Source organism: Amblyomma maculatum, chromosome 8 (genome assembly GCF_055883805.1).
Source record: "Amblyomma maculatum isolate TAMU_Amacu chromosome 8, ASM5588380v1, whole genome shotgun sequence".
NCBI lineage: Eukaryota > Metazoa > Arthropoda > Arachnida > Ixodida > Ixodidae > Amblyomma > Amblyomma maculatum.
Genome location: NC_139351.1, coordinates 27,925,227 through 27,997,315, shown reverse-complemented (window position 1 = coordinate 27,997,315; position 72,089 = coordinate 27,925,227). Strand labels below are relative to the sequence as shown.

The following is a 72,089-nucleotide window of genomic DNA, read 5'->3' as shown; positions in this document are numbered from 1 at the left end:
ATATACAGAAGCAATAATGAAGATTCACAAACACAGTTGAACACAAGAATGCGCAAACTAAGGGGATTCTATGTTATTTTCAGTCAATATGGCTTTAAATGTTTTCATTGAGATATTCACACTGAAGCCGATTAGGAGGTGGAGGAGGAAGAGAAAAGGAGGGCGGAAGGCAGGGATGTTAACCAGAAATAATTCCGGTTGCTGATGTCGATTAACTATCCCATTTGATTCTCAGTATGCTGTCAACCATTATTCGTGCTTGTTTTTGGTGGTTGGAGTTTTTCTTTACGGAATCGGTTGGCTGGCTGCTAGGTGGTATCACCGATGTACCGCATTTGTAGGGAGCTTCAGTTTCGCGTTTTATCTATAAGAAGATTTTAATTTCTGAATGTTTGCTTTTCTTTCCCCGCCTCAGCACAAACGCAAAGACCTATGTGGCGTCTTAATTTGTGTCATAACGTGTGCTTAAGCTTCACGGTCACCCTGCGGAATAGCGACGCTGACAATTTTCGAGAAAGCGACAGAATTAAAAACGACGAAGAAAACAAGAACAGACACAAAATTATGTGGGCACTGGGCACATATAGGGGTGGCAGGGAACCAAGAGGCCGACAGGATAGCTCGAGCATACACTACTTTCCGAGCATCCGACGAGTCCGCGGTACTTTTGCCAGCACCCAAGGCATACTCGACCATACTAGAAAACTATAGAGGTAGAAGAATGCAATATCCCCACCACACAGTTCTCTCACCAGAGAGGAAGCTGTCATATGGAGACAATTACAGACGGGTTCATACCCAAACCTACACATACTAAACAAAATGCACCCTACCATATACGCGGACAGATGTCCATGGTGCGATAAAAAACCCACACTAAATCACCATCACATGGCCCTTTCAAAACATAGACGTTGTCCCCAAATTTCAAAACCCGAGTACGGAGCAATAGGAGACTGCTGTCCAGCGACCGCTGCGAAGACCAGCAAGGTCTGGTACAGCGAGCCCAACGGGCGGCAGTAGCCAGCGGAGCCCTGGACTGAAGGCAACCGACCATTGTGTAGAAGTGGACGAGGTCGACGGAGAAGACTCTTGTGGATGCAACAAGCAGACATCTCTGAAGACGTCCCAAAAACCGCCATAATTATTTAGGGCTAAATAACGTTTTTGCTTCCTTCCTTCCTTCCTTCGAGAAAGCCGCCTAAGGTGTAAACACTCAAGGAAGTGTTGAATGAAGAGCAGCTCGGTCGTGTCAAGTTACGAAATACAACAACGGAGGAAACGGAAGAAATTGCGCAAAACAGGCCCTGTCTTCCCGTTATTTTTTATTTTCGACCAAGATGCCTATTCCACTTCTTGCCACTATTTAAAAACGGCAGTGCGCAGCAGTCTTTACTCTTAAGTCATGGCTCGGCGATGTGAACTTCGCTTCAGTTGCGCTCGGACATTCTGAATTGATATCCGAGCCATGCTTTAAAACATAACAGCCGATTTGCATGGTTGGTCAAATGCGCAGTGGGTGCGTAGTACGTTTGTTTCTGCTCTCTTCGGCTTCCGTTTCACGACGAAGTTTCTTATGTTGAGCCGTTTCCCGAGCACGCTCGGCGTATTTCCTTAAAGGCCCACTGTCCACCCTCCGGTCGAAAATATTTTCTTCCCCGGTGACTGTGAGACTTCGCCCCTGGAACGCAAGGCCGCAAAATGTTTTTGAAAAGAATAACTAATAACGCAGTTACAGCCACCGCAATCACCCGATTCTATCCTGCCTCTCTCCTTCCGTTTCCTCGCAAAGGTTTTTCACTCTCCTGCCCGAGGTCGTCTAGCCTCCGCAATACAAATTCCCCTTCCTCCTCCGCGTTTGGCGGGAGGTGGGGCGTGGCTCTCCGCGAGCGCGAAAAAAAAACGGTCGAGGGAGCGCGCGCCGCTGGATTCAGTCTGGCCGTGGCGAGGGAAAAGCGCGCTGCGAGCGGTAGACACCCATCCTTCTCCCGTCAGTCAGCGAGACGGACCAATGGACGTCGTTCGCGGTACGTACGTCATTATCGGGGCCCGTCGGGCCAGCGCAGGAAACGGTGAAGCTGGCTTCTCAAAGGAGAGCATGAGGGAGCTTTGAATTGTATTTTCGATGCTTTGCGGCGCGCGTGTCACTGTAGCATTTTGCACAGACTATCTCCGGTACCTGATCGAAACACTGGGCTCCTTTTCTTAAAAGGGCCTCCCCTGGACAGTGGCCCTTTAAAGTACTTTGTGCTTCTAAGTTCTCCTGCCGTGTATCCGCAACAACAGAACCTGTAGACTCACGTTCGCGCTATCTTCGGAACCGTTGTTGTTTGCAAGGGTGGAAGAACAGGCTAGTTGGTAGTTTATCTTAGGAAAACAAAATCCTGAGACACGGACAAAGAAAGAGATTGCAATACAGCGCTGTTGTTGCAGTCTCTTTCATTGTCCGTGTGTCAGGAGTGCGCTGTTTTGTTTTCCAACGCTGTTGTTCAGCACGTCGAGCCCGGTGAACCTGCGCCGCAGTAACAGTCTTCACGCATAGCGACGCCAATCAAAAGCGCAGCCGCTTCCTGACACCATCTGCAGTGTTTCTTATCACCGAGCGCCTCAGAGTCGAGGGAGCACCGCCCATACACTTCAACTGTTCGTGAAGGCTGAGCAGCGACTGACGTTGGAGGAGAGAGTCCGAAAGTCCGAGTTTGAGGGTGTGCGAGCGACACAGGGGTACACACTCCGGAGTAACACGCGCTTGTACAGCAGGTGCCGCAACGGCCGCAACTTCGATACGCGCCGCTCTCATTGGCTGCAGCTGAGGCCGCCTCGTCTTCTCTTTGACTACACGGCGGAACACCACCTAGGCTCGCGGCGTCGTCATCCTTCGAGCCTGAAGCTCACTGAGAGGGAGACAGCAGGCTCGACGCACAGGTCAGAACAGAATGAGCGTTTATTGAGAGAAGCTGTGCTCTTTTGTTCAGCACTACGCTAGTCGACCAGCCATTTGGTGTGGCACAGTGTGAGCCAAGCTGCGCATGCGCGAGGAGCCGCGTAACATCAGAGGCAGCAGCTGGTGTTACGGAGCTGCCGTCGCGGCCTCGCTCGATCGCGCGCTCCACGGGTGCCGGAGAAGTGACGTCATCACCAGCCGGCGCATCTCTCTTCGTTGGTTGTGCGGAGAAGAGGTGAGTGTGGTAAAGCCCCTTAATAAACTTTTATTTATCCATTTATTTATTTAAGGGCTTTATGTTTGATGTACATATAGCTAAGAGCGCGCGGCCAGAATCGAATATACAGATCGAAACTTCCATGATGGGGCTGGGACGGGTAGGTCACTGCCGCTTGCGGTGGGGCCGTCATTGCACCCTGTTGTAGGCCGTCATTGCACCCGCCACCTCTTCAGTGGTGGACGACGGCTGTTGTTGCGGCGCGCGTCTTTCTCCCCCTCTTCCTTTTCTTTCTTCTCTATTTTCTCTTCTGTCTGCACGAGACAGCGGAGGTGTCTCAGCTACAGAGCCAGTAGCAGGCCCGTGCATTTTCTTTTCCTTCTTCCTATACAGCCACAACAACAACAACAGCAATCGAATGTACTCTCCTGATGGGGCTGGGACAGGTAGGTCACCGCCGCTTGCGGCGGGGGCTAGCCTGCCACAGAATTTTTATCTGTTGTAGGCCGTCATTGCACCCGCCACCGTCTCGGTGGTGGACGACGGCTGTTGTTGCGGCGCGTGTCTTTCTCTCCCTCTTCCTTTTCTTTCTCCTATATTTTCTCTTCTGCCTGCGCGAGGTAGAGGAGGTGGCTCAGCTACAGAGCCAGTAGCAGGTCCGTGCATTTTATTTTCCTTCTCAAAAATCTTAGCGACGAAGCCCAAGATCAGCTCTTAACTATCATAAACGATTCATGGGAATCCGGAGTGGTGCCAGATGCACTAAAGCTATCATTGATATACCCCATACCGAAATCAGGGAAGGACCACACAAAACCAGAGAACCTACGGCCAATAGCTCTCACATCCACTATCTGCAAATTGATTGAGCGAATGATAGCCGCAAGAATACAGCATTATATCGAATACGTACAGCCTGGGTTGCATCCAGCTCAGGCTGGATTCCGTCCGAATATGGGCACGCATGATTGCCTTTGGCTGCTCCGCAGGGTAATCAACCGCAGGTCTCGCAAACAGACACCAGATTACATCCTCGCGGTTGATATGCGCAAAGCATTCGACAATTTAAACCAACAGATAATCCTACAAGAATTAGCAAAAAGATATCCCAGCCAAAAAGCATACAATTGGATATGCAGCTTCCTTCAAAGTAGACCTATTAGGCTTCATGGCAAAGCTTCGGGATGGAGCCCCAGAACCTATTACTTGGATAGGGGCGTGCCCCAGGGCTCTATCCTCGGCCCTTTGCTTTTTAACTTGGTCATGACCCGCGTACGGAGGCGCTCGAGCGAGACACTTCGGCCCGCTTCACCATCTACGCAGATGATGTCACCATATGGACAGAAGCAGTGGATTACCCAAATGAAGAAGTCATGCAGACGGAGCTCCAAGCAGCAATCTTCAGCCTCGCTGACAGCTTGGAAGCATTGGGGCTACAGCTCTCACCTGAAAAGACACAACTCATAAGCATAGACGGCAAGAATTCTACAAACGCCAAAAAGCAGATTACACTACATCTTGGACAACACAACATCACGTCTGCAAATGGGCAGACAAAAATCTTGGGGGCACAGATTTCTAGTTGCAACAGTCCTCGTAAATGGATTCGTACATTGCAACGTAACTGGACCCCGATGTTACATATGATTCGCCGGATTTCAAACAAATATGGTGGAGTCCGGCAAAAATCGTGCCAAACACTGTCTAGAGCGGTTGCTGTCGGCAGGATTCTGTACGGGGCACCTGTCTATGAGTTTTCTAATCGCGACGTTAAAGACATCGAAAAGCTACACAGGGCCACTCTTCGCACCATTACTGGGCTTCCTAAGCACACGAGGAATGAAGAGCTGCTTAAGCTGGTCAGCATACCACCCATACAAGACATTATAAGAGAAGCAAAAATAAGAATGCGATCCCGACTGGAAAACACGACCCAAGGGCAGCAGATCATGGCATGGGACAACCGAATCAACATTGCTCCAAGGCCCCTGGGGACAGACACTTCACCCCCGTGGGAGGCGCCGGTAATCGCACTAAGGCCACAACGACCTATTAGTAGGCGGAATGGGGTAGCTAGGCAACTTTTAGCACAGAGAACTGCCCTCACAAGACCACTCAATACAGTAGACATCTACACTGACGCTGCAATTAGAAATGAAAGGGTGAGTGTGGCATGGGTGTGTGTGCCAGCGCCTGAGCACAACGGACAGCACACGTGCCACCTACCTGGAGGAACAATTTTACACTCCGAGTTGCTTGCCATATGGGGAGCCATAAATACCATTACGACCGCTGCAGCCAGAAAAGATAACTTCAATGGTTATCGAATTTTAACCAAATCATATGCAGCGATTGCAGAGCTGACGGCACCAACTACAGACGACGCAGTGGCCAAGGACATCAGAAAGAGGCTGAAGGGAATGCGGGAAGTTGGAATAGAAATTCAAATTATATGGACACCGGGACATACTGGCACGGACGGGGGAAACGCAGCCGCGCAAGCGGCCGCCGCGCAAGCGGGTGGGCTTGCTGAAACGTACAATGCCCCACACCCCAACTCCATGCCTAAACCGATAGACTTAAATCCTTACCAAACAATGCTCACTAAAGGCTCCCCTGGCAGATCGATGATGCACTATGTACGCACCAAAATAAAACACGACAGTAAGCTTAGATTACATGAAGCGACACCAACGCCGGTGTTTGAGGACACGAAAGGGCTCACTCGACCACAAGAGATATTTCTCAACAAAATAATAACAAACGCTGCTCACACACCGCACATACTTGACAAGTGGTTTCTCCGAAGACACGAAACACTCAAGCACAACATATGCACGCACTGTCAGGAACAGTGTACAGCAGACCTAGAACATCTTATATGGCAACGTCCATCGTTTTCACGAGGAAGAAACAAAATTACGCATATTCCACACGACGACATGCCCACATTAGCAGGTCAGGTTATATCAAGCACCGAAATACAACACTCCATTGCTACATACGGCAGTGAGAGCGGCCTGCTTCGAGTAGTGTGAGAGAGGTCGACTTACAGCGCGAAGATCGGCCGCATGGCAAGCAACAAGCAACAGCTTGAAGAACCGTTAAGACGAAGTTACTCCCATCCCTCCTAACTCCCCAAGAACCCAAACAGCAGCCGAGAGCCATCCCTTCCTTTCAATAAAGGCTTCATTCATTCATTCATTTTCCTTCTTCCTACAGCCACAACAACAACAAACAGAACCGACCAACTATGGAGAATGAGAGCCTGGCCGCTGCTCAGCGCGTAGCCTAAGCTATCCGAAGTGTATCCATGCAGCTGCTGCTTTCGCAACTGAACAGGGTTTAACCGGAGATAAACCACTGCCAATTTTTATAGCGGCTAATCGATACAGGTACGTGTCGGTGTCAGCAGCAGCACTCGGTGCGGAATGTGTCTGGCAGGCACTATTCATGCGTATCTTCTACATCTTCCCCTGTTTGTCAGTACTTTGAAACGTCAGCGATATACTTGGTAGAAGTTCTCGTCGTTCTGGAACCTATTTGGCTAGCTTCTGTTTCTGAAGGATCGCCCTACTTTTGACGTTCACTGGCCGCCTGTAGTTGGCGCCTCCACCTGTAGAAGTCGTGGACTGGGCATCTGCTCGTCGACGGGCTCGCGCTCACTGTCGGACTCGTCACTTTCAGCTATGCTGCGTTCAAAGGGTTCCAGCGTCGCATTTAGGTGCCTTCTGTTGAGGCGCAGCAGTTTATCTTCGGTAAGCACCCGGTATGAATGCGGTGCAACCGCCCTCCTCGCGTTTTGCGAGTCCACTGCTTGTCACGAATCCTAACCACGTCTCATTTCTTGAGGCATGGTAGACATTTAGCACCAGCATCCAGGGACTGGCGCTTGAAAACAGTTGTCTCCGGCTGTCGGCTGAATCGGGAATTAGTGTGCGCAGTCTTCTGCCTAGCAGGAGCTCACCCAGTGAATGGTAGGAAAGCAGTCTCAGCCATTAGTACTGCTGTCTCTTCTGCGTTTTTTTTTCCAAGATTCTTTTTACATTTTGGACGCCTTTTTCCGCAAGTCCATTAGATTGCGGAAATCCAGGGCTTGAAGTAACGTATTTCAACTCGTATCGGGATGCAAAAGCAGTAAATTCATGAGAGGAGAATTTGGGACTATTGTCGCTGCAAACTTCCACTGGAATACCAGTACCATAACGAGCAAAGGTTGCGCTCAGCTTGTCAATAATAGTAAGAGTTGTGGTGTCGCTAAATTTGCGAGACTGCGAGTTGCGAGATATTGCGAGAGTTTCCGCAGCTATTTCAAGGTACTGGCTGTGGTGCACATCCATAACGGATGGTCCGGCGCGAAGATACAATTCCAGTGATACAGCCGGCGCTACGCGTTCCCTTAGCGTTGCAAGAACCATTGTGAGAGGATGTGCAACGCATGGAAAAGGCGCACATCATTCAAAAAGTCAGAGAGCCAACAGACCAGGTGAGTCCGCTGGTCACTGTCAGGAAGAAATATGGCAAACTGCGGGTCTACGTGGATCCTAGAAATATTAACCAGCACCTGAAGCGTGAACACTATCAGAGGCCGAAGCGTGATGATATGGAGGCGGAGCTCGCTGACGCTAAATACTCCCGCTTCGATGCAAATTCAGGGTTTCATCAGACTGCACTGGATGAGGCCACGTCATAAATTTGCACATTTTCTACACCTTTCGGGAGGCATCGCTTCTTGAGACTGCCATTTGGGACTGCTTCAGCACCGGAGATGCTCCAAAAAACATTGACAGATATTTGACCGAGCTCCAGGCGTTCGCGTGTATGTCGACGTCATTCTAGTATTGGTTGCAACACGGGAGGAACACGATTAGCGCCTTCGTGGAGCACTAGAGCTTGCAAAGCAAACTTGCCTGACGTTAAATGCAAACAAATGCAAGTTCCCATGCACATGGGCTGAATTCTTCGGTGAAATCACCAGCCAAGACGGAATAAAGGTTGGTTGGTTGGTTGGTTGGTTCATAGGAAGGGAAAGGCGCAGTATCTGTCACACTTGCTCTGTGGACACCTGAACCGCGTCGTAAGGGAAGGGATGAAGGTGGGAGTAAAAGTGGATAGAGAGAAAGGGGGCCGTAGTGGAGGGCTACGGAGTAATTTCGACCACCTGGGGATCTTTAACGTGCGCTGACATCGCACAGCACACGGACGCCACTTCGTTTCGCCTCCATCGAAACGCAGCCGCCGAGGCCGGGATGCGATCCCGGGAACTCCGGCACAGTAGTCGGGCGTCTTACCACTGCACCACCCCGGCGGGGCACGGAATAAAGCCCCATCCCATTTCTGACGCCATGTTACAGCCGAGACAGGTCACAACAGAATGAGCGTTTATTGTTGTTGTTGTGACTGTAGGAAGAAGGAAAAGGTAATGCACGGGCCTGCTACTGGCTCTGTAGCTGAGCCACCTTCGCTGATCAAGGGAAAGGCGCGGTAAATGTCTCATTTGTTTTCTGTGGACACCTCATCCGCGCCGTAAGAGAAAGGGAGAAGGTGGGAGTGAAAGTGGAAAGAGAGAAAGATGAGCCGTAATGGAGGGCTACGGAGTAATTTCGACCACCTGGGGATCATCAACGTGCGCTGCCATCGCACAGCACACGGACGCCTCTTCGTTTCGCCTCCATCGAAACACAGCCGCCGAGGTCGGGTTCGAACCCGGGTACTCCGGCACAGTAGTCGGGCGTCTTACTACTGCACCATCCCGGCGGGGCCCACCTCCGCTGCCTCGTGCAGACAGAAGAGAAAATAGAGAAGAAAGAAAAGGAAGAGGGAGAGAAAGACGTGCGCCGCAACAACAGCCGTCGTAATAATAATAATAATAATAATAATAATAATAATTGGTTTACAGGAAGGGAAAGGCACAGTATCTGTCACACTTGCTCTGTGGACACCTGAACCGCGCCGTAATGGAAGGGATGAACGTGGGAGTGAAAGTGAAAAGGGAGAAAGGGGAGCCGTAGTGGAGGGCTACGGAGTAATTTCGACCACCTGGGGATTTTTAACGTGCGCTGACATCGCACAGCACACGGACGCCACTTCGTTTCGCCTCCATCGAAACGAAGCCGTTGTGGTCGGGTTCGAACCCGGGAACTCCGGACAGTAGTCGGGCGTTTTACCACAGCACCACCCCGGCGGGGCCAACAGCCGTCGTCTACCACCGAAACGGTGGCGGGTGCATATGACGGCCTACAACAGATAAACATTCTGGGGCAGGATAGCCCCCGCCGCAAGTGGCGGTGACCTGTCCCAGCCCCATCACGGGAGTGAGGGAAGCTGTGCTCTTTTATAGCGGCTAATCGATACAGGCAATGTTGGTGTCTGCGGCAGTGTCGGTGCGGAATGTGGCTGGCAGGCACTGCGCATGCTTTATACTAGTCATTAACTAGTATAAAGTATTAGCTAGTATTGACTTATCATGACAAATTAATCGAATATTGATAGAGATGACCGACTATGACGTCATCGGCAATGACGTAACCATGTCACACCTGGTTATGTCTAATAACCGAAACTGCCGGAATGGAATGGAAAAAACTATTTTCTACAGACTCGATGTGTTTGTGACCGTTGCTGGTCACTTGAGCGCCGTGGTCGATCCTCGGTCCAGGATGCCTCAATTCACTGCTTACATTGCGGCTCGGAGTACGAGAACTCTGAGCTCGAGGATACGTCGGCCGAGCGGACTCAACATTCTGCACCACGACCCTGTTATCCCCACGTACTCAGATATACTAGTCATAAAGGCCAGCGCAAACGCCACCCAGCCATGGTGGCGTGAAGCTGGGTGGCGTGAAGCTGGGTGGCGTTTTCGCTGGCATCTGTGACTACGTAGGGATAACAGGGTCGTGGTGCAGGGTGTGAGTCCGCTCGGTCGACGTATCCTCGAGCTCAGATTTCTCGCACTCTTTTTCTTTCTTCTCTATTTTCTATTCTGTCTGCGCGAGGCAACGGAGGTGGCTCAGCTACAGAGCCAGTAGCAGGCCCGTGCATTTTCTTTTAGAGCGCAGCTCTTTGGCGTCCGTTCCTGGGTTTCGCGTCGGCGTCGTCGTCGGCCTCGTAACCAGCTCCGCCCTCCTTTCATCCCCCCAGCGCTAGCAGCGACCGACTGATACCGCTGGATGCCGCTGACGCCGATAGAGAGTCAAGATAACGTGACTGCATAGAACACCGTCGCCGCCATGCAGAAAGAGGAGGGGAGGGTCCCCCCCCCCCTGTTCCTGTGTGGCGGATAGGGTGCTCTTCAGTTGCCGACGCGCCGGTTATTTCACGTAGGCCCCGGCACGTCGACGAATACGTGACCACCTTCACACGGCTAGACCTGGTTCTTGGCGCTGCGGAAGCGAGGGTATCATATTGTTTGCGTCGGCATCGGCGGCGTTGTCCCTGAAACCAACTCCGCAGCTGGGGTTGACTCACTATCGGCGTCAGCAGCATCAGTCAGTCGCTGCTATCTCTTCCCTCCTCCCTTTATCGCGTTGTCCGCTTGCTGCGCGCGCTTCTGCCCCCATCGTTTGCCGCTGGGTGTACACGCCGCCCCCCTCCCCCCTCTTCCTGCGAGTCTCCGGTTGTCTAAGCGCCGGCTCGAACTTAATTCCTTTCTTCGCTCCTCCTCCAATGCAACCCCTGTGCGGTGGCAATCAGAGAGCCAGATCGGTGGCGGCGGATCTGTATATGTGCACCGCCCGAGCCGAAATTGCCGCTGCCGTTCGCCACTGCGAAATTATCTGCCAGTTCTTTCTGAGCCATGAGCGAGACGACCGGTGGAAGTCCGGCGGCGGCGGCGGCGGCGGCAGCAGCAGCAGCAGCACCAGCCGACGGCAGCAGCTGCTGCCGCCGCCGCCGCCGCTGCTGCCGCCGCCGCCGCCGCTACTGCTGCTGCTGCCGCTGCCGCTGCCGCTACCGCTGCTGCATGCTGCTGCTGCTGCTGCCGCCGCCGCCGCCGCCGCCGTTGCTGCTGCCGCTGCCGCTGCTGCTGCTGCTGCTGCCTCCGCCGCTGCTGCTGCTGCTGCTGCTGCTGCTGCTGCTGCTGCTGCTGCTGCTGCTGCTGCTGCTGCTGCTGCTGCTGCCGCCGCTGCCGCTGCCGCCGCCGCTGCTGCTGCTGCTGCCGCTGCCGCTACCGCTGCTGCTGCTGCTGATGCTGCTGCTGCTGCCGCTGCTGCCGCCGCCGCCGCCGCCGCCGCCGCTGCTGCTGCCGCTGCCGCTGCTGCTGCTGCTGCTGCTGCCGCCGCCGCCGCCGCCGCCGCTGCTGCTGCTGCTGCTGCCGCCGCTGCCGCTGCTGCTGCTGCTGCTGCTGCTGCTGCTGCTGCTGCTGCTGCTGCTGCTGCTGCTGCTGCTGCTGCTGCTGCTGCTGCTGCTGCTGCTGCTGCCGCCGCCGCCGCCGCCGCCGCCGCCAGAGCAGAGGCCCAGCGCCGTCGCCGCCAGAATCCAGAGGTCGAACATATATCAGTCTATTTCTCCGACCACAAAGCTTCCTTCATGACTGTCAAGAACTGTTAGTTGAGTCTTTGTTAAAGGAATACGTGTGAAAAATAAAAAAAAAATTCTGTGATAGCGCATACATGTGTTGCTCGATTTCTTTGCCTCAATCTTTCGAAAAGGTGAAACAGCTTATTTGCTGCGCTCAAATTTCGCATTAGGAAGTAACGTAATCGTCGGTAATTTTTTCTTCCTACATCCACAACAAACGAAGAGGCGTCCATGTGCTGTAGGATGTAAGTGCACGTTAAAGATCCCCAGGTGGTCCTCCACTACGGCTCCTCTCTCTCTTTCCCATTTCACTCACACCTTCCTCATCCCTTCCCTTACGGCGCGGTTCAGGTGTCCACAGAAACAAGTGTGACAGATGCTGCGCCTTTCTTTTCCTGTGAACAAATTATAATTATTGTAAGGTAACGCGAAGTTCAGACTTGGGGGATCAGGTTTTATTGGGGACCTGAATCCTTGGTCGCACACTGCAGCCAACCACACTCCGCGATGACGATGGGTATTTACGAGAGAGCAGGAAGAAGACGAAGCAGCGCGTTCAGTCACGTGGAAGATGAAGCGTCACACAGTGCTCACATTATTATTATTATTATTATTATTATTATTTAGGATAAACTAATTAGCGGAGGAAGTCTTAGGCAGGGGTAGGCAGTGGCTTCCACGCTAGGTGGCCAGGAGCCCTTGAGATCTGGCGACGCTCGATGGCCCGCCTCCCATTGCTCGCAGATGGATATGTCCGAAGACTTCTCCGCACAGTGCGGACAACTGCCCGTAAAGGAAGGATTAAAATGTTTGAGTGCTGCCGAATACAGCTGGATGTTGTTATAGAGACGGAGTAGAAGCCGCTCCTCCCCTTTACTCAGAAGCGTGTCTGAATTCATCAACTACGCCCGACAATTCAACAGGTGCACGATTGCGATGAAAAGCGAAGGCACAAGCGCGAAGCCATTCCCATGGAACGAGCAACTGAAAAAATGAAAGATAGCTTAACTCTTCTCTGCCTGGATATGTGTATAAGCAGCGACTACCGCGGGATCAGAAGTAGTTTTCTCCAATCTTCTGCGCCGTTCGCCAGCAGCCAAACTATCCTTTGCTTCCCTGTCGAGCGCGTGTAAGTTTCAGTTCAGTTCAGTCGTGTCCGACTCTTCGTGACCCTATGGACCATGTCACGCCACGCTTTCCGGTCTCTCACTATCTTCCTAACATCACATAACTTCCTCTGCAGCGCCTCAAGGATGCCATCTAACCACCGCGTTTGCTGCCTACCCCTTCTCCGGTGACCCTCGACCTTTCCCAACATCAAATCTTTCTCCAGCAACTCCTCTCTTCTCATCAGATGACCAAAGTGGCTGAGCTTTAACTTTAGGGATTGACCCTCCAATGAGTAGTCAGGGTTTATATATGGTCGACAATATCGACTGATATGATCTTCTGGCAGTCCAAGGAACTCTCAAGAGTCTCCGCCAGCACCACAATTCCAATGCGTCAATTCTTCAGCGGTCAGCCTTCTTCACAGCCCAACTCTCGCATCCATACATCACAACGAGTTATACGGATCTTGGTTGTCAGACTAATGTCTGCTCTTTACTAGGTGGTCAAGGCTAACCATGGCTCTCTTTCCCAAAAGCAGACGTCTCCACATTGCATGGCTGCAGTCTCCTTCCGGGGTAATCTTGGAGCCCAAGAAGAGAAAATCTGTCACAGCTTCCACTTCTTGTCCCTTGATGCTCCAGGACTTGATAGGGCAAGACGCCATGATCTTTGTCTTTTTAATGTTCAGTTTAAGCCCAAACTTCTCACTCTTTTCTTATACGCGCATCAGAAGTCTCTTGAGTTCCACTTCACTTTCTAGCTATTAAAGTGGTATCATCCGCATATTTAAGATTGTTGATACGTTTTCCAGTAGTCTTCAGCTGAAGACTCGTCCAGACCGACCTTCCTCATGATGCACTCTGCATATAGGTTAAATAGGCAGGGCGATAGTATGTAGCCTTGTCTCACTCCTTTCTCAATCGGAAACCAATCAGTAAGACCATGCCCAGTTCTGACTGTGGCCTGTTTCCCTTCATACAGGTTCCTGAAGAGACAAATGAGGTGAATTGGAACTCCCATCTCTTGGAGAGCTTGCCACAATCTGCTGTGATCTACGCAGTCAAACGCTTTTGCATAATCAATAAAGCAGAAGTAGATGGGTTTTTGGAACTCTCTTGCTTTTTCCATGATCCAGCGAAGGTTGGCAATCTGGTCTCTAGTTCCTCTGCCCTTGCGAAACCCAGCTTGCACGTCCAGAAGCTCCCGATCCACATACTGCTGCAGCCTACCTTGGAGGATTTTCAACATCACCTTGCTAGCATGCGAAATAAGCGCGATCGTGCGTTAGTTGGAACAATCTTTGGCACTGCCTTTCTTTGGAATGGGGATGTAAACTGACCTCCAATCCTGTGGCCACTGTAGGGTTGTCCAAATCTTCTGACATAATGTATGCAGAATGTAACAGCGTCATGGTTGAGGTTTTGAAGCAACTCAGCTGGAATGCCATCTATTCCGCTAGCTTTGTTCTTAGGAAGGCTGGCTAAGACCCATTCAACTTCACTCTTCAGAATGCCCGGCTCGAGATCAGTAATCACAACGGTCTTATGTTGGGTTTGCACATCCGGGTCCTTCTCGTACAGTTCTTCTGTGTATTCCTGCCCCCTCTTCTTTATCTCTGAGGCTTCAGTGAGGTCTTTGCCTCGTTTGTTATCATGCCCAGCTTAGCACAGAAGCTTCCTTTGATATCTTTGATTGTCTTATACAGAGCTCTTGTGTTCCTCAATTGGCTGTTGTCCTCAATTGCTTGGCACTGTATGTTCAGGAAGGCATTCTTATCTCTCCTTGCTATTTCCTGAAAATCCGCATTGAGAACCTTGTATCTTTCTCTTTCCGCCATAATTTTTGCCATCCTCCTTTCCTCAGCTATTTGCAAAGCCTCTTCAGATAACCAGTTTGCTTTCTTGCATTTCTTTTGCTTTGGAACTACCTTAGTAGCAACTTCTCGTATTATATCACGAACATCAGTCCACATCTCTTCAGGCTCTCTGTCTTCTAGATCTAATTCTTGAAATCGATTCCTCACTTCCACAGCATATTCTGATGGAATTTGATCCAGATCATACCTGAAAGGCCTTCTAGTTTTCTGTGTTGTCCTCAATCGAAGCTTAAATTTGGCAACAAGAAGATGATGATCGGTGCCACAATCGGCCCTATAGGCCTTGTTTTTACTGCTTGTATAGCGCTTCTCCATGACGGCAAAGAATATAATCGATCTGATTCCTGTACAGACCGTCCAGTGAAGTCCATGTGTACAGGCACCTCTTGTGCTGTTGAAAATGAGTATTCGCTATGGTCGTTATTTTCTTGACAAAACTCTACTAGCCTCTGCCCAGCTTCATTTGGCTCACCAAGACCGAACTTGCCTGTAATTCCGGATATTTCTTCACTCCCCACCTTGGCATTCTAGTCTCCTATGAGAAAAAGGACGTCTGATGATGGAGTGCGGTCTAAAAGGCATTGCAGGTCCGCGTAAGTTTACCGGCGGTCTATAATTCGTTTACAGGAAAGGAAAGGCGCAGCATGTCACTCCCAACGCCACGTACTCGTCGCCGCTTGGCCCTATAGCTGATAGCAGATGGGTGACGTCAAGGATCTGACGTCACTTAATTGACTTAACTATTTTAGTCTTCGGTACTTTCAAATTGTGCGTCAATCGCAGTATCTGTCACTCGCGGAATCCTGCTATCCTCACGGTAGACAAGCGCGGAATTATGAAGAGCGTTTCACGCCCCGGGGCGTGGCACAGCGGTAAAGCGCTCGTCGGGCGATCCAAGGGATGGAGGTTTGATTCCCAGATGGAGACTATTCTTTTTTCAATGAGGAGTCGCACACGGCAACTCCGGCAGAGCTTGGCGAGGGGGCTGCGCAGCTGGCCTTGACTGTGACGTGAACCTACCTGTGAACCTACCCGCATGCTTTCTGGGCTATGCACGGCACCCTCAACCATGCAGAGAGTGATGAATGAAGGTCGACAAACGCTGATAGACAAGGACAAAGTGATCGCTTATATGGACGACATATGCATTTTCACGGACACACCAAAAAGCGCATCAACACTGTCAGTGAAGTGCTCCAAACTTTGCATAATCTGAGACTGAGAGCAGACTTCAAAAAATGCCAGTTTGGAGTGCAGTCCATCCCTTTCCTTGGTGCCATAATATCTCGCAATGGAGTGGCAATCGACCCAGAACGGACAGCCGCTATATCAAGATAATGCAAACCAAGCACAAGGACAGAAGTGCGATCTTTCCTTCTGTTGACATCGCATTACCGCAAGTACATAAAGAACTACGCGAAGATCGCCAAGCCCCTCCCCAAACTGATGAAAAAGGACGCCTTGATTACGTGGACTACACAATGTCAGGCAGCAGTGGACAAGCTCAAAGAATGTTTGACGCAGGCGCCCATACTCGCTAGCTTTGACCCATCGCTTCCAACTGAGCGCTAACGTCGACGTCTCGTACACAGCATTTGGCGCCGTCTTGTTGCGGAAACACGCAAGCAGAACGGGCATAATCGCATATGCAAGCAAGAAAGTACCAGAATCGGACAAGCACAAGCACTCAACGGAACTCGAAGCAATCGCAGTGTACTGGGCCCTTACAGAAAAATTCCATTATTACCTACAAGGACTCGAGCACTTTGACGTCTACACGGACAACAGGGCTGTCTCGCACATAATGCCAAGAAAAATCCGAATAGACGTTTCGCCCGCATTGTGCTAGTCTTGATGTCTTACAACTTCAGCATCCGCCATACATCAGGGAAGACAACTGTAGTGGCAGACGCCGCCTGACAACGCGCACGGAGTCTTCATCCTTAGAGCCGAAGATGGCCGACTAAGCAACGCACAACGAGCCGATCGGAAACGCAACGGCCGCAGGCAAGAGACGCCATACAAATTTGTCAATGACAAACTCGTGCATGTGATGAAGAGTGGAGGAAAGGAGATACATAGCATTGTAATACCAGAAGCTCTGAAACAAAACGTGCTAGAATCGTACCACGACAACGATGGTCATGGCGACATTTCCCGGACACTCGAAAATCCAGCGACGTTATTTCTGGGAAGACATGAAGTTTTAAATAAAAGGTAGAACGCTACATGAGAGGACGTGACACATGCCAAAGGTTCAACCCTCGAACTGGAGTGCAGCTGGCTCGTTGAACCCACGGATGCCATCCTCTAACCCATTTGAAACCATTGCTGTGAACCACGTTGGACCCATCAATTCCCAGGACTCCAACAAATATTTCATAACAGCTGTTGACGTGATAACACGATTCATCTTCACGCGTGCTGTACCCGATAGATACAGAACATCGATTGTGACATCGTGAGCTGCAAAGGCTGATATGGCTTGGCGCTGCAAAGGCTGACAGTACACGATAAAACACGCGTGCATGTTACGCATTGACACTTAGGAAGTGTCAATGCAGAAGGACTTCAAAAAGAAAAAAAAAATGAAAAGAAAACAGTACACTTTTTTTTTCTTTGTTAATCTCAGTTCTTAAGATTCGCGAATAATTCGTGCTCACCTGTTCCGATATCCAAACTTTGTAGCGATCCGCCCGTGTTCTCGCCGGTGTGTTATGTTTAACATAACACACCGGCGAGAACACGGACGGATCGAGCGTGCGAGTTGCACGGGTCCAAACATTTTTTAGTCAGGAGCGCTTTCATTTGGTCGGCGAGAGGCATCTTTTGTTAGCCACCGTACTATTGTGGTACATAAGTTATGTACCACAATAGTATGGTGGCTACATAAGTTATGTACCACAATAGTATGGTGGCTAACAAGAGATGCCTCTCGCCGACCAAATGAAAGCGCTCCTATGTACCACAATAGTACGGTGGCTAACAAGAGATGCCTCTCGCCGACCAAATGAAAGCGCTCCTATGTACCACAATAGTACGGTGGCTAACAAAAGATGCCTCTCGCCGACCAAATGAAAGCGCTCCTATGTACCACAATAGTACGGTGGCTAACAAGAGATGCCTCTCGCCGACCAAATGAAAGCGCTCCTATGTACCACAATAGTACGGTGGCTAACAAGAGATGCCTCTCGCCGACCAAATGAAAGCGCTCCTATGTACCACAATAGTACGGTGGCTAACAAGAGATGCCTCTCGCCGACCAAATGAAAGCGCTCCTATGTACAACAATAGTACGGTGGCTAACAAGAGATGCCTCTCGCCGACCAAATGAAAGCGCTCCTATGTACCACAATAGTACGGTGGCTAACAAGAGATGCCTCTCGCCGACCAAATGAAAGCGCTCCTATGTACCACAATAGTACGGTGGCTAACAAGAGATGCCTCTCGCCGACCGAAGGAAAGCGCTCCTATGTACCACAATAGTACGGTGGCTAACAAGAGATGCCTCTCGCCGACCAAATGAAAGCGCTCCTATGTACCACAATAGTACGGTGGCTAACAAGAGATGCCTCTCGCCGACCAAATGAAAGCGCTCCTATGTACCACAATAGTACGGTGGCTAACAAGAGATGCCTCTCGCCGACCAAATGAAAGCGCTCCTATGTACCACAATAGTACGGTGGCTAACAAGAGATGCCTCTCGCCGACCAAATGAAAGCGCTCCTATGTACCACAATAGTACGGTGGCTAACAAGAGATGCCTCTCGCCGACCAAATGAAAGCGCTCCTATGTACCACAATAGTACGGTGGCTAACAAGAGATGCCTCTCGCCGACCAAATGAAAGCGCTCCTATGTACCACAATAGTATGGTGGCTAACAAGAGATGCCTCTCGCCGACCAAATGAAAGCGCTCCTATGTACCACAATAGTACGGTGGCTAACAAGAGATGCCTCTCGCCGACCAAATGAAAGCGCTCCTATGTACCACAATAGTACGGTGGCTAACAAGAGATGCCTCTCGCCGACCAAATGAAAGCGCTCCTATGTACCACAATAGTACGGTGGCTAACAAGAGATGCCTCTCGCCGACCAAATGAAAGCGCTCCTATGTACCACAATAGCACGGTGGCTAACAAGAGATGCCTCTCGCCGACCAAATGAAAGCGCTCCTATGTACCACAATAGTACGGTGGCTAACAAGAGGCCTCTCGCCGACCAAATGAAAGCGCTCCTATGTACCACAATAGTACGGTGGCTAACAAGAGATGCCTCTCGCCGACCAAATGAAAGCGCTCCTGACTAAAAAATGTTTGCACGCGTGCAACTCGCACGCTCGATTGTCTACCAGCATCTATGCAGAGTGATGCTATCGCATCGGCCACCATTGGTCCCAAAGCTACTGACACCCGAGACTGACCCCGGCAGTGCGAGAGAAGAAATGGGTCTAAGGAATGCACGCTAATTTGCGCTGAATGGGGCAGGTGTGTGTGGACAGCAGAATGCTCACCTGCAGGCATGCGCAGCGCATGCTGCGCATTGTGCTGTCGCACACAATTCCGAGAGGTCAAAAGTGATGAAAGCAATGCTGTAATGGCGGCTAGTTGGTTTTCCATCATTATGTAGGCGCGCTGAACTTTTACTCAAGACGATTCACTAACACAAGACTGGTACGTGATGATTGATGAAAAAAGTTATGAAACCGGAAACGGGACGGGAAAGGTAGAGACCGATGAATGCGTGGGCGACGCTCGGGAAAACAGGCGCGGCCACCGGAAGCGCCGGAAGTGTGAGAACCGAGTGTCACCCGATGACGCTTCGTGGGCGGAGCTGCCGAGCTATGTTCTTCGTTTTTTTCTGGTGTCTCCGAGTGCTCAGTTGAGGGGGGAGAGGACGAACGCCATTTTTAATCGCCGATACCTCCAGTGCTCATGAAGCTGGTTGAAAAATGCTTGCGATGAATTGACTTGTGGGGGAGTACCTATCTCTCGACCAATTTGTTTTATACTTCATTTTAGGCATTTGATGGTCCCTGAAAGTTAGGTTTGGAGGAATGGAAGGTGCAGCATACTTTTTGGGTGGACACCAAAGAATCGTCATTTCATTTCAGCTCAAGGTCATTTCATTTTTCTTGAAATTAGGTTTTAGGGAAAGCAAGGCATAGCATACTTTGGGGTGGACACCCAATTGGGCCAAGCTCATTTGAAAGTCAAACTCCCGGCCATGATAACCTTACCTTTCCCACCTGCTCGGCGACGGGGTCACCCACAAGAAAAAGCACAGGCGATGAGGGTTCACTCATCCGTCGTGTGTAAAGAAGCGAAAACGTGCTTCTGGAACGAGTGTGATGGATGCGGTGCTCTCTACCAGTGTAGAACACTCGTATCAGAGGAGCATGAAAGGGTGATGTGAATGGGGCCTGATAACGCTATTGCATTAAACTCTTAATAACGAAGCTTAACCATCCTCCAATATTTACATTTTGTAATACATCAGGAGTCTCAACTAAACAAGACCTCCAAGAAAGGTTTGTGTTGGTTGGACTAGATGGTTGCTGGAGCCTGTGAGGCAGCGTTGTCTTTTACGACTTGCACTGTTCTTGCAGAAACGGCTGCCATTTTTTTCCTGTGCTATAAAAAAGATGCTGACATAGGGTTACGTGGGAAAAGCGAGGCTCCTCCTGAACCGGCTTTCTGGTGTCCAGTGCCTCTTTCCGTCTGAACATCATGCTGCTCCGACCGTTTTTCGTGGTTTTCCCCCTGTTGTTGCTGCGTTAGAGAGGACAGCAGCTGTGAGAATGAGATTGACAAGCTTTTTAAGTCACATGGTAAATAAAGTGGTGTTCTTATTGCGAATTTGTTTTTTCAGTCTGCCTTATTTTTCAAACACTTTTTTGGCCTCTTGAGGATATATGAAAAATGGGTCGGCGACTGTATTTCGTAGCGCAAGAATCTAGAAATAGCTCAATTTGAATGGATCTAGTAGTTCGATACAAGAGATCATTCAAAGCAAGAGTGTCAAATTACATCATCACATCTGCTTTATTTCTGAAACATGGTGTTTCTACTACATGGTTCACTATACATGCCCTCATGCTGCATGAAAAATGGATTCTTTTTTTGGCAATCGTTTGTCTTATCCCTCGTCAACGGTTCTGATAGAAGCAGGCTTCTCAACAGAACTTGTATGAACTGTGGGTTACAGCCTATATGCCATGTTATAAAGCATTTTCACACCCTCAAAATGAGGCAATGTCACCTGAAAGGTACAACATGCAATGGCAACAAAAAACAAACCAACAATTAACTATACTGTTACTACCTACTTCCAGAAGCATGAAGCACTGTGGTCGCCTTGCAAAATTAGGCGATGCTGCTTGACCACAGATATGTCAAGAGAAAGCGAACTGTGTTTGCCTGCAGTACTCAAGGGCAGCATGTCACTCTGGTGGGATAAAGCCTACCAGCAATCCATTACTTAACGTATACAAAACTTAACTGACAATGCACAAAGAATAACTTCCCTGCAGATCATAACTGCTGACCGACCAAAGCTCAAGCCTAGGCAAATTCATTTGGCAAACAAATATCTGAGCAGTGCCCCAGCTGGCAAGACAACAAAAGCATTACAGAATTTCTTCCATGCGTCACTTTTTAAGACATTGCTGTCTACAAGCCCAGCCAAAGCATGCATCCGTAGCCAAGCTGCAAACTGTTCTCCACAAAAATCCGTCCCTTCAGAAACAGCCATTCAACAAGATACCGTCATGTTCCTTACTGCCGATGAGTAAACTAGCCCATATTTAGCATGGCACACCCACGGCTTGTCAAGCCAAGCTGGGCCAGTGTCTTTGCTTGGCCAAGCTTGGAATTGAATTTAAAATCCAGGAAGGCATGTGATTAACTACAGCCTCGCTGTAGATGATTCATCACAGGAACATTTCATTGTTTAACCTCCCAAAATGAAAACAGCGGAGTCCAACTTTCTGGTACTTACCCCCTCAAACAAAAAACGCTAATAATGCATTTCACGGCTTAAGGAAGAGCCAGAATGCACCCACACAGTGGGTAATGAGAACGGAATCTTTAGAGGCCCTTTAGGGACTTAAAAAATCCCAGAAAACTGAAGCATGCACAAAAAAACGGTGAAAGCAAAACTGCAGGGGAAAAGAAAAGCTAAGCAAAGCGACTACACTCTGGTGACATGACTGCACACCAAAAAGAAGATGAGACGAGAAGCTTGCATTGTAGGTTCTGGGCACCCCAACGGTTCACATCAGATGTACGTACGAGTTGTTTAGGAACCAGTAAGCACACTTGAGTAAATCTGTAACCACGAGGAACTTTGCCAAACAGCCATACTTAAAACCTTGTTCTTGGTAACCTGCCCTGCTCTCGTCAATTATCAGTTATAAATATGGGCAAAACAAAAAGCAATCCGTTCATGACAGCTAACCGCAATATTAATTGATAAAAGTTATGAATTCAGCTCGGCTGTAAAGACAACCCAAAAAGTACACATCAGTGGCCAATGTGCATATGCACATAATCGAAATCTTGGACTGTTCTTGGCATACGCGCAAAATTTTAACAAAATATGTTCCTAGTTGAACTCGAGGGGCTGCCAGAAATCAAGTATACAGCCTTCAAGGTCAACTTTCTGAACGCAGTGCAACTTGCTCAAATCATAATACAATAAACATAGTAGTAAAGACATAACATTAAAGCCATGCAAGCAGTCTTAACAATCGCTAATCAGCCCAGCTGAACTTGTGAAGTCGCAACTGATGCTGCGAATTGCTCAGCAAGCAGTTTTCATATTTAACCTATTAGCATGAACAAATCTCGAAATGTGAGGTAAGATATGTTTCAGCGACCACCAAGACAGTTTGCGATGCACCTGTATCAGGGAAGAAACAGAGAAAAGTGTGTTCGACTAATATTCATCGCAACCTTTCTCACCTGGCCCCCAACTGATTAGGACACGTGGCACAACTAAGCCTTTTCTGTCAGAACCGTTGGAGAGCCCAAATTCCGAATTCTGGCAGCTAGATTGACGACGCTTCAACAAGCATCTCTGTCCTTGCCACTTCCTCAAAATGATGCTCTGCACGCACATTGCCTGTGCCTATCCTTTGTCCTCTGCGCTGCTCTCGCACTCAGCTGTCGTCGCAACTGAGTCCTCTTCTCCGTCATGGTGGCTACTGTCCGGAAGGCTTCCGTCAGACTCCTGCATGCGTGGCCGTTTCGCACGCGGTGCTCCATCGTCTTCTGCGCTGCCGACCGACTCTGGGAATGACGACGAGCTGTCAGCAGAGGGTGGAGGAGGGAGCCCCTGTGGTGCTGATGCGGGTGACGCACCACAGCTGCTGTCTTCCGCCGACTTCAGGGATGCCACCCGACATTCTAGTGCACCATACAGCTGCTCGGCATCCTTGGCATTGGCCTGGAAAGTCATAAACTCTCTGCAATGACAATCCCAAACTTCCAAAGAACAATGTAACAACAGGAGACTGATGCACACAGAAAAAGGAAAACTTTCTCACATCAGTGAGCAATGCAGTTAAGCTTCAACATGACGATGTCACTAAAGTCTATAATTTATCTTGTCACACAGAAAAGTCACTTCGGAACTCCTCTCCTAGTATGCAAAGAATCTCCGAAACCAGTTCCAGGTCACTGAATGAGATGCAGCCTTTTATTTCAAAACCAAAAAAGTTCTATGCTTCTTTCGCCATAGGCGATAGTGCTAGGTGTTGTCGATAAGCACACAAAAATTGCACTGCATTTTAAGTTGTAAGCACACAAACCACTTCAACACATCTGTCATGACCTGCACCACAGTTGCAGTTTTAGTTTTGCAGTTTCAGCCATTCCCTTGCAGGTGCCAGAGCATTTAAACAGCTCCATCACTCACACATCGCTATAGGTCCCCCTGGCTCCCCAAATCCTCTCTCTTGTGTCAGCACGACCGAAACTAGTGTTCCAGTTAGCATCCAATGAAATGAAATCAGGCCCACTCCACACCTCGTTACAATTTGTGCTTGTGCGTGCATCGCTTGGATGGGAAGCAAGGTTGTCAGGTTGTGAAGCTTAATTACAACAAAACTTAGTCAATCAGGCCGCGTAGAGATAAACCTCTAGTTAACGATCCTCAATACAATGAATTCCTACATATTACGAAGTTTCTCAATTGCAAAACGCCGTCCCTGTTCAAGCGTGGGTATTTGAGAACTGTAATGAAAGTGTGCGGTGGTTGGCCTTGAGACAACAAACTTGCCACACCAACCTTTAACAAGCACTCAGTTACAGAATGGCTGGCAGAGCCAAGCAAAAGTTTCATCACAATAAAACACACTGACAAGAGATGACCGTCTACGACTTAAAAGAGGAGAGGGGCTGTAGTTGACATAATATGCCACACTCAAGCGCTATCAACGCATCTGCATGGCAGATGCAGCAGCCATTGCTACTTTCCCTTCTGGAACTATAACAGCTTATGCGCAAAAGCAGCAAAAACTAATAGGATAAAAAAAATGGGGTGAGCATTGCACGTCCATCGCTACAGCCCGTTTGCTCGCATGCAATAGCTCTCGCACATCTGAGACAAGGGTGGCAGAAATTTTGCTTTCTGGCATTCGTGTCTGCGCTGGCACTACGACGGTGCCCCAACTCCTCCACCTCATAGCCATGTCATGTGAGCAGCATGGCGTGAGCTGTAACGGGAGGTGCTCAGAGCTCCTGCTGCAGTCACCTCGTTTCAATCACGATACATTTCACCAGCAAAGATGACCACCTGAAGCTTATGCACCAGTACGAGACTAGAGCACTCAGTGTCTGAGCCCGCGCTTGTGCTTTCTGGTTTGCCTGGTCTTTGAACCTGCAATAAAGCTCGCTACACTTTTTTCGATGGAGCATGCAGGGTACCACCTTGGAGCTGCATGACCGGACGCTCACTGAGGCTTGCTACACTAGCAGGGTATCGTGTCCTCCTAAGACCAGATAAGCGCTCATAAATCTTAAAAATGTGGTCTTCTACTTAATGGGCGTAGCCAATATCCAAAACACTAATTGGACTTCTCCACCTCGTCCGCTTTCAAGATTAGCTTCACGCTGCACCTTCGGTTGCCCAGCCGTGCCCAAACTTTATGCCGAGCAGCATCCTCATGTTTAATCGTGGCAGAGTGGTGAAACCTTTACCAGCTACACGCAAGACATAATTAACATGTGCAAGCTCATCAATGTGTCCATTACAGAAGCTGATCGCATGAAGCATGGGCTCAAGGGCACTGAGGGCAACATGAATTTAGCCAAGAATCCCAACTCTGTCAGGGTCACTTTCAACCTGTGTCAGAGCTATGACAAACTGCGCAGACAATGCATTTTCACTCGGTCACCCTCAGTCCAGACCTGAGAACAGGGTCTGTATACCGAGTCTGCGTCGTTATTGAAAGTGCCGCCATCTCCCTGACCTTGAGTCGTCTGACTGGTGGAAACACCAGAACCGGAAGTGGCAGCCACTTCCGGTTCTGGCGTCTCCACCAATCGTATGACTACCGGTCAGGGAGGTACTGCTCACTGCTTGAGGGGGACAGGGCTTTTGTCAAGCTATGAAACTTGCCGCTTATTCTCCACCGTCCTTTTTTACCACCTGTACACTCTGTTGCTGAAATAAATGCTCATTGACTGATTGATTGATTGATTGATAGGGACACTTTTGATAATGGCACAAACCCTGAATACGAGTCCAGAGGCAAACCCACTCTCCCCATAAAGCAGTGTCTCTATACAAAGGTCACTTGGCAGTTGCCCCTGCTTCCCTCCGTCCTCAGCCCTCCATCCAACCGGATACCGACAGTCCAGCACATGACCCAAGAGCAAGTGTCCAAGGCCACGCCATCAGTTCGCCATCTGCTTTCCACTGCTGCACCGCTTACCTATGTCAAAGTTGCCTGACAGGCACCAGCAGCATATGTTCCATTTCGCCTTCCCCTTTGGTCCATTCCCGTTCCTCCCGTCTGACCACCTTTCCAACGTTGCTAACCGTGGCAGACACCAGGTAGCCAACCTATTTGCTGTGCTTGTGGCCGTGTGATGCACTGCTGTTTCGAACACATCCTGCCCACTGCTGATGAAGCCTGTAACCCTCTTTCCTCCTGCCCTGGTCCCTCCTCTTCCAAGCCTGTGGACCGGGACTCTGCTAGCCCCTGTTCTGTATCCCTGCATCCACCGCTTTGTTTGCCCCATGCGAAGTCATTTGACAGACCTGTGCCCGACAGCTGCACTGATTACGGGGATTCTACAGTGAACATTTTGAACGTGATTTCATCGACATTTATTTCTTACTTTGGCTTTTGTTCATGGCTTTCCAGTCCTTTCCAGTTTTTATTCAAAACCTGCATGCACATACTAAAAATTTCAAAGCAACCAAGAACAGCAGACATTTTTCAACTTAGCTAGAACATTTAAGGGGGGACACAGCACTTGAAAGTCGAAAATCTATCCAAAAATAGCAATTTTATCTTTTCATTTCTGCGGTCCTGAGACCCTTTTGCACCAATCTGCAAATTTCGGCTTCAAGCTCATGTTAAGCGCTATAACCGTTAATAGGAGAGACAACCTAGGCCAGGGAACGCTGCACTGCTCTGTGCACCAGCGCCCTCCGTGGAAACGCCAAAAAAGCCTCCGTGCAGCACGGCCATGTAGACTGCTCTGTGCTTGTTTTATGCGTGTATGCTGCGCATAGGTAATGACGCTTGTCTCCTCTCCATCAGAAACCAAGCACTGGCATCGCGCAGCAAACTTCAGCATAGGTCCCCATAGCAGCAACTACACACTCGCAAACCTTTTAATTGAGGTCTCAACTCGTCCGTTTCAACCGCCTGCAGCCCGGGAACTACACACTCTGCCAGCGCCATTTTGGTTTTGTTTCAAAGCCCATGTTTCCAGCATTTTATTCTTTTTTCAGTAAGCATCCCTGACTACCGCACAGAAGTGATAAAAGCAACAAAAATCACGTGCAGCAGGTGCTTGTATTGCTGCGGCAAAGTTCTGAGCCAAGCATCCTTTCGGCCATTCATGAAAGAACGGCAGGGACAGGACGCATAATGATGCTGCGACCATGTTGCAAGTGCAATCGGGCTCCAAGATTGCCCGATAACGCCACCATGACCGAAGACGTTTCCCTTGACATCGTGCGCGGCAACTCCGGTCTTCTCAGTGGTGGCACTCCGGCCACTTAAACATCGATGCGATCAATAGAGAAGTGCACGAGAACGCTTCCTCTGATAGCGTAATCAGTGTCAATTTCGACCGTGCCACTAATGCGACAGAGAGGTGCACAAGATCACTTTCGCTGAAAGCATGCACGATGAGGACTACGGCCATGTGAGGATGGACACAGGGCGACAGAGAAGTGTGCGCCTCTTTGAGTATAAAGAAGCTTGTCAAAAAGAAGCGTAAAGACGGGATGCATCCAGATTATTCTCCTGAAGCATTTCCGTGATTTTATTTTTTTTTTCCCCAGTAAAAATATTTTGACATGTCTTTTTTATCTCAGAACCGCAGTTTTGACCCATGTGCAATTTCGGTGACAACACAGCATCTGTTCTATTTCAGCTATCAAAATAATTTCTGTTTTGCCAGAAAGATAAATGCATGTCGCGTGCAATATGAGCATTTTTTTAATGCAGCATTTCTTTCAGAAATATTTAAATGGGTCACATGTTTGACATAGAAAGATGGCAATTTTCTCAGCACCAGCAACTTTGACGAGCTGCAACACTAGCTCAAATTGACCTAGGAGTTTGACTGATACCTTATCAACTCCTTAAGCATTCTAAATAGTTTTCGTGTTCTAACTATTGTGCTACGGTTTCCTGTTTACACGGTAATTTTTATCCAAACAAGAACCCAGATTTTACTCGTTTTTCTTTGTGTAGTATTTCACTAACTACTTGTCCGATGACAATAATAATTACACTTTTGGAATCAACATGTCAAGACACACAAAATGTGAAAGTTTTGTTCAGATTATTCATAAATAAGAAAGTTGCCTAGCAAGTGCCCCACTTAACTCGTCGAATTATTACTTATATGAAACAGTGAAAGAATCTTCTCGAAATCGTACACAAAAGTGCAGCACAAAGTTCGCTATTTGAAGATTTAACCCTAAATTATCACTGTCATCAGCCACGGTTACTCTAAGCCATGAGCACGATGTGTTCGCAATGAAGGTGCCCATCACTGCGCTTATTTGGGTAATGCCATGGGGACATAAGTGTACACCTTATATCGTGCAAGCGGTCGCCTCCATGACACGAATGCAAGTTCATTTGGTGGCAACTGCTGGATCATATACACAGTAAATATAATAAATTCAAACTTTATTAAGTTTTTGATTTTTTCATTACTTTGAACTTGGTTAATATGAGCTGAGCTGGAGGGACCTCATACTGTTCGTATTACAAGCTTCTGCTGTGCCACTGCATTGTTACAAAATGCCATAGTATTTAATAAGCAGTACATGATCGTGAAAATCTGAAATTTTTGCATTTTCAAGCAAAGCAGTAGACTCGTATTAAGTTGAACGTGAAAGGATGAGAACATTGTTCATCTTAAGGGGACATGTGCCAGAACGAAGCATTTTTGTTAGTACAGTGTAGACCACTTATAACGTAAGTCGCGAGAGTTGCGAAAATCTGCGCTATAAGCGGTACCGCGTTATAACCAAAACATCGCGTTTTTAGGCTGTTACGCATGTGAAATAGAGCAGCCTACCTTTTAAACACAATTTATTGCACATTTCACATACACACATACACACACAAAACAATTGCAACTCAGCAGGAACGATGTTTGTCACAAGTGAATTATCTGCAGAAGAATGCGGTGATCTTCGTCTGGCGGCGTTTTTTCACTGCACTCCGAACGATCTCGTCTTCAACAAAGCTTAAGCACTGAAGCGCCTTATCGCTGAAGCTGTTTTTCGCGCAGTAAATTTTAACTTTGTTCAGACATTCGAGCGCGTCCTTGCAAGGCACATCAGGCATCGAGTCTACATCGTCGTTGTCAGATTCATCTTCGGTCGCAAGCTCCACGCCACTGCGCACCGCTTCGACAATCACGTCGTGCGTGCTCACTTCCTCGCAGACAGCCAGCTCATTTTCGTCGGCATCGACATATTCTTTAAAAGTGTCTGTCGCGGAAACAAAGTTGCTCTCAATGAGGCCGGACCACACGTCGTCAGCGTCGACTGCCTCATCGACAACGTCGCCCTGCTCCTCAGCTTCAAGAGCCTCTTCATTGCGCATGAAGCCAGCCTTCTGAAAGCATTTGCTTATCGTTGTGGCCTTCAACTGCCACCACGAAGCAGCAACCATGTCAATTGCGCCCCTTAGATGCACCTTGAGGGGCTGCTGCTGCTGTATGTTCAGTAGAATTCTCTCGCAAAGGCGTTTCTTGTACAGTGCCTTTACAGTGGCGATGACACCCTGGTCAAGGGGCTGACTTTTAGCAGTAGTGTTAGCAGGCAAAAATTTCAAGTTGACTGCAGTCAACTTTGGCTGGATGTTATGAGCTGTGCAATTGTCAAGGATAAGCACAACCCGCCACTTCTCTGCCACCACATCTTCATCAAACTTATTAAGCCAGCTTGTAAAAAGCTCTTGCGTCATCCACGCTTTTTTGTTCGCTTTGTATGTCACTGGCAGGTACTCACTTTTTTTTAAACAACGCGGCCTCGCCGATTTGCCAATTACAAACAAGCGACGCTTATCGGTGCCGTCCCTATTTGCGCAAAACAACACTGTGATACGCTCCTTCGAAGCCTTCAGGCCAGAGCAAGGTTTGCCTCTCAGCGCGAGACTGCGGTTGGGCAGGAGGTTGTAAAATAAGCCAGCTTCGTCAGCATTGTAGATGTCCCTGTCCGCATACGACGAGAACATAGGTTCCAAATTTAAACAAAGCCAGGCTGCGATGGACTCGTCGTTCACTTCGCCGCTTTCGCCGCAAACAACTTTGCAGCTGATGCCATGGCGATCTTTGAAACGTTGGATCCACCCATTAAGTGGATTAAAGTCGTCGTAGCCTGGAAGAGCACCGAGGCACCTAGCTTTTTGTTGGAGCAGGGGGCCACTTACTGGTATGCTCTGAGCCCTCACTTCTCGAAACCGTCTGAAAAGTGCTGCGTCCACGTCCTCATACTTCGACGCACGAATTCTGTTTCGCGACAGCGAAGAAGAATCTTGCTGCAGTTGCTGCCGCACCTTCTCCCGATTCTTGTAAATAGTCGACACGGTTGTGTCGGATATGCCATACTTTGCCGCCACCGACACTTTCTTCAACCCGCTCTCGACGTCCTTTATAATGCATTCCTTCGTTTTGAGCGATAAAGCATGCCGCTCTTTCATGCCACTTGAAGACGCAGACGCCGACGCCATGACAGCAGAATCAACAGCACAAGTAGCACAAGTCACGACGACGGACACAACAAAAAGACTGGCGGGCCAGAAAAAAAAAAAAAGGCTGCGCTACTGCTTCTACCCCGCACTGCGTGCCGCGCACGCTCGGATTGGGCGCTGCCAGCATGACGTACATTCTCCATGGTTACCATGGTGATGTACGCGCCTGCCTTTCGTCGGGTGCTTCGGGGTTGCCTTCTCCCTCTCTGTTTTCGTCGTGCGCGTCCGCCCAACAGCCACTGCGCCCACTGCTCTCCACCGCGGACTGCGCTCCCTCGAAGGGCGCGGAGTGCGCCTTCAACCTCCCAAATACCGCGCTATAACCGGTATTCTGGTTCGCGCGCCTGCGTATTATGCGGTCTGCCTATACATTGAGTTCTATGGTACGAATACCGGGAGTCAGAAAAACCCGCGTTATAACCGGTTCCGCGCTAAAAGCGGTTACGTTATAAGTGGTCTCCACTGTATTAGAGCCAGGTGACTGAAAATTTCACATTTGGTCAATATTTAGGAGCTGTTTTAAATCTGCTCTCAATTCCTGCCCATCTAGTTTGGTTGAATTTTTGTAAGATGTGCATTTGAAATATAAGGGTGTTTTGAGCATCCATTTGATCTCAGTATAAATATCGCAAAGCAGTGAGCAATATGTTACTTCCTTCATTGTGATGAATTGCACACAATAAGAATAAAGTGTTCTGTCTATAGTTATTTTGTGAAGGTTTAAAAAAAAAAATTCCTCTTCAAGTTCCTTTTTATTGGTGAAACTGCAATGCTTCGGCAAATTGGAGGAGGAGGGATGGCATAAACACTGCTAGGCACAGCCGTTCTGAGGGAGAGCTCTGAGCACCCCGTGGCCTAGGGAACTCGCGTCCCCTCTGCCTCTGCAGTGGAGCAGCTCATTCTGAGGATTGCGCTGCACTATCCTCCCCTAATTCCTTTGTCCAGGCCCCCGCTTTGCGGTTGCACATGTTTTGAGGTAGGCGTGCAGCAGTGTTTGTGTCTTTCTAGCATGGTTCTCCTAGCATGCCATCACCGTTGCCACCATCTTGCTGGCCCTGGATTTTTTGTGAACAGCAATGGAGGATCGTCCGAGAATGTTGACCAGTGCCAGAACTGAAGATCTCGCTCCTGATGGCAGTGCATTTCATTTTTTGGAGCATGGGCAGAAGTAAGCTCCTCTACCATCATGAACTGCTTCAGGGAGGCTGGCTTCGCTGGGGTTGCTGGTGACGTGGAAGGTCGCAAAGCTCCTGCCGACACAGCGATAACCGAACTTTGGTCCACAGTGAGTGGTAGCGACGGCGACACGTCGGGACTTGAATATTTACATGTCAACGATAGTTGTGACAGATGAACTGACAGACGAGGCGACAGACGAGGCTATCGTTGCAGCAGTCACTGGTGTGGAGGACAGTGACAGTAGCGACGATGACGATGAACCGGAACCTGTGCAGGCTGCGTCTCACCAGGAGGCTTTGAGAATGATCGACTCCCTGCGGGATTTTGTTTTTTATGTTCAGCAGTTGGATGTCCTGCAGAATGATATCGACCAGATTGCTGCGAAACAGACAACGCTTACAGGTTACGGGTTTCTTCCTGCTATGAAATAAAAATTGTAATGAGCTGAAGACTGAAAAGATGAGAAGAGCTTGTTATTCTACATGAAAGCTGCATTTCTTCTCATCGTTTTCACTTTTCTTATTTTTTTTTCTAAAATTTTGCTTTCCACTCTGCCTGCCCATTTCACGAGCAGAAACGCCACTCGCATTTCCACACGCCACACACAATGTGCACAATTCCAATATCTAGCCATCTTTGTGCTGTGATGATGCATTCTGTGACACTGTGACAGTAGAAAACGCGGCCCTGAAGATTTTTTAAGCCTCAAGTCCACCAGTGGGCACGCTTTGCACGCACACACCTTTGAGTCCATGGGAGGAAATGCACAGCATGTGATGACGCTCTCTGCCTTTTCCACACTGGCAACAAAGTGTCAAGACAGTTTTTCCGCAGTACTGAGCGATGGTGTGTGGAAGCCATCCAATGGGGGTCCACTTTTTTGCGCAGAAGCATGTTATTTTTCTTTTTTTTCCTCAAAGATCCTGTACAAGTGCACTGTGAAGCCAGCGCATGGGGGTAGCCCTGTTTCGCGGTCACTGTAAAGTGAATCTTAACCAAAGGTTACACAGAACAGTTCGAAGAAGAGGGAATTTTTTTTTTTTTTTATATTGTCTCCAATGGGAAACCAACCAGCAATTCGTGTGTCCTTTTCTGTCTTCACCCACGACATGCGCACTGTACTAATCAAGTATGAACATCCAACCAGCCCACACCCATATGCTTGTAAATGCATCTCTCACAGCGTTCATCTTAACAGCAGTGTAGTGAACTTTGAGCAGCAAAAGCTTGATCCTATGCACATTGTCAGCCCAGTGCATAGCTGGAGTGCAAGAGAGGCCTCAGCTGGCAAAGGACCACCGGATGGAACACACTGACAAGGGGAGAGGCCTTTGTTCTGCAGTGAACAGAGACAGGTCAGCGGTATGAGGTGAAAACTCACCTGTATGAGGTAGACCCGAATTCCATCGGGGTCGATGGCTGACGTGCGCACTGTCTTGGAGCTGGGGTGCTCCACCACCATCCCGGACCAGACCTTGGTGTTCAGAATCACGCGTAAGCTGCCCTGCGTCCGCATCACTGCAGGGAGGGAAAGAGATGACGACAATGCAACTCACCATGCAAGAAAAGAAAGAATATGGAACAACAAGCAACCAAGGAAACCAACTTAATACAATGCCAAGGGTCAAGCATAACGTCCATCGAGGCTTTGCTCCAGCAAATGAGCTCAAACAGATCGTATTGCAAAAACTTCATTATCGGCGCTTAGAGGATGGTGGGCCTGTAAACCTTGATAGCTCAATTACCTTTTATGTAAACATTTGTTCATTCGGTCTTCAAGGAACCAGGTAACTAGTAGAACCCCGCTATAGTGAACTCTGATATAGTAAAAACTCTGATATAGTAAAGTAAAACTAAGTCCTAGCACATCTTGCATAGACAGTACATTTTTTTCCCCTTTATAGTAAAGACATTTTTATAATAATCAGTTATAATAAAGTGTCTGACCGCTGCAACACACTTTTCACAAAATGACGTCGCCGCATGCATGCTACCCAGGATAGCGAGGCAAATTTTCTTTTTGCGAAAAAAAAGAAAAGACTACAACCCCTTAGTATTATTATTATTTTTTTTAAATGGCTTTACCACCAGGCTCACCAGCTCTGAGGAGAAGCCAACTTTATGTAGGCACTAAAGCCGTGAGAGAAAGCATGCGGCAAGTATGAAAAGAAAAAGTAAAGCTTGCTACGAACTTGGAATAAATGCGGCGCAATCTGTTCAGGAAGTAAAGAGAATAAAAATGCAATGAGAAATACAGCAGGGGGGAAGAAACCGCCAAACATTTGCAGCACTGTGCAGCGCAAAGCACGAGCCAGCGGTGGCAAGTGAAGGAACCGCGCGTGCGGCTTTGCAGCGCTCGACTGCCACATACATTTCGCCCCTGTTGCCTCTTAAGTGGCAGGAACAGCACACGGTGACACTGTTTTTCATTTGGGACTTTCATTTTTACATGAAATCAAACTCAGACAGTGTAACCAAGTTGCATTTATGCGAGAGAGGTACAGTGCAGTCCACTTATAACGATACCAGATATAACGATATATCGCTATATACAGTACAACCTCGATGTAACGAACTTTAATTTAACGAAATCCCCGATGTAACGAAGTAGTTCAGTTTCTGCAACTTTGGGCGCATAGAACACACTGTAGTTTTAGCCCCCCTATAACGAAGTAAATTTCGACGAACTTTCAATGTAACAAAATTTAGTTCAAGGCTCAATACCTGAAGAAAGGTGTACCATGAACCTGAGCGGTTGAGAGCAGCGGCCATCAAAGCGCACGCAGCCTGAAAACAAGCGCAGCACGGCCAAGGTAGGTCAACCTTGGCGCGGCGGCGCAGCAGAGCCGAGCGCGCTTGAAAATGTGACGATGATGGTGATACGACGTGGCATACGCTGCGCCATCTGATGTACTATTGCGCGGGAGACACAAACATTGTGCTGAGCAACTCCACTAGGCGGCATGAGCGTCGGCGCCGTTTAGGTGCCGTGGCGCAGCATGCTGGCTCCCTACCCAGTTTATGCCTATTTTTTTGCGCAGCGCATGTGGGCGTGCAGTGTGTGTGCATTTTTTTGTTGTCGCATTGTTGCGTGACTAGTGACCTGTTCCTCGTCGTCGTTGCAGTCATGACGCTTGTCTGGCGGCTCCGTTCCGGCAGCATGAGTGGCAAACGAAACGTGCTCTCTCTAGAAATGAAGGCCAGAAGAAAGATGTCGCCGCAAAGTTCGAGATACCGCAAAGTTGACTCTCCACGATTTTGAGCTCCAAGGAATCCATCATCGACTCCTTAAAAAAAGAGACAAGCCAGCCAGCGGAAAAGGTTGAAAGCAGCAGCCTATGAAGATGTGGATAAACCCGTTTTCAAGTGGGTCATGTCAACCCGGGCGCAAAACATCCCCATTGGTGGCGCGGTCCTGTGCGATTCCTGTGTCCTCGCGACTGAAGAGGTGACCATGGAATCCATCCTGAACCATGTGGTTCAGGAATTGCAAGGTGAGAGTGACGGCGAAACGAAAAATCGGGACGAGTGTGACGACGTCCCCACCTCCCATGAAGTAGTCGATGCGATTGATGTACTAAGGCGTTTCGCGGGCTCTACAGGAGAGGGAGAGGCTATGCGGTCGTTGTGGGCCTATGAACGGTGCATAATGCCAATGTTGACTGCTAAGAAGACTCAAAAGAAAGTGACAGACTACTTTACCCACAAATAAAAAATCTTCCGAGTGTGCTTTGCACCAAAACATCATTTCAGAATTTTATTTGCATGTTAACAGCCTAATTTCGACGTTAATGAAACTTCAAGGTAATGAATTCAAGTGCAGATTTTACTGACTTCGTTATATTGAGGTTCAACTGTACAAATCAAATTCTTGGAATTGGGATTTATTATTTTTCCCATTGCCCCTATGTAAAAATAAACCAGATATAACGATCGGTTATCGGCGGTAAATCGAATATATGATAGCTTTATCGACGCTCGGTAGATGTTTACCGCGAACATTTGACTGGAAGTCTAATAAAAGATCAAATATTAAGAAGACAATGACGTGAAAAGTCGACATACTGTATTTACTCGCATAATGCTCCGACATTTTTTTTGCGGAAAATTGATGCGAAGTTGGGGGGTGCGATAATTATGCGGGGAAAATTTTCGAGCAAATGTTTTGGAGCGCTAAAAGCAAACTTAAATACGTGTGAATCGGGATTCTTAGGCCAGCTATTGCAAATATAGCCAAAACATTACTTTCAAGCAGGCCTTACCTCTTTGTGTGGTTTACTATCCAAAAGTGGCAAAGTTCTACAGCAGACACCACCACTGCATAGCTCCAAACTGATTTTGACCCCTGTGGTTCCTTATTATGCGCACTGACAATGCAGAGCACACTAGAGCTCTTGCATTTCACATCTACTGAAGTGCGAACCTCGTGCTTAAGATCCTGCTACCATAACAATTGTACATTTACACAACTGCTCCATGAGAGCCAGACCAATCTGTGGAAGGCATGCACGCACCCATTCTGGACTGGAGCACCCCGTCCACCTCCTGGTCGTTGAGCCGGAGGTTTCCACGACCCCGCTCTTGCCAAGAGCTGGTTACCTTGTCAAATGTGAACAGCTTACAGTTGATCTGCAAGGGCATGGGGAAAATTCAGAGGACAACCATAATAGCACAAAGTCCGGCCCCAGTCACCTTGCACAGCATGTGCAAGATGCGACTTTTCATTTAAAAACTAGGGAAAAAGTAAATCGTCATCACTCCTAGACAGCCTCTTTTTTACTTAAGAGTGTCAGCAATTTAGAGAAATTTAGAGTTGGGTCACAAGCTTTCAAAGCCCAATTGCAGCGCGTTTCATGCAATTTTGTCACTTTATTTCCCGCTTCAGGTGTCCGCGGATGCCAATCGTGACATAGGAATAGCCTGAATCACTATCTTTCAAACAAGACCAAAATGATGCTGGTGGAGCTCGTTATTTCTCGATCTACGGCTGATCAAGACGGCGTGATTTGACCACAAGGATCAAGTGTTCAGACTTGCAATTTTGGAACACTATAATGTGCGAAAAAGGTGGTATTTTTCAACCAAAACTTACAGATAGTTGAGAAAATGTCTCAGGACTGCGAAAGTGTGAAAATTGTCCACAACAGTTGTCCAGCATGCCACAATCATATGAGAAGGTGGGAATGCAACACTCAAAGAGAGCAGATACTGTACTTGCCTGCAAAACATTGGATTCATTCTCCTCTCCCGTAACCACTGCGACCTCGTCGTACGTCCGCTTGACTTGCCGCAACTGGTACTCCTCGGCCGACTCGGTCAGGCTTTTGGCATGCCGCATAGCTGCAATTTTGCATACTTGTTTAATGTTTACAACTTGTGAAAGCACCAGGGTAAGAAGACATCAGATAAAAATAGCAGAATCTAAAAACCGGTTCAAAGACTATCTTGAGAGATAAGCGAGCAGCTTGAATTTTAGAGGATAGGGTTAACTTAACCCTTTAACTGTTTTTGCCGTATAGGTACTGCGCTAAACGCATAAGGGTTAAAAAAATTTTACACTGGGGGTGAATTTTTTTCGGTAATGATTCAGTGCAGTCTACCAACAAAGGTTTATTTCATTCCAGTGAAAAGAAGAAATGAAATGAGGTATGTGACAAATTGGGTGTTTTTCGGACACCCACTTTTTCGGACATGCTTGATTATTCTGACTTTTTCCCGGTCCCAGGACATACCTTATAAAGTCAATGTATTATGCTGCTCAAAATGTCGGACGCTCTTAGGAGGGCTATTCGATTTTTCGGACATTCCAAGCGTCAGCCGGGCCAACTGCCACACATTTTGAGCGGTGTCACCGCCATCTTGTTTGTTTACTTTTTCCTTCGATAGCCTCGAAACCGGTGCCGGCCTTGCGTGCCACTCCTCAGCTAAACTGACTCTAAATCAAGGCTATATTATTTGCCTAGCAGTTTCCATTACCGGGACAACGTCGCTGCCGTCGCTGCTGGCTGCTGGAGTGCTTTTTTTTTTTAATTTCTTTTAGCGTGATCGCTTCGACTGCCTGTTCCTCTGTGTGTTTGCCGTGCGTTTCACATGGGTTGCCAAGCATAGCGAGTAGGCCTAGCCGTGGTCGTGCTGATGCGAGAACTATGTTCTGTCGCTACTGTGGCTCCATTTATTGAATCAACTTCAGTTCTCTTCAAGAAGCTGTTTCCGAATTTTATAAAGTTTTCTTTTCTTTTATTATTTTTTTCCCCCACGCAGCACGGCAGCGAGAAGGCACTTAACGAAGTCGGTATCGTGATCTAGTGGTTGGTGGTTGTGGTGTTCCTCGGCAGTGGAAAAACCTACTCTGTCGATTTGCTTGGAGCACTTAGTACCCTCGCCTATGCGTGGAAGTCTGTAGCACCAACAACACTGTGCAATTGCTTCCGCCACGCGAAATTTGTGCTGAATGACGAGTCGGCTGCCTTGGACGAGGAAAGCGTCGTCGAGCAGTTGTCGGGCAGTGAGCAGCTTATTCACGACCTTCACACTGCTGGCGTCGAAATTCTATCAGCCGTCTCATTTTCAGAGTTCACAGACGTAGACCAAGAGTTGGAACTGTGCGCTGGGCTCACAGAGGCAGAAATTATTCGCCAAGTGCTTGTGGAGTCTGAAAGCGACGACGACGACTCACTTGCAGCAGCACAGCCAAACGCAAGCTGAGCTGATGCAAGCGAAATTCAGGCGGACCTGTTAGCACGGAAGCAGAGCGTGGTGCAGAAAAGCACTCATGACTTTTTCCGGCCTCAAAGTGAATAATAGGCAATAAATTGAGCTTTTTTTTTGGTGCACATTTCTTTTTTCAGACTGCCCGATTTTTCGGACATTTTCATGGTCCATTAAGAGTCCGAAAAATCGGTCGTCGACTGTATGTATGCAGTCGAACCCAGATATATCGAACTCGAAGGGGATCACGAAATAGTTCGGTATATCGATAATTCGATATACAAAAATTGGCTTGTGACGGCACTTACGATGCCAAAAAACGATACCGCATGTGTCGCGTAATCAATCCACTCCCATAATGAACCCACCCTCCACTTTTTCACCCGTGAATTTGAAAAAAAAAAGAAAATGCGTTAAGACCAGCTCGCTAACATGCAAGCGATTGAGCGATCTCAGCGACGAGCGGCAGCAACAGAGCAAAAAATTTCAAACTTGTTGAAACTGCGTCCCCCTTGCCGCTCGAGCCACCCTGACAGCACAATAAAAGGTTTCTGTGTGGCTGCGGCAGAAATCGGGAGCGTTTTCGCTTGCATGCGTCACTCCCATTTCGGTCGTCGCATCCACAGCTCATTTCTTGGCAGCGTGCCAAGATGCTGGGCAGCGATAACGGCAGGGCGCGTTTATCTTTTATAGCTCCTCCGGTGGCGGGGAGCAATTTGGCAGAGTGCCCGTGATGGCTTGATTGCACAAGCCTGGTTCGATTTATCACGCCGCGCTTGGGGGGCGGGCGTCATGATCGCAGCAGCAGACCGCGTGCTTCCGTTGATTCATACATGCAAAGATAAATGGCTCCGGCCAAAAAAAAAAAAATAAATAAAAAGAAATAGCCTGCTGCTTCGTAACGTCCGCAGCCGCCATATCTTACGCTACGTACCTCGCGCGTACAGCACAACGATTAGAAAGGATGACTCTCGCAAAAAAGAAAAAAAAAAAGAAAAACAGAGAGAGCTGCTGCTTCTTAAGGTCCGCAGGCGCCATAGCCATGTCAGCCGCCGCGTGCAGAGGGTTCGCAACACTCGCTGGAGAAAGCGTCCGACGTCTGTCTGAAAACGGGCTGAGCTGGCTTGGTGCATGCGTAGCGCGTGCTGAAGGAGAGAGATAGCTCGGCAAAAGAATGGGCACACCCACGCGCATGGCTTGCAAACGTCATGTGTTGGCGCGCCGGAAACAATAACTGCAGATGCGCGCGGCGCTGCCCAGACCAACTGTCCCCTCTCAGTCCTTCGGCGCGTGGCTTGAAAACATCACGCGGCAAACGGCCAAGGGTGATGCGATCGTCTTTGGGGAAGGCACACTTTCCAGTGCGTGGTGAGGAGTTCGATATATCGAACGATTGGTGAAATTGAGTTCAATATATGACGCGGCTTTTCTATACTTTTACATGGGATTTTCAAGGGGATATTTCATGAGTTCGATATAACCAAAATTCGATATATCGGGTTCGATATAACCGGGTTTGACTGTATATATATATATATATATATATATATATATATATATATATATATATATATATATATATATATATATATATATATATATATATAAAGAGTGCTCATGAGGATGAACCTGCTGTGAACCTCCTCTCACCTGCAGACATCTGTTCTTCAGGTGGCTCCACGGTGGCTCCACTGCTCTGATTGGCCTGCTGCTGGAACTGCTGGAAGGACAGCTCCGTCGATGATGGTGCCACCACGGTGGAATTCGACGGCGCTTCGAAGTTCTGCTCCAAGGAAAGAAAAAAACTTGGTAAACGTATGTATAAAGCAGCGCTTCCGAAGGTCTCAGGGCTCTGAGAACATTTTTCATTATGTTAAGACTAAATAAACGGTGTTAATCAGTTCTTCATGCCGATTTGAAAGATGCAATCACTTCTATCACTCACTTGTCCTTTAGTTTTGAAAATATTCAGCATTTTCACTCCTTTACTTACAAATAACAGCATAGAAAAAAACTACTAATTAGAAAACTATTACCAACATGTGGCTATATACAGTATAAGGAATACAATGTGGTAACTACTTTCTTGATTAAGACTGTATTAGTCATTTTACAGCTAGCTTAATTCACAGTATGCACGCGTTTAATGGCCGCACGCATGTAATGGCCACACCCCGAACTTTAGAAAGAAAATTGGGAAAACAGACTTTAAAAAAATTTCCCGAGTAAAAGCCGCACCATGAGTTTCAGGAAGTTGGGCAGTGCCGTCTACTGTGCGGTGCAAGAAATACGGAACGTTTTGTGGTTACTGCCTCCAGGTGGGGCCCAAAAATCAAGTGAAAGCCAAAATGAAGCGTAAGGTGAGAAGTAGAATTGCCAATAAGAATTAAGAACAAAATATTTGAGGAAAAAAAGTCGAGCATGGGGGCAGCGGCCACCACCTCCGTCACAAAGGGGGCGCTCCTAGCTGCAGCGATGCCCGCCCGTTACAAAGGGTGAGGCCAGCAAATCCAATCCAATCCAATTCAAGTCTGTTCGCTCCTCCGTTTTACAGCCATTTCCTCGATCGCCCGAAGCATATCACGTGCGATCTCGCAATCGGAACGCATCGCTGCCCTGATTTGTTCTGCGCTCGTGAGCTCCAACCGGCCGACTGAAAAGGGCATCGCTTGTGGCCGTTTGCCACTGGATACTCGAAGCATGGGCCACGGTTTCGTTCGAGACTGTGGAAAAAAGTTTCAGGTGACAGGGATATCAAACAGGCTGGACGGACGGTACGGAGGATGACCTCATCTGGGACAAGGACGAGCCTGAAGTCTCGATGAGTTCGGAGGAGGACGACGAGGAGTGATGTTTTGGACACGGGTTGAGCCTGAAATCCCGACGAGTTTAGCGGAGGAGGACGAGGAGTTTTCCGACAATAATAAAGGCAGGTACCACCGCAAATAATTTTTTTCGCTGTCTTTTTTCTCATGTAATCGATACACCCCCCGATTTTCACCCCAATCTCGGAAAAAAAAGTGCGCCCATTACACGCGTGTATACAGCCAGATATAGGGAAAAGTTATTTATGAGCTATTTAAATTCGAGTGCACGAAAAAATTACTGAGAGGAAAATAAAAAAGTTCTCCCCACCACCATAGCATACTTTATTCACTCAGGAGCATGCTGAAACAAAATAATTTCTTTATCTGCTCTAGAAGCAAAAATATCCTTCTTGTAAACTAGCAAACCCTCAAAAACTTGTTTAGACGAAACGAGAAAAAATGAACAGAGATGGGATTTCTTCAGCTTGTTTGCACCTTATAAGGATCAATTAATGGTCCACGGAGTGAATAAGTCAAGTATGGAGGAGATGAGTTGTAGATTTCCGAAATGTCATAAGCCGCATTTTTTCTCGCAATTTTCGGCCCATCGAGAGCCCTGTCCCCCCTCAATGAGCCTTACAAAAGGAGTCTGGTGGCTGAATCATGCAGACTCTTACCGCTGCCCGCTCCTGAAGGTTCTCGCCAAAGACGAATCCATCTGGTGGTGCTGGTGCAGCATGTGGCGATGAGTGATTGCTGCATTGAAAGAAACACTGAAATTAACTACAGCGCGCACAACAATAAATTGCAAAAATGGAAGCGCCGAACTGTCATGGACACAATGCAAGCAGTAGCATCTGCCCACTTCTGGGGCGGAATCCTTCAATAGCTGAGATTATAAACATGGCTAAACTTACCACACTTCTCAGCTGCAAGACATATGGAAGTAACAAACAATTGGGAATAGGACGTACGATATTTCTTACTCGGTTGGCTGTCCTACGTCTCCCATTAACACTTTCCTATCTGCGGGAAAAGGGGTGGTTTTTGGGTGGTGTCATTAATTTTTTTTTTCTCTCTAACAAAACTTGCTTAGTACAGGAGCGTCTAGTATCAAATTGTTGAGGAGAAATTCCTCTTCACACTGGTATTGGTGAAAATCAACATTTTTATTGAGTAAATGATGAAAACAAAACTCAGCAAAAAAAAAAACACACAAAAGCATCAAATTTTCTTGACACAAATAAAAAGTAACAAATTTTCAAAATATATCTTTTTTACAACAGGGACCAATGCAACACTGCAGCAAATTCTAGCTTGTGTACAGTATTGGCTGAGTTAAGAAAGAAAGCAGTAGTCGAGGTCGACTACACTGAGGTCGCCCCTGGCTGTTCTCTAGCGGCAAACACTTGAGAACACTACTCCTTGAACTGATGGTGAAAAGTAATGCTGCCCAAAAGACATTATCACGTTGCAGATAACAGTTGCGATCTTCAGAACAGTGATCTCTTCCGATCAGTGCGCAGCAAAAGCGTAGCTTTTCGGGAGCGAAAGCAAAAACAAAACTTATCGAGGTATGGCAGTCGACGTTCCGGGTCGGTTTGATGTAGTTTCGCTGTCAGTGCTAAAGTCTGAAGAGCTGAATTCGTCTTCTGAGTCATCACTGCTGCTGTTCGTATCCAAAAACAAGCTCTCCAATGCATCAACTTCCGCGGAATTGCACTGTTTCCACAGGAAGGGTGGCTGTTCCTGACCCCATGGGGCTGGGACGGTAGGTCAACGCCGCTTGCGGCGGGGGCTAGCCAGCCGCTGAATTTTATCTGTTGTAGGCCGTCATTGCACCCGCCACCGCTTAGGTGGTGAACGACGGCTGTTGCGGAGCGCGTCTTTCTCTCCCTCTTCTTTTTCTTTCTTCTCTACTTTCTCTCTTCTGTCCGCACGCACGAGGCAGCGGAGGTGGCTCAGCAAGAGCCAGTAGTAGGCCCGTGCATTTTCTTTTCCTTCTTCCTACAGCCACAACAACAACAACAACTACTGTTTCCACACAGCAGGAGCACGCGACGTCGATGCAATGATGTAAACAAGGAGTGTCGATCGCCTGGCTCCGGAGACCATCTGGACGGGCGCGGCACGGTGGAAAAATACAACCAAAAGCAAAACTGAAAGAAGGGTTCCTCTAATTCCCACTGGATGACACCACTTGTCAAGGAGCGCTTCAAAAGCGGAAAAATTTGAATCCTGAAACCACAGATAGCAGGCTATCGATGGCTATCGATGGTAATAGGCACAGACAGGAAAGTGTTAAGCGGACTTTCTTTTGTAAAGTACAGTAAAAGAAGACATTTTTAGTAAAAGATAAGTTATCCTTCAACTTTTATCAAGAACCTCGCTCATAAGGTATGTTTTCAAATATATATTGATTTATAGGAAAGGAAAAACGCAGTATTTATATTTAGTACGGTGAAACCTCGTTATAATGAACAGTTAAAAAATTGGAAAAAGTTTGCTCTATCCATAATTCATAATATAAAATTTCATAGAAAATACATGCAAGAGCAGCAAAAATCAATCAGAGAAGGCACAGCAACTCGGAGAGTGCCAACTTGGGTCACGTCCATTTATTTACACGCAAAGAACTGCGTTAACGCGGCCTGCTTTTTTGTGTTGATCGCGTTTCGTATCACGCCCTGTTCCACAGTTTGCAAGCACTCAACAAGGGCAAACTCACTGCTCTCAATAGCACTGCAGTGGCGGCACAGTAAATACAATGCAGCAAGCGCTTCTTGTGAAGTCGGAATGTTCTCATCGTCTGCAGGGTCAGCCTGAGCTTCGTCTGCGGGATGTTCAGAAACTTCCACAGCGATTTCGGCATCCGTCAGTACAGCCGTGGTCGCCGCGATGTCGTCGCCGTCTACAAAGTCCTCTACAGTCATTGTTGATGGCATGTCACCAACAGAACGCGAAAAATCGTTCCAGGCTCATCGAGCTCGCGGAGCTCTGCTTCTACTTCGTCGGGATCGTCCCCATCGTCATTTGATGCACAGGCCTCTGCTGGAACAAAACCTGCATGCCGAAAGCAGTTGGCAATCGTTTCGCCTTTCACACTGTCCCATGCCGCTTTAATGCTCCCAGCAAGTCGATCTTCAAGTCCTGCTTCACGAGAAGAGTGTCAGTCTCCTCTTGTAAACTGCCTTGAAGGCCCTGATTTTATCTCGAGCTTGGTCTTTAATGCCAGTGCTGCTCTTTTTTTCACGTTCACTACCATCACAGCACTATGCACACCCGCGCACCACACTCGACACGACGACTGACGCAGCCTCCGCCGAACGCTACGACGGCCCCGCCGCGACGCCGCTGCTAACACTAAAACCAAAAAACGCGAAAGATGCAAAAACCAAAAAGGCAAAAGCAACATTCGATCACGCCGCTGCCGCCGCAGCTGAAGCGGTGTTGTCAACAATTGTGAGATGCAAACGATTTCTCGTGGCCTCCGAGATCACCTCCGTGCGCACAAACAGGCGCGCGGAGGTGATCTCGGAGGCCATAGATTTCTTTGCCTGTCAACTCCCAATGCCGTCGTGGCATCTGTGGCGCTGTCAGCGCCTGCGAGGTAGTCCTGAATATTTTCTGCGCCACACAACACACATGTAGTGCAATGAAGCCTGCCTCCTGCGTCACGAAGTTCGTAATATCCGTTTTATGCCGAACCGCCTTCGCTATGGGAAGTTAAAAATACATGTGTTTGACAAAAATATTTCGGAAGAGTTCGATATATTCAATAATTCGTTATAGCGTGTTCGTTATATCGAGGTTTGACTGTACATGTTCTTCTCGGTGGACACCTGAACCACTCCACAAGGGAAGAAAGGAAGGTGAGAGTGAAAACTGAAGGAGCCTTTGCACAGATGGATTAGTTTCATCACTTGGCAAATGTTACTCAGAACACGGCTTTTGCTGCAACACAGCAGTGCTGTCTGAAAAATGGACGCCATCTGACCAAAGGCTAACAACGCTGATCTCACTGCCATGTTTGCCACATCACACAGATGTGCGGCTAGGAGCTGCCCAAGGCTGACAGGGCTCATGCACAAAGAGCGATCGCCCGAGTGCCATTAGGAGAACTGCAGGGCGCGCACAATTCGGTGGATGCACGGGAGTGAATCACTCACTGTGCACGAACTGCAGAAGAAGAGGTGCATTGTGGGTGTCTATTATGCAACAGTGTGCGAGATGAATTCTATAGGTGCTATGATAGTATGGTGACACTCATTGGTCATGGTGTGTTTACATAAATGCTCAACAATTTTGCAGTTAACTACGATGTTCAGATAGACTGTGCATGTCTTTATTGCACGCAATGGATATGCACGCTATGACAGTGCACGTGTTGTGTGTACAGTCAAACCCGGTTATAACGAACTGCGTAATTCAACACAATTTGTTCGCTATATAAAGTATTTCGCTATAATCAAACCCGTTTATAACGAACTTCAGTACCAAATTCGTTATACACGATGTCCAGACAGCGCAGCAAACGCACTAACTAAAGAAAAACCGTGCCGCTCACCATGAATCTACAAAAGAAATTTATTGCAGGTAAATGCTCACTTATTTGCAGTAGGCAGTGATCTTCGCCTGAACACTGCATTTAACTCCATCAGCGAGAATCGCACTTTCCACACGCGACATCATTTCCACAAACTCCAGTCCGCTTCCCTGTATTCCGGAGCAGTATCGGCGCAGCAGATCGGTAGCAGCGAGGGCTTCGTGCAACGTCGGGCGAGGGCGATCGTCCTCCGGCGGCGGCTCCTCGGTCTCCTCGTTCGCACCAGATGCCAGCATGTCGGCAACAATTTCCGAGTCCAACGGGCTCGCTGTCACGGCTACGTTGTCGTCAACAGTGAGAAAACCCTCCAGGGCAACTTCTTCGGGCACAGCGTCCGGAACATCAGCGAGTTCTTCCCACAGCGTGGCAACATCGCTGTCATCTTGCACAGTGCGCGCTTCACTAGCAGCTTCTGCATCCTCTCGACATAGTCCAGCATGGTGGAAGCAGTTGCGGATTGTGGATTGCGTCACGTCTTGCCAGGCACGGTTAATCATTTCTATTGCGGCCAGCAAATTAATCTTGAGCTCGTCGTTAACCCGCAATTTCACCAACAGCCGCTCAACGACGCGTTTCCTGTAGCCCAGCTTGAAAGCGCGGATGATCCCCTGATCGAGGGGCTGCAAAACCGCTGTTGCGTTCGGTGGCAGGAAACAAAGCTCGATGTTCTTGAGAGTGACGCCGCAGTGGTGCGCAGAACAGTTTTTCGCCGCAGCCAACGCGGTGAATTATCTCCAGCTTGCCGGAAAGCGGTAGGGTACGCCGCTGCTTCGTCGTCATCTTGCAGTATGTAGCGCCGGAATGCAAGCCAGCAGCAACGTAGGCACGTCCGGAATCGTGAGGATAGCAGCAGCACGACTTGCAAACGCGAACAAAGAAAGCTCCGAGGATGCGGGAAAGTACGCCACTGACGCGTTCGTTGTTCGGAGGCTGCCTTCCCTTCGCCCAAACTTGAAAACAGTTCTGGCCGGTGTTGCTTCTTTCTCGAAGCGCAATAGGTCCGGAGCTGCTCGAACGTCTTTGATCACATGGTAGGCAGCTGCCGAATAGGAGCGCCGAAAAGAGATGCGTACAGGAGGGTCCCTCGTGGAAGCTGCTGTAGAGAGCCCCTCCTGCGTTTTACGGAAGTGTGGCATCGGCGCAGAAGCAGCAGAAGCACCCTAGCGGGCGCGTGATGACGTATGCGCTGTGTGAGACCTTGGGGAACGGAGCCGTCGCCAATCCCCCTCCCATCTGACAACGGCATGCGCTAGAAGTATTGCGGCCCGGCAGCGTGGGCTGCCCGGAGAGAACTCGGAGCCGGCACAAAGGCCTGCCCGTTGGCGGGCGTTTGGCGACCGATCGCGCACGCTGAGTTCGCTATATCCGATGTGTAGTTCGTTATAAAAAATACATTTTATGTGCATAATGCTAGTGGAAATTCGAGTGCTCGATATAAAACATAATTCGCTCTATCCGAGTTCATTATATTCGGGTTTGACTGTATGTGGTATGGCCAGAATGGTCATGTACATAAACTGCGAGCTCGGTATGCAAGAAATGGCTTATTATCGATGTCAGCTGCATTGTTTGAACTAGATTTACACTTGTATTGTATCAGCACACATTTACTTTTGTACCGTAAAGCATGCTCAAGCATATGCATGAATACCTCTTTTAAGGCCGAAAGTAACTGCGATACGGGTGGGAAAGGCGTCAATAAAAACAAGCAGAACAGGTTCTCTGTTCTTCCTACATTGTCACATGTCCCTGTCATTACTGACCAGCAACACAATCTATGTAGATATGCCACAACAGCAAAGGAAAGGGTACGCAAGTCACAGCAACTTTGCATCTGCACAGCAGGTGGCGAGCGATCAGCATAGTGGGCTCGTTTTAGGGCCAGTCCACTTTAATTAACCTTTCCTACCCGGCATCCCAATGGATCAGTCTGTTCCCACCCACAGCCATTAGGGCGTAACTGAAGGAAAGCCTGCCACTAGCACCTGTAAATCGTAACTGCTGTGCTGGAAGATGTAAGAAGCACCCCCCCCCCCCCTTTTGTTCTAAGCTAGTATTCTAAGATTCAAAAAATGTTTCCAAATAAAAAAAGGCTTTCAAAACCAAAGCCCCCATTAGAAGGCGTGATGAAGAAGACGGCAGCGTGCAGTTTTATTGGCAATTACAGGTCTCACTGAGTGCAGCTTGCTATTATCGGAGTTCTTGGGAAGCAATGTGCCAACGTCCACGGTGTCCACTATGGCTCTTTTGTCGACGGCAGTTGTATGCCAAGCTTTAAACCGGTACTATCCACTGACCAGGCTGAAATCAAGGAAGTCCAAGAGGCAAGCAAAGTCTCTTGCCGTGGAAAGCACTAGTGAGAAGGTTTCAGGACCAAGCATCAACAACCACTTAAAACAGTGTATTGCTTTGCACAGGTTGCTTTCCAAAGGTGCTTTCTTGTCACTGGGTCAGCATTTGCACTCGCAGCTAATCCTTGTCCTCGCCTTTGACTACTGCAAGAACGGTAGATACTGACACGCCGTATTTCTTTACCAAGTCGCAGTTCCTTGATTTTTTTCTTCTTTTGCATGTCTATTTAAGCATAGGTTTCTTTGTTGCCACATCGACAGCCTTTCTTCTTGAAGTCAAAGATAAACATACCACATAGTTCGGCATAGAAAGTTAGGTGGGCGGATGAGATTAAGAAGTTCGCAGGGGTCAAGTGGATGCAGCTAGCACAGAACCGGGTTAAGTGGAGAAATATGGGAGAGGCCTTCGCCCTGCAGTGGGTATAATCAGGCTGATGATGATGATGATGATAGTTCGGCATCGCAGTAGTTCGATTTGTAGCTTTTGAAAATCGTGCGATCAAGCATTCCTGCAGCCTTCTATTCTTCTCAACATTGAAAAGACACAGCGACGAGACAAGTGGAAACCATTTGCACCGGGAAAGTGACAAATGTGCAGTGGTGCCCAATGTGGAACGCTGATTCGGGAATCAGTGCGTGCCACATGATTGGTTGGATGGGCAAGCCATAGCATATGACAGCACTGACGTGCTCGTCAGTATGTGGTAAGCCTGCCTTCAGCTGTTCCGGTGTGCGCTCAGTTTCTTTTTTCTCTTTATGCCTTTTTTGGTCACAAAGGTAGAGGGCCGGAGGAGTGGAGGAATGATAGCTGGTCACGTAACGTGGAGATGAAAAAACTGTGGGAAGTGCAAATTCTTAGTGTAACCGAGTCTAAGGCACATGCGCGTTTGCTCCGAGTTGTTTGAATGCAGCTGTTCACTGTAGTATTTGGCATGCAGTGCCACTGACATAATGCATATTTTGAGAGTAGCAGCAACTTCATCCACAATAACCGAGCGTTTGTTTAACTGCAGCCTTTATGAGCGAGCTTGACTGCATTTTAAAACAGGCCGGAGTAGTGGCATGGCAGAACAAGAAGCACAGCTGATTAAAACCGTATACAGCCACATGACAACGTAGACATAAAGCTGTTTGTTCCCTGCAAATGAAGAGGGAGAGTGCTGCATGCGCTTGCTCCCTCCCATCCCTCGGTGGCCTGTACTGTCCTGGGAAACATACTATGCTCAAGCTTTCGTGCTACTTTGGTTCCTGCTTCAAAGCCAGCAGCGGAGGTGGCCACACCGGATGAAATCAATAGAAAGCACAAAGTATCAAATAAAATACAACCACGCCAACTTTTAAAACATCAGGCTTTTTAATTAATTTAGAAATTAATTTTAATAATAGTGGCAATAATAGTAGACATTATTATTATTTAGCTTATTACTTAATTAAACATCAGGTTGAGCCACGCAGGAGGTTGAAGCTGCGACATTCTACGCGGACGATGGCATCTGATGTGCTCAATACTGCCAAGGCAATCAAAGCACACTCACGCATCCTCGGTTGTCGGGCCAAGCAGGGGTGCCAGGTGTTCGGATGTGCCATTGCGCAGGTCGCCCAGAGCCAAGCCAAAACCACCACTGGCCGAGGAGCTCGTTGTGGGGCCAGTAGTGCTGCCCCCATTGTTTTCGTCCTCTGTTCCAGACTCCCTGCTGCCTGACGCCCGGGTGCCATTTGTGACAGGGCTGGATTCACATGTGGAGGACACCTCACGAGGGTCTTTCGACGATGCCGGCTGTTGCTGCTGTTGTTCTCTACTGGATGCAGCTGCTCCCTCTTTGGATTCTGGTGCCGTCGTATCTGTTGGGTAGAAGAGAGGGGGGGGTAGCAGCTGGTTTTAACATCGTGTCAATGACGCTCGGCGAAAGGCATTAGCAGCGACGCTACAAGCAAGATGCAATTTGGAGTAATTTTCGTGGTAATGAAATTCAGTTGATGCAGAAGACTGCCAAATTAACAGTCTGGAGCAATTAAAATTCCAATCAGGAGCACTTTGAAACAATAAAACAGTAACTCGGAAGCTTTCTGGAGAACGAGACTTTTGGTTTCCTAAATCCCAGGTTGGCTGAACTACCTGAATCTGAACTTCCCATGTTAAAGTCTACTATATTATTTAAGTTCCTCAATAACATAGGCAACGATTACCTTATTTATAGTGAATATGAAGTTTGAAATATTGCGTTTTAGTATCGTCACAGGAACTGTCATAGGAATGTGTACATACTGAGACGAGTATTTCAGACCCCCTCCCCCCGCCCTCATCCCACTCTGTGCACATATTAGTGTGCTATGCTTGTAATTTTGTGCAGCTCATTTTTTGACTGAAAGTTTGGTTTTTCAGTTCAACTAAGACCTGAAACAGCCATCATTTTCAAGAACAGCTGACGTGAAAGGTGCCATCTTGGTCTGAAGAAGGTGATTAGATGGACTGGCACGGATAAATGCACCTCACCGCTGTCATATGATCACACTTTTTTTTATTGCCGCTGGGGAGACACAGCTCAAAGGAGGGAGCATATGCGGGGTGGGCAATGTTATGCTGCCCGTGCACTTCTGCGCTGCTTTCATGACAGCCGCTTGCTGTGCACACTAAATGCAAGCTGGCAAAATGGCTACTAGCGTTTGCTTTGGGGTTGGCCTAGGTTAAAATACTCATAATGCAGCGTGCCAGCATGCTCCCATAATTGCGATAAAACTTCGATGTTTGTGTTGCACAGTTTATTCCATGAGCATCTTCCAAGCCACACATACCTCAAAAAATTTGCAAACACAATTCCACCACACTTGGTCAAGCATAGCACACTGCAGGCCGACACAGAAAGGGCGCACATTCTCCCATTCTGCTGAAGCAAGTTATTCTTAAATCCCTCAGCATTAATCCACTCACCGGAAGATGACTGCTTGAGCTTCTCAGCCTGGAAGGAGAGGGCCGACGGCCGAAGGACTATTCTGCTCCCTGAAGAGGACACGGCGCAGGCATTGTCTGCAACAGCCACCCCACCACTTCATCAACCCTCTCATCAACACCAAAGTCAACCCCTCATGCCGAAGTCAGTTAGAAAGCAAATATTCAGAGTAGATAACCACATCAGCCGCCCACTGGTGTCCAGTTTTATCCCCGCTTTTGTAGCGAGAGCCGTTGCCAGGAGCTCCCAACGAGCAGTTGTGTGATGAAAGTGCATTGCTCCCAGCCAATTAGGGTGGTAAAGGAGAAGCAAAAAGAAAAGCAGAAGATGACAGAAAGAAGCCGGTCAAGAAAAGGCAATAGCAGCTGCCCTCAAATGTTTTAACATAGCCCAATTTTTTAAATTAAAATTTACAATAGCAGAGAACTTGCACTCAAAGGCCAAGCCAAGATGGTTGTAACCGATGAGTGAAGCCAATGAGTGAAAGCAAGAAAAAAACAGCCAATAATAATATTAATAAAGGATCTGACGAATGCGCAATTAAAAAGCGGAAGTTACAATGACGCTGTGCCCCCATTCCCAAAAGAGAATGAATGCTCAAAGCGTTGCATCAAATGCTGCAATGGTTTGACATGATCAAGCTGGAACAATGCACAATGGCAGGTCACACCGCTGCTCTCCCTGAAAGCCACTGCATTCCTGAACAGAACAGCGAGCAAGGCCAGTCGGCGATTCTTTGCAGTGACAAAAACTGGAAAAGTGGCGAAAAAAAAAAATTATACGGAGGCAGCAATGTACTTCCCAGAGCCACAAGGCCCCATGAGTGGCTACACTCTTTTTTCTACATCGTAAAACTATGCACCATATTTTCGCTAATCTAAACACCCCCTTCTTAACTTTGCAAAAAAGAAAAAATTTGGGAAAAACATTTTGCGAGCGAATCTGAACACCCCCTTTTTTGGAACGAAGAGTGCATAGTGAAAGCTGCCAGCACGCTAGCTCACTCAGTTGTCAAGTTGGAGCCGTCAGAGTCCCAAGGTGGCACGACATCTGTGGAGCTATGGTGCCACAGCGGCACAATATGCAGCCTGCGCTCCTGCGTTCTGAAGTTACACGACAGCTGTCGGCAGAGAACGCCGAAATCTGGCCAAGAGCGACCCCGATAAATCTATCTGTGTCTTGTCAAGTGGACCTGGAACCGGCAGCCATTCGGTGGAGCTCAGCAGATTTCACAGGGATAGCTGTTTCAGAGCCTTAACGGAAGGTGGATAAGACTGAATGAAGAGGGCTGCCACAGCATGAATTTGGAGAAAACTGTAATCGCATTTACCCAAGCAGTTTGCCAAGTCTGTTTGCAAATCACAACGCTATTTCTTGCGCCCGTCTCATCAGGATGTCCCCGAGAAAAACGTAAAGACCCCCCCCTCTTCTGGAATCGCAATCTTAAAAAAAAAAAAGGCCATGCTTAGAATAGAGTAAACATGACATGTATGTGTTGACAATCAGCCCTCGCATAGAATGTGATTTTTACGAATGCTTCCCATAACCCACACTTGAAGAAACAAACCACCTTCAATATGCGCATGAGTCCAAATAGAATGCTCCTTTGGATTCCGGCTGCTTGCATACATAATGCAAAAAAAAAAGGGAGGTTAGTTTCCTTTTTTCCCCACTATTACATATTAGGGGTTCCCTGAACCTGAAAAATGTCTAGCGATGGTGTCGTCGCCGCCTGTGTGGATCCTCTGGACAATGATGAGACTCCAGCTGTAATGAAACACCATCTAGTGCATTCCAGGTCTCAAAGAGCCATTGCAAAGCTCATGAGGCCCGCAAAGCTCCGTGACGCGGCCTGCTGACTTCAAACATTTCAGCCTCTTCTATTAAAGCATGCGCCAGCTTAATGAAGCAGCTTTACCATCAGGCTTGTCTTTCAATTAAAATCAAGTACCCCGCTACAATGAAACACTGGCGATAGCAACTTGGTAAGTATAATTCACTGACCGGTGTTAGTGACTGGGTTATAGTAATGAAAATGGCTTAAATCACCAGGTGGTATGTATAAATTTTTTTGTGACAATGAAAAGTGTACATTTGTTTCTCCTGAGGATAAGTGACTCTAATATCACTTGGCGTACCCGTTCATAGCTCTCTCTCCAACCATCGTTAAGAGTCAACCATCTGGTGTTTAGCCAAAAGGAGCCTGCATTGCCCTTCTTTTTCCACAAAGAATAATAGAGCGTGGAATGAGACGGTTTGGTTGAATTTTATTTACTTTACAGATACAGTCGAACCTGGATATATCGAACTCGAAGGGGATCGCGAAATAGATCGATATATCGATAATTCAATATACAAAAATCGGCTTGGGACGGCACTTACGATGCGAAAAAACAATACCGTGTTTGTTGCGTAATTAACTCACTCGCATAATGAACCCACCCTCCACTTTTGCACTCGAGAATTTTGAAAAAAAAAAAAAATCGTTAAGGCTAGCTCGCTCACATGCAAGCGATTAAGCGATCTCAGCGACGAGCGGCAGCGACAGAGCAAGAAATTTCCAACTTGTTGGAACTGCGTCCCGCTGCCGTACCAGCCCAGCACCGCGGCAGCTCAAAACAAGGTTTCTGTGTCGCAGTGGTAGAAATCACCAGAGTTATCGCTTGCATGTCGCACTGTCATCTCATTCACAGCTCATTTCTTGGCAGCGTGCCAAGATGCTGCGCACGATAACATCGCGGCATGTTTATCTTTTGATAGCTCCTGCTGCGGCGGGAAGCGAGCTTGGCAGACTGCCCGTGAATGTTGCACAATCCTAGTTCGATTTATCACGCCGCGCTTAGGGCGGGTAGTCTACTGCCACGAAATCATTGGAAAGCGTGATAAAGTAGCTGCAAATGCTACTTTATCACGCTGCAAAAAAAAAAAAAAAGACGCTTCGTAACGCCATATCGTACGCTACGGCACGCGTACAGCACGATAAGAACAAACGACTCTCGCAAAAAAAAAAAAAGAAAGAAAGACAGATCTGCCGCTTTTTAACTTCCGCAGGCGCCATAGCCATGTCAGCCGCCGCGCAAAGAGTGTTAGCAACACACGCTGGAGAAAGCGTCCGACATTCTGTCTGAAAACGGGCTGAGCTGGCTTGGCGCATGCGTATCGCGTGCTACTGCGAACAAAGGCCGGGAAAAAGGAACGAGAGAGAGATAGTTCGGCAAAAGAATGGGCACACCCTTGCGCTTCGCTCTATCGCGTTTTTCCCCTCTCGTTCCCACCGGTTCTTTCTGGTTCATTCATGCACATGGCGTGCGTCACGTGCTGGCGCGTGGGAAACGATAACCGCTGCCCTAGCCGAACTGTCCCTCTCATTCCTTCCGCGCGTGGCTTGAGAACGTCACGCGGCAAACGGCCGAGGGTGACGCGATCAATCTTTGGGAAAGGCACACTTTCCAGTGCAAGTTGCGGAGTTCGATATATCGAACGACCGGTGAAATTGAGTTCGATATCTGACGTGACTTTCCTATACTTTTACATGGGATTTTCAAGGGGATATTCCGGGAGTTCGATATAACCAAAATTTGATATATCCGGGTTCGATATATCCGGGTTCGACTATATTTACTGTTTATATTTTCCTCCTGATCTCATTCATTGTTTCCTTCTTTTTTTTACGGCTCCTGGCCCGCAATATAAATTTTCTCAATGTGGCTCACATAAAACAGTCACACCTACTTATAACAATACTGAAGTGCGAATGAAATATCATTGCTACAACCAATATAACTAGAATATGCCAAAAAAACAAAGAAATGACAAACTTGAGAATTTAATGACAGCAAAAGTGGCTTACAATGTTGATTTCATCGAAGAGAATATCTCTCAGTAAGCTTTGACTGTTTCACAGCATACAGTACAACCTCGTTAATTCGAAGTCATCGGGACCGCGAGAAATCTTCGAATTAAGCGGGTTTTCGAATTAACCGAACACACCAAGAAATAAGACTTAGGCAAAAAAATTCATTGCAGGAACGTGTTACCTTTATTCGGCATATTTTGAATTACTACTGAAAGTAATCAGAGATGCTGGTTTGCCGCGTCCGGTAGTTTGAGGCTCCTAAGGTCATGCTCTCGAGTTGGTCAAATAGACGAAACATCTCTGAACTTCCACCGCGGCACTCAACAAAACTGCGGATAACGTTCAGCGATGATAACTTCACCAAGAGCAGATGCTCGGGGAGGCTCGTCGGTGTTGTCGCTATCGTCGCTGTCATCGCGCATGTTCGTACCAGCAGTGACCTCACTCTCCAAGTCACAGTAGCCAGTCTGTTCTTCGCTCTCAATGTTGATATACTCGGCGAAGCCAACTGCGTTGGACTCATCCTCTGCGCAGAGCGCATTGATGCGGTCGCAATACTCTGCTCCTTCTTCGTCAAGAGTAGTAGTACATGGGTGGTCTGCATCGGCATCAACAGTGCTTTCACTGGAAAAACCAGCGTGTTCAAAACACCGCCTGATCAATGTGGGCTCCACTTGTTTCCAAGCACACACCATGAGGCATATGGCTCCGAGGAGGTCGATGGAGTACTCCTTGCCATTGTCGTAGCAAAGGAGCATGCGCTTGAGCAGGTGGTACCGATAAATCTTCCTAGTGTGGTGAATGACGCCTTGGTCCATCGGCTGTGAGATCGAAGTGGTGTTCGGAGGTAAAAATACCATCCTGATGGCCTGGAGATGTGGGATGTCGCCATGTGCCGGGCAGTTGTCGACGACAAATAGGACATTCCTGCCCGTGGCCGCGAACTTGCGGTCAAGCTGCCGCACGTACTCTTCAAATATTGCACCTGTCATCCAGGCTTTCTTATTGCGCCTGTAGACGAGTTCATCCTTTGGCGGCAGCCGCGCATTTTTGAAGCAGCGAGGCTTCCCCGTCTTCCCGACGACCAGTAGCGGCAGCTTGTGTTTACCGCACATGTTTGCGCCGAACAGCACAGTAATCCTGTCCTTGGCCTGTTTCCTACCCTTGATGGCGGTGTTCTTCACTGCGAATGTTTTTGTTGGCAGCATCTTATAAAAAAAAGTGCAGCCTCGTCAAGGTTGTAAACGTCGTCTGCACCGTACTCGCTAAGCAGCGGCGCCAATGTGTGGTTTCTCCAATCCTCGACAACGCTCTCGTTAGTGCTGCCGCTCTCACCACAGACGGTGAGAAAGGTTAAATTATTGCATTCTTTAAAACGGCAAAACCATCCATTGCTGCACTTAAATTCCTCGTGCCCAAGTTGTAGAGCTAGGTCGTTGGCCTTCTCCCACAGTAGCGTTCCATTGACGGGAAGGTGGGCAGCGTTTGCTTTTTGCAGCCAGCGAAGCAGAGCAGCTTCCACATCTTGATACGTGGGAGCCCGCACTCGTGACCGCTTCGAAGAATAGGTCTTGCTGTAAGCCTCTAGTATTTTTGACTTGTTGCTCAATATTGTGGACAACGTCAAGAGGGGCACGCCATGCCTTTTGGCCAACTCGGTCTTCGAACAAGCGCTATTGCCTGCTTTCTGGATCAAGCAGAACTTCTGCTGCAGCGTTAAAGTCTTGTACTTTGGCATTTCTGCACTGCTACGGTCACAAAGCTAACCCTTCTGCACAGTCCCGCCCAAAAAAACGGCACAGTAGCCGACCCCTAACCACAGCGCACAACACAAAGAAATGGTGCAGGTGAGACCGGCGCGGCGGTGGTGGTGGCGTACTTGCAGCGTCGGAGGCACGGGGGAAGAGTGGGCGAAGCACACCAAGGGATGGAGTGGCGGCGAGGTCACGTGATAAAAACCGGTATGCCCGCCGTGTTGCAGTGAAGCACGTCCTCTCCTCTGCAGGCGCGTGTTTCGGCGGTGCGCGAGGCACACTGTGGACCGATTTTTGTGCAGAGAGTGCTCCGGCTGGGGCGCTTCGCCTATAAATCATCACCATTACTATGTGGCTTTGCCTCGCGGCTCCGTAGGGCCGTCGTTTCGCCGGGTTTGCGGTGAAACATGGATCAGGCATTGCCGCATAGCAGTCCAAATTTTCGAATTAGCCGGGCTGGCGCAGGCCGCCTGTTCGAATTATCCGGCCAAATTTACATTGGAAAATACGGGACCGCAGAAAACCTTCAAATTATCCGGGATTTCGAATTAACCGAGTTCGAATTATGGAGGTTGTACTGTATTTAGTTCACATCTCCTTGTGGTGTGCCTAATTCTGCACATGCCCAAGTGGGAGTATGTAGCAAAAATGAAGCCCCGGAGAGACTCTATCATTTGCAAGGTATCTTTCACACAACCTCCTGATTGATCACCACCCCTATGCATCATCAACAAGCCAGAACTCTTCAAGTCTCAACACACCCCGGTTAACATTACATAGTTGGGAGCTTTGCAAACCTTACGTCACTGGCATTCTGAATAAAGCCTGCTTTCTAAAAGAAATTCTTGACACAAAGTCCGATTAGCTTGCAGGAGTGAGGAAACAGTGACGGTGGAAAGGAAAGGGTTCACATTATGTGTGTGGTTGCAGCATTTCAATGTTTTTGTCTCTCTTATGGTTGGTTCCTGGTGACCAGATTTAATTGTTATCACTGATAAACTGCTAGGCCATTGTTATAACCGGTTGGTTTTACCATAGAAAACATCAAGAAGCTGACGAGTTAGTCCATTATTATAGTATCCGATTTACTGTTCTAAGTGGTATTGTTATATGTAAGCTTCAAAGCATGAGTTTTAAGACCCCTGGTCCATACAAGACATCTGCTATACGAACAGAGGCAGTGAAGATACACCGGATATACCAACATACCCCATTACAATGAAACATTGGCAATAGCAACTTGGTAAATATACTCCACTAACTGGTGTTGGTGATTGAGTTATAGTAATGAAATTGGCTTAGCGAGTCTATCGGGCTTCTGTGATAACTTGATGACAGTGCATGGGACATGTGCGCTGCTTGCGCCACGCTATGGGAAACCTATAAATACGATTACCATCAATAAACATGCGTTCTTCTTGTTCTGGCCATCATGCTGTCGAGTGCCTTCCTGACCATCTGATACGACAAGGCTGCAATGGTAGCGATCACACTAGCACAGTCTGTGCTCTAGGCAACAGAACGATAGGACAGAGAATGACGGAACTAGAGACAGAGAGAAGAATGCTGTTGCATTTACAGTAGACTCCCGTTAAGACGAACTCGCTTAAGATGAACCCTCGGTTAAGATGAACAGTGGAGGTCGTGGAGAGTCAATGCAAAAAAACTCCACTTAAGATGAACACTTTGCAATTCGCTAATCGGTTAAGATGAATTTTCACGGCCGGCCGCACCCCACCCGTGCTGCTTACTCGACCGTCCGAGCAGCGATTCAGCGGAAAGAAAAAAAAAAAAAAAAAAAGCTTTTCAGTGCCACGATTATCCGTGCCGCCGACGCACGCAGACCCAAGCACGTCGGCGTCGGAAATGCGATTCTACGAAGGCGGAAGAGTGCCGCTGCTCGTCCTCTCCCACCGTTCCCCCGCTCACTCCTTTGGTCCCCGCAGTAGGAGTAGGTTCGCAATTTGCGTCGTGCCGGCTGTCTTGGTACGACCTCGGGCAAGGATGAAACAGAGCGCAGAGAGGAAGAGAGAGAGAAACAAGAAAGAGCATGCGCGGCCTGGCCAGCAAAACTAGCGAAACGCGGGAAAAAAAACGATGAGAAGAAAAAGCAGCCAATGACGTTTCCCAATGGTGATCACGTGATAGTGTCGTCATGCCAGTGCTACCGAGCTCCGCGCCTTTGCTGACCGCCAACAACGCCTACTACGCATTGCACACATCCATTGTTCGTTCCAGGTGTGCGCGTCGTGTCCCGCAATTTTCTACCAGGCTGTATGCTGTCACCTCATGGTGTGCGCTGTTTGTTTTCGTGCGCGCCGTGTTTGCCGTATTGCTACTATGGCTAGTCGGCCAACAACTCGAAAAAAACCGCTTGAGCTTCGTGAGAAGGCCGAAGTTTTGATCAAAGTTCGCGCCGGCCGGCTTTCAAAGACTGAAATAGCGCGCAAGTTCGGCATCGCAAAAAGTACCGTGAGCGGTATCGTGAAGGACGAAGTGCGGATTACCAGTGCTTTGGAAGATGGTGACTTTGCGCCGAAGCGGAAGAGGATGCGCACAGCTATGCACAAAGACCTTGAAGACATTCTGCTTGCCTGGGTGAAGAGAGCGCGCAGTGCGAATTTGCCAGTGAATGGAGTGCTACTGAAAGCTAAGGCGGAAGAAATTGCCCTGCGACTGAATGTCGAGTTTGCGTGCAGCGATGGGTGGCTCGACTGTTTTCGGAAAAGGCATGGACTGGCCTTTCGTTGTGTTGTCAGCGAGGCCGCTGCAGTGGATGAAGCGGTCTGCAGCGATTGGAGGCAGAACAAGATGAATGAACTCGTGGACGAATATGACCCTCAAGACATATACAATGTGGACGAAACTGCGCTTTTCTACCAGCTACTCCCAAATAAAACGCTCGCATTTGCTGGTGATGACTGCGTGGCGGGCAAACAGAGCAAGCTTCGAGTAACGGTCCTCGTGGGCGCAAATATGACTGGGACTGACAAACTAAAGTTGCTGGTGATTGGCAAATCTAAAGCACCACGCTGCTTTAAAAACATAAAAACGCAGCCGGTCACGTACATGGCTAATTCAAAAGCGTGGACGACGAAGGCACTTTTCGAGCAGTGGCTTCAAGAGATGGATCGCCACTTCCAGAGACAGAAGAGAAAAGTTCTCATTGTTGTTGACAACTGTCCCGGACACGGCCACGTTGCCGGACTTCATGCCATCCGACTGGAGTTTCTACCAGCGAATACAACAGCGAAGCTGCAGCCTATGGACCAGGGAGTAATAAGTAGCTTGAAGAGGCACTATCGTCGCTCTCTGCTGCAAAGGATGATGCTGATTTGCATGGAGAGCAGTAAGGGGTACACACTTAACCTGCCCTGCTGGGTGTGCTGTCCACTTACTGACGAGCGCCTGGGAGCAGGTTACTCAAGCCACTATTGCCAACGCCTTCCGCCATGCAGGATTTGTGGCGCTTAGCGATTGCTCAGTGCAGAATGACTGCGATACTACGAATGAGGACCACACTGCGAACTTGGAGGATAGAAGCATTGTTTCTGCTCTTAGCAGTAAGGGTGTGTTCATTGACATCAGTGCGTGTCAGCATTGACGAAAGTGTGGAAACGTGTAGGGCTGACACACTGGACGCTCTGATTGAAGAAGTGCTTGACCTACCATCGGAAACTGCTGCTGAAGATGACAGCTTGAATGTTATGCCTGAATCTGCACTAGTTACCTGTGATGCAGCTGATGCCTGCCTAGACACTTTAGTGCAGTTTTTTGAACAGTGTGAGGGCACTGAAGGGTAGCTTCAAAAGTTAAGCGAGATGTCTACTTTTGTAGCAGGCCGTCGATTTTCACGACACAAAAAAAAATAGCAGACTGGGTAACAGTCAACAATGCCTGATGCCTTACCACTGCAAAGTGTAGTAGACAATCACTAGTCCAATAAATGCTTGTATTGCAGTTTATTTTCCTGAAAGGCCATTTTATTCATTTGTTCTCATATACGAGGTATTTGGACACGCTCTGCATGCTCAAACATCATTTTTGGAAGCACTCCTGATTAGACGAACAATTTTCATGGTCCCTTGGAGTTTGTCTTAAAGGGAGTCTACTGTACTCTGCAATGAAATAGTTATGCTTGCAACCAACCAACAGTAAAGTGATTACTCACCTGTGCCAAGAACTAAGGTAGGTGGCGCAACAATTGGCTTTGTTTCTGCACAGAGACCAAGAGAAAGAATTAAGGCAGGAATCCAAAATCTACACAACTAAAAAAAAACTTCCTTATTTCACACTGCCATCACCCTACCCTGCCTTGCACTCAGCACCGAACCAAGCTCAGCTCCGGTAAGAACTCGCCAAATGTAAGCTCCGGTGTTCAACATCCCTTCACTTAAAAAAAAAAAAAAAAGGAAGAGAAAAAGCCTCTCAATTTGCACGACTAAGCCAAATGCAACTTATGTGCACTAGCACATCCTGCCCTCGTTTCTCTGCGTTTGCATTTACTTACCTTTGTGCATCTTCATTTGCATGCATGCACTGTGCCACTCGCTTGACCGCTAATCCCTTCATTTGCGCCTTTGCGTCATATCAAATACGCCATACAATCACTAACTGCCACACAATATCAAAGAGTGCCCGACATAGGTAAAGTCGCGATAAGTATGACACAATATCAAAAACCGCCTGACATAGGTACAGTCACGATCAGTATGAGTAACGCATGCAAACACGCTCCATGGTTTTACTACGGCACCACGCTCATTTCCGAATTATCGGGCGCGTGGGGCTGTTACTGGGAGTGCTTGTCACCCCTGCTTTGCTTGCCCTCCACCCTGGCCCTCATTATGTCCCGTCACTCGACCCTCATGCTCTGGCTCTTCGTCAATTTGACGACATCTGGTCTGCCAATTTTTGGTTGCATCACTTCCTACATTGGGGAGCACAAAACTGACGTGCTATGCTTACGTTTTTCGTGGTTTTTCAATCTGTTTGGCATGATGTCAAAAAAGAGGGAAGAAAGCTGTGAAAAATTACCAATAGCGTGAGGTCGAGCGTGAAGGCAAGCAAAGTGATGGATAGTTGCAGAAAGAGCCCCGCCCTTCCCGGGCAGCTCGTAGGCACGTTACAATTGGTGCCGCTGTACAACCTGGAAGTGACCTATCAGAGCTATCAGGCAGCGTTAGCATACGCACATACACACAAGCAGCAACAGCAAGTATGGAAGACGAGTGCTATAGTTGTGCACCGAGGAACCTGTGCACCACCACCATCATGCTCTTGGTGCCACCAGCGCACCGTTCTCATTTTTTTTAATACGAAACCATTAGTACTAGCCCCATCAGATGCAACTTCGCCCACGACTGTCGCCGACTGTTGCTGTTGGCTACGACGGTACTGAAAGATGAGTTATCACGCCATCGTCAGGCACAGCGTAGCTCGATTACCATGAGGCATGTGACCCAGTGAAATACAGGAGGCTCAGATAGAGTGACATTTGGGCAAAGCCACGGCAACGACAATTCAACACCAAATGCGCTGAGTGGCCACCCTTTGGCAGAGATCGAAGGCAAAGCCAGCAAAGCTTCTACGTCTACTGCAGCTGCACTGGCTATGCCCGCAACCGACAAATTTGCCACCATATGAAAAAAATTTAAAAATTCTACCATGCTGCCACCGGTCAAAACAGGCATGGCGCCTTTTTTCACGTGCCCAGTTAACAATAATAGTTAATAATAGTTGGTTCACAGGAAGGGAAAGGCGCAGTATCTGTCACACTTGTTTCTGTGGACACCTGAACCGCGCCGTAAGGGAGGGGAGGAAGGTGGCAGTGAAAGTGGAAAGAGAGAAAGAGGAGCCGTAGTGGAGGACTACGGAGCAATTTCGACCACCTGGGGATCTTTAATGTGCGCTGACATCGCACATGCGCCCAGCCGTAGCTACTTTGGCTTAGCTCAAATTGGACTTGATCAGCCTTAGCCAGTGCCAGTGTAGCCTCGGATGGTGATGCCGGCGATTACAATACAGCAGCAGATTCTTCGATTCCGGTTTCGCAAAAACTCTTCTTACGCGGGCAGAGGCCACTTATCGAAAGATTTACCACAGCGATCAAGATCGGTAAAAAATTGGAAGTCTCCTAGACAAATCAGACGGGTTGGCAGGTATGCAACTCGGCTGCATCGTGTGATCTTGTAACATCACAAAATCCACTGACCAATCAGTGCCGTGCTGTGCCACCTGCCGACTACCACCTGCCAGAGGCTTCAATCTGAACATAACAGTATTTCTGAAAGTCATACCTTCGATACTAGCCCACTTAAAACAACTCTGGTAAATATGCAAATTTTTATGCACTGTCGAACCCCTGGCTACCTAGCATGACCATTACAAACAGAAACCACAGCAATTCAATCTCAAGGTAAAATGAGGCTTGTTACAGGCACCTGGATGCCAATTAAACTTAGGCTACTGAAATGCAGGGCAGCCGACAGGAAAAGGCCTCTGCACGTCAGCTGCCTGCAGCTTTCCAATGTGCACAGAGTGCCAGCAAAGGGGCACCCCTCTGCATTACATTGCCACTGAAGTGCAGTGAGCACAGGCAGGTGTCAACCCTATGAAACTTCCCTAAGGCAACTGCTACCAACTACAATTAGGCTTTCTTCCCTTATGCCTGGACTTGCTGCTTCGACAGACTATAGGCCGCCAGCACTGCCTGCAATGATCCTTCTCAGGGGCATTTATAGCTGCCTGGCATTGATATTTGCTCATACAAATAATGCAGCAAATATCTATACAAGCCGGCCGCCCAAAATGCAGTGAAACGGTGACGCCTTTCACACCTCAGTACTTGTGTACATCACACAGCGTGCTTCAGAACTTGCACGTTTCTCTTATCTGCTGTGTCTTTCTTGGCACAGCCATCTTCAGTGTGCGACGCATTGCCCTATTTCCCCTGCACATAGCCAAATCAGAGTGCGCAGCTAGGGAACACAACAAGCTGCTCATCATCCCTGCATCAACATCTTCCTCACTCTCTGCTCTAATATTCAGCGCTTCGAACATAGGTAGCATCGCCGCCAATAATATTTAATAATATTAATAATAAAGAAACAATGGACAAGGGGTGCTGCACCTTTGTTCTCTGTGCTGTCCGCCACACTCCTTGTTGGCGTGGTGGTCTTGATGGCAAACGGATTCTGCTGGATCCGCGACAGCCCCAGCATGCCAGCTGCATAGCCCGGGCAGAGGGAGGGGACGAAGGAAGTCAGCGAGTAACGGCACTTTTTTTACATTGGGTGCTTTTATCTCCACAAATCCTAAAAACTGTCAAAGTAGGCTGACAGAAGTCATCTGATGAGACAAATTTCAGAGCCAAGCGACATTTTGTTTCAGCGAAATAGATCCTGAGCTTTCCCATGGCCTCTACCTGAGGGATTTCTAATGGCAACCTTGTGTACATGACTTCACGACCTACACAACCAACATTCCCTCTGCATTTGTCGAAAGGAACATGTTTTGCATACGCTTTAGATGATTATAAAGTTTCTCAGAAACTCTGAGCAAAGTTATCACGAACAGTCCCCATTTAAGCCACTCAATATGCACGTGAGAGGTTTTCTGACGGTACCCATGACAGCATATTCAGGTCAATATCAGTTTCTCAAGTTTAGTGTCCTCGCTTTCTTGGTGTTTTAGAATTACTTTTTTCAATATCTTGAAGGTATATGCATCGGAATGAGACAGGGGGGGCCAACGAAATATAATATGACAGTCAGCTCAAAGTGTTCAAAAACCCTCCAAAGTTTCCCTTTAATCCTGCAATACCCAGACGAACTAAATGTAGGAAAATTGTTTCCAAAAGTATGCCACTGAAAAGCAGCAACACTTCAGGAGTAAATATAGTAGGAAGATCGCGATTTCTGTGAAATTAAAATTTGCAAGCCACGCTACTAAACAACTCAGAATGATAAACGGTGCACGCAAAGCTAGAAATAAGCAATAAATGAATATGATCACAATTCAAAACTACTAGCATTTTTACAATCCACACCTTGCTTGATATCACACGCATTTGTCAGAATATGAGTCATTCGGACATGATTCGGACATGAATAGGTAATGTTTGTGTGGTTTTTGTTTGGGCCATTATTTTATGTGCTGGGTGAAAGCAATGATTCAACCACTGTGCAAATAGAAAAAATCAAGAACGTATTGAGCATAAAAAAAAAAAGGTAACGAGTATTGAGTACAACACTAAGCACAACTTACAGTTCTTGCATTTAAAGGGCAACTCTGGTGGTTTTTTCATAATTTTGTGTTTTTAGTTGAATTACATTCCTCGGCATGTCCTGACTCCAACACAAAAACCCGTGTTTCGAAATTCCAATTAGAAGTATTTTTAAAAAAGAAAAACTGCAATTTGAAACTGAAACTGCTTTCATGGCCAGAAACGACGCCCCAGTTGACAAAATGGTGACGTCACACTCAGTATTAGAAAAACACTCATACGTGCGTTGAATGGTGAAAATAAAGTATAGAAATCATGACGCACTGCATAAAATGTCTGAGTTAGTTCAATATAAGCCTCACAATTTCATAGTCATGCGAGAAGTGGACATTAACGCCGGTATACTGTTTGTGACGTCAGAAACTCATGTTGCCCACAGAAATACTCTCAACTTAAGCCATGAAAACAGCATACTTTAAAGCCATGTTGCGCGTGAATGGATTATCGTACGGCGTCCAAATTTTGTAGAATGCGTCAGGACGGAAAGGAGAACCTATGGTAAAATTTTTACTAGAATATTAGAATGTCGGAAAACCTCCGGAGTTGCCCTTTAAGCCACGATGCAAGGTAGTAATGGCCTTCCCCAATGGATATGCAGCACAGTTGTCTGTGATCAGATGTCGACTTAGCCCTGAAACTACCGAGATTCAGCAACTCTGGCCCCAAAACCCCGACTTGAGGCTATCTTCACAGGTTTCGTTATAACAGCACCAACAGTGCAGTCTTCTGACCATAGAGCTTAAGTAGTGATAAACAAAATATTAAATGCGCTTTGCATATTCAGCTAACTAACCTCGAAAGGAGCACCACACACAGTAAATGACTGGCATCCACCCAAAAAATTCCAGAAAACACGTGCAGGGAAACATATGAGCTCTGCCGCCGCAAAAACAATGCTAGAGGGAACAGCGTAGCCACATGCACAGTGTACCAAGACATTTCAAATCGAAAGGCATGTGAGCTGGCTGCAAGGTAAAAAGTGCTCTTTTGTTCATCCACATCAGAAAGCGAGCAGTAACTAGTGCGTCTATTGCACTCCACTGCACTTACAAGCTCACATTCCTCTTCTGTATGCCGGCTTTGGCATCTCTAACATACAAAAAAGCAACATCTTTGTGGACTACTCACCACCAGACGATAGGCAGGAGCTGGAGACGAGTCCAGCATCCCCATTGCCTGGACTGCCACCTGAAAAGAGAGCAAGAAATGCATCAGACATGAGAAAGTACACTCTGAATTTATTTGCCTAAATCCATTTGTTGTGTTTGCCCAGTTACGCTTAGTAACAGTGATCCCAAGCTCAATAAAAAAAAAGCTTTTGGCTAGTCCCGACTGGTCCGCTTATGTCAACGCATATTCAGACTGTTAAATTTGACACAGTCATATGCTTCCCTCATGCCTACCACCTGAACAAAAATTTGAAGTTCTTAAAGAAGCCAGTTCTGTGTACCCATTCATAGTTAATTTCTTTTTTCTTTTTTTTACAGACTTGCACACTGTTAGATAACAAAAAAGTATTAAGGGTGGTTCCAATACCAAGCACTCCTTCAAACTAAGAAATACTCCTTCTCCTCTTGATGACAGGGATATATATATATATATATATATATATATATATATATATATATATAAGCTTCAACATGGACAATCTACAATAAATTTACACTTCTCCAACACAACTGCCATCAGGACTTTAGGACTTTAGGGAGCTCTTCCCATGTGGAAATGAACTCTTTGATCCTAACTTTTCCTAGATGTAATTTTTTTTTACATTGTTAGAGCATGTTTTGTATAAAATATTCCCCTTTAAATTAAACAATATTAACAGTGACTTTAATATACTTCGTTAAAATGTATGCTTCATGTTTCATCTTTTCTATATATTCTTGATACAAAAGCATTTCATCAATGAAACATTACCATTTACCTGGACTGAATGAAACAGCGCAGAAAAAACAAACACAGACAAAGAAGGACGACGACATGAGCGCTGACTTTCAAAAAGGCTTATTGGAAAGCATTGCAGAGTATATACCTTTGCAGCCTAAAACACAAGAAACTAAAGGTACGAAATGTATATATAGTCGATATGGCTTATAAGTTATGGGCTATGTCTACAACTTTTTAAGAATTTGAATGCAAAAGCCCAGTCGGACGTTCTGTTTATCTGCTGCTCAAAATTTGTTGTACTTTCAGCTGATCTGCAAGGTTAGCAGTCTTTCCCTTAGCAAGCAAAACCCCTCTCGTACGAATTCCAGACGTAGTAAAGAGCACTGCTCTGGTTTCACTCTTTTCAAGTCCCAATCCAATGCAATACAGTCACACACACTTCTGCAGAAAGGGAATTGTCTGCAAAGGCTTTCTCGCACTGATTAACTCGGCTGGTCTTAAGTCCAGCTGGCACCTTTCCCTCCAAATTTTTGACACCAATCCTTGTTTAAGACATCAGTCACTACTTTGACCATCAAATGTTTCATCATGTAATAATCACATGTTTAAAGTCAGCACCTCCTCACGCCTTAATAATACAGTGAAACTTTACTTGAACTGACTTCAAGGAGCCTCCAGAAAGAAAAAAAAAAAAAAAAAAAAAAGACAGTTAAAGTGAAAGTTCTAAGTGTGTGGAAGCTTGTTTCCATTAGCTCCAAGAAACATCAGGTGTTCAAATCATATCCCAATCCATTTGTCACTGCGCTCATTTATATACAAGCAAAGAATGCAGCAACCTTTTGCAGCACTTTTGAACTTAGGACTGTAGTAGTATTGAACACGGTATCTGTCCTTGTCCAGCACAATGGTCGGCTGGGTAGCAAAGGCCTTCATTTTCTCCAAGCAGTAGCATTGTTTCAGCAGATCATGGTTAGCTAGCATGCACACCAGCCTTTCTAGGAGATAAAAGGCCTAGCAGGGCTGTCTCCGCTACAGATGCCTACGACTATGGAGCCAATTGAGGGTGCAAAGCTAGCTATAGATTCAGCCGGGTACTAGCTTCTTTAGATAGCCAATTCAGTGTAAAGTTAAATGACGGCCTCTTTTTGTCATGCGGTTGAAACATGTTTTTCAACACAAACATATGCACCAAAAAATGCAGGTTGTGCTTGTTGAAGTGCTCAGTATGATGTAGGAGATGCAGGATGATGCTGCAGAAAATGTTAGTAGAATTGAAGTGAGCAATAACTGAATTTCATTAAAATCAAGGGTGTCTGCGCAGCATTCAATGCACTTCGGTGGGGGGATGTAATAAAGTTTGTACAACTGAATACTTCATTTAAATTACGTTTCTTCAAGTAGCATTCTATTGCATCAATATGCATTGCAATTCCTTTACAAATAGCACACAACCACCCTCAGCCTCCATCTCTGCCATCAATGATAATATCACTTCTAAAGAGGATCTGGTAAATGAGGCTGAACCAGTGTAGATAAGGTGAGGAAAGCACTGCGAATGTGCTGAATGCCCACTAGCATTTCATCGATACCACTCTGCAAAAGTAGTTATTGCTTTGGCCATCGTACATACTTTAATGCAATGACCGTACTGGTTGAGCCAGTGTTCCCTGACGTGATTCCAAAATGTGAAATGGGGTACAACATGAGCTGCACCAATCTTTCATAACCTGGCTACATCATACTCCGTCTCAGTAGTCATCAGCTACGACTGGAACCCCATTCTCAGCTGCCATCACCAATAGAATATAGCATTACAAAAAGTCTGTAGGGTTAATGTCTTAGTGATTTTTCATTTGGCAGTGAAACCCTCTATACAATACCCCGTTTTGAGACAGAGTAAATAAACCAATAAATAATAGCGAGTAGGGGTACAAGAATATTCAATCAAGTAGTGCACATTCAAAATTATTCAAAACAAACTGAACATAACCTGAAGTCATCAAATAGTTTTTCTATAAGAGGCAAGAGATACCAATAGAGCATGCCATAATGAATGCTCCAAATCATGGCACACTCCTCGGGTGCACACCATGCTGCCTGATCGGTCCACGCAGGATTCAGCATCACAATGCAGTTCATTGGGGTGATGGCATTACGCATGCCTCCCAAAATTGGGCAAATGACATGGCTGACTCAGGTTCGGCAAACTGTGCCTTTATGCTTGACACCAGAGGCTCACAATGCTTATCTCTCTCATGGGCTTGAATGAGGTGTCAAGTTTTTTTTAAAACATTGTCAGTTGCAAACGGCAAGTTTTGTGCGTGCATGCCGGCACAGTCACAGCAACTTGGTGTTTGTGCACTGCCCAGTGGAAATCACTGTACAGCTTTTCAGCTTTAACTTCACTAGTTTTAGTCCTGCTCCTTCACATGAATATTTGTTTAGTATGACTATTACACATGTAGGAAATACCCACATAAACATTCAATTCACATTTGTATGTGCATCTATTCATATAGTCTTTTTTGAGAAAGTATGTCTTGTAATGTGCGGGCTGATGTCATTGCACATTAAACGAGATAATGTTTACATTAAGGTTAGAATGCAAAACAACTGGAGAGTAGTTGCACTCACTGCTTCAGTTAGTGCAGCAAATTACAATTTGTGTGGTAACAACTGCTTCACTTCCTTCCATTCATTTCATTTATGCGGTTTAATGTCTCAAAGTGACTCAGGCTGTGGGAGATGCTGTGGTGGAGAGCTTTGGATTTTTGACCACCTGGGGTTCTCAGCACACAGGCGCCTTGCTTTTCTCCTCCATCAAAAAGCAGCAGCTGCGGCTGGGGAACAATCAGCTTCCTTCATTTATTGTTGATAATAACACCACAATTGTAATGCAGCATGCTTATCATGTAGCATCATTATTAACACTAGAACAGCATTTGCAGCAGGAAAACTATGACTAAAGGTATTATGCACATTTCAAACATTTGCCAGATAAACCGAAACTTGCTACTGCACACGAAGACCGACCGTAAAGTGCGCTCAATAAGGAAACAAATTTCACGCTTATTACGTTACACCACACTAATATTACACATGCGCTACCGGTCACCGGCTACCTCCACTTAGCTGTGCGTAGTTCCCCGCGCGGCTAAAGAACTTGTCAACGAACAGGTGCGTCCTAATTGCGACCAAATACGCAGCTAACACGTGATGGAGTTCAACATTCCCAGCTTTCAACGCTTCATTGGTACAGTTCTCGGAGACCAACCAATGCAAAAAGACGCAGTCAGGCACTCTTTCGAATCGTGTTTCAAACACAGCGTGCGACAACGGAGTTTGGAGGGAGGGGAAGGAAGGGAGCATGGTGCAACGACTGCTGTCAACGCCTGCCGACGCCGCAGCCGCAAAACCAAGAAAATAGGCCACAGACGCTGGCTCGCCTGGTATCTGTCGCAGAGGCCGTATCGGTCGCCACCGGTACACTGCGTCACGTTCATACACTGCCACCGCTGCTACGGTCACGCTTGTGCCGCAAATCGAAGCGCGGAGAGACTCTCCCGCACGAATGCAAATCTACGCAGTCACTCAACACCAACTCACTAAAGAAGCACGTCGGTTGCTGGTTCGCGCGACGTCCGAGTCACGTTCGCGCCGACGCTTTGCAATTTCCTCCCGAGGCGCGACGTTTCATGCCGTACGCACTTTTTATTTTTGGGCGCACACACACTTTCCGGTAATTCGGGGAGGCACAGGCGTTCGCTAACGCGCGCGATCGCGGTAGCAACGCTTTTCCTGTACTACAACCTGACGCCGCCGCGGGCTCTTTTGGGCAGTATTTTTTGGCTCCGAGCCCCCAACAACGCGGGAGCCGAAATGTTGACTCGCGTGTCTTAGACTGACGAAGCAAAGCGCTAGCACGTTAATCGAACTGGAGGCACTACCCGAGTACTACTGCCTACTGGTAGCGTCTTGCGGGAGGTGGGTTTCGAAATGTTACACCACATTATAATACTAAATAGTTTTGGCACCTCCGCACTGTAGCGCCGAGAATTCTGACGCTGCGCGCAGCAGCGAGATAAAGAAAAAAAACAGTAACAGCGAGATGGCGACGCCTGGTCCGACGCCACCCGACTACCGGGTTGCACATTTTTCCGAAACGAAAGCGACAGCGGCAATCCTTTCTTTTTGCTCCATATTCAGAAGGAGCTTACCTTTCTCCGCCATTTTGAGAGGCTCCCACGATGTTTTTGTTTTGTTGGCCAACTTTGGGCGCGTGAAGGCGCCGTGGTCGCACTCATTGCTTGATAAGAATGGCGCTAAGGCTAACTAAAAACGCGAAAGCAGAACTTGTCGTGTCTTCGGCTGACGGCACTCGTGGAGTACTGTTGTAGTGCCTGACAAACCATCAACCCCCCCCCCCCCCCCCCCCAGTCGCAACATTTCGCGCCATGCGCCGGCGTCTCTAGTTAGCACTAGCTCTAAACACCATTTGTAGGAACATAGAATAGCCTCCGAGATAGATGAGAGTCTCGGAGGCAATGCAGGAATGCACAGAAAACTCCTCGAGTGCCGTTACCTGAAAAAATTCATAATATCTTGAGTTTCTTACCCTGCTGCGGTGGTAAAATGCTAATATTATAGTGCCTATAATATATACTATATTCTAGGCACTATAGTAATACGGCCGACTACTGTGCTGGAGTTCCCGGGCTCGATTCCGACAGCCAACGGCTGCGTTTCGATGGAGGTGAAACGAAGAGGCGTCCGTGTGCTGTTGCGACTGAAGCACTGAAGGAAGAAGGAAAAGAAAATGCAAGGACCTGCTACTGGCTCCGTAGCTGAGCCACTTGAGCTGCCTCGTGCGAACAGAAGAGAAAATAGACAAGAAAGAAGAGGGAGAAAAAAAGCGTCGCAACAGCCGTCGTCCACCACTGAAGCGGTGGTGGGTGCAATGACAGCCTACAAAAGATAAAAATTCGGTGGCAGGCTAGCCCCCGCCGCAAGCAGCGTTGACCTACCAGTCCCAAGGGTGGCAGTTCCTGGCGCTACGGGGCTGGGACGGTAGGTCAACGCTGCTTGCGGCGGGGGCTAGCCTGCCACCGAATTTTTATCTGTTGTAGGCTGTCATTGCACCCGCCACCGCTTCAGTGGTGGACGACGGCTGTTGCGACGATTGTCTTTCTCTCCCTGAGGGATTGCCTTTGTCGCAGCGTATCGGGTCAGGTAGTCAGTAGCGACTACTATCCATTTGTTTCCTGCCTGCAACAAAGGGAAAGGGCCAAGGAGATCCATGCCGATTTGGTCGAACGGAATACGTGGTGCTCCAACGGGCTTGAGAAATCCGGCAGGCTTCAGGGGCGGTGTATTACGGCGCTGGCATTCGCGACAGCTTCTTACATAGCGTTTCATAGTTGATGAGAGTCCTGGCCAGTAATACATGTTGCGCACTCGAGCAAGCGTCCGTGAGTAACCCAAATGACCAGACGTCGAATTCGTTGTGGCAAGCAAGACGAATATCCGCACGGAGCTCGCATGGTAATACCAGAAGGTAAGCTCTTTCTTGGCCTTGGG

At 47.7% G+C, this 72,089-nt stretch overlaps 1 protein-coding gene across 1 annotated transcript; it reads right to left on the bottom strand.

Moving 5' to 3' along the window:
* Positions 1-20,685: 20,685 nt before the first annotated feature.
* RanBP3 (ran-binding protein 3) lies at positions 20,686-70,818 on the bottom strand. The gene is made up of 12 exons (XM_084576152.1): positions 70,730-70,818; positions 65,751-65,810; positions 63,468-63,563; positions 60,507-60,551; positions 50,707-50,802; positions 49,313-49,619; positions 41,498-41,576; positions 39,664-39,796; positions 36,524-36,645; positions 35,820-35,934; positions 32,687-32,823; positions 20,686-23,111 (listed from the first exon to the last, which is right to left on the bottom strand). Exons 1-12 carry the CDS (start codon positions 70,740-70,742, stop codon positions 22,794-22,796), a joined length of 1,521 nt encoding a protein of 506 aa, XP_084432278.1. The 5' UTR covers positions 70,743-70,818; the 3' UTR covers positions 20,686-22,793.
* Positions 70,819-72,089: the final 1,271 nt, after the last annotated feature.

Bases quoted from the DNA above. Each gene is read 5' to 3' on its own strand.
- RanBP3 (XM_084576152.1), bottom strand. The intron at 63,564-65,750 runs GTGAGTAGTCCA...CGGGCTATGCAG, and splicing joins CTCCTGCCTATCGTCTGGTG to CTGGCATGCTGGGGCTGTCG. The intron at 49,620-50,706 runs GTGAGTGGATTA...TCTACCCAACAG, and splicing joins GCTCAAGCAGTCATCTTCCG to ATACGACGGCACCAGAATCC.